Source organism: Charadrius vociferus, unplaced genomic scaffold (genome assembly GCF_000708025.1).
Source record: "Charadrius vociferus isolate BGI_N301 unplaced genomic scaffold, ASM70802v2 scaffold55, whole genome shotgun sequence".
Lineage (NCBI taxonomy): Eukaryota > Metazoa > Chordata > Aves > Charadriiformes > Charadriidae > Charadrius > Charadrius vociferus.
The window spans coordinates 1,967,001-2,037,008 of record NW_009648444.1 but is presented as its reverse complement, the minus strand read 5'-3'; the positions used below and the strand labels follow the sequence as shown (position 1 = coordinate 2,037,008).

Here is a 70,008-nt window from a genome sequence, read left to right as displayed (position 1 = left end):
GTGAGACTCCTCTGATTTCAATGGTTTAGTGTTGGCCAGTAAAGGAAAGACTGATAGCGTTAGGAAGAAGGGAGGGAAGTTCTTCTACTTAAGAAAAAAAAAGCATGACAGTCATACACAAAAGAAGCTTCTGTGTCCAACTTGCCTTTTTGAAGGGTCTCATCCTTTTATGGTCAAAAGCTATACAGTATTTGCTTAATTTATGAGTGGCAAGTATTGGTTTCCTTTAAATCTCATTATATTTCCTATAATGCAATGAGCTCCTGTATTACAAAGCTTATTTTGACTTATTTCCTTTTCCTGAGTTGAGTCGGCCTGGCATGCAAGCCCCCAAATAGGTGTCATGGCATCGGTGAACAGGGCCCGATGTGCCCGGCCTTCATGGGCTTGTGCAGAATCCCACCCGTCCGTGTCAGAGTTGTCCCTTTGTCTGAGCAGGGAGACACATGTCCATAACCTCTTCTAAATGTGGCAGGTGCTTGCTCTTCTTCCCCCAGGAGAAATTAACAGCTCTGCTGGACTGCACCATGCAGCTTATCCATCATGTCTCCTCGAGGGCTGCCTTGCATTGGCTATGAATTAAATCACTCTGCCTTTCCACGTGGGACAAACTGCGCTCCTGGGGGCCTGGTTGGGGGTTTTCATAGAACCACAGGTGCAAGCAGCCTCTTCCTTTCCCAAGGAGACTCCTCCTCGTGGGCTGTGCGGTGGCCATGCTGTGTCACCTTGCTCAGCGTGGTAAGACTCATGCTGATGCCTATGGCCCAACTCATGTGGCCATACCAGTGTGTGAACAGCTCCTCAGAGAGGTACCTGACAGGAGGAAAGAAAGAATGTTCCTCTCCAGCTTATTTCCACCTCGGGCCTCGTTATAACAGAACAAGGATTGCCAGTTGGACCAAAGTTGAGCCGAGCTGCGAACTCTACTTCTCCGGGAATAGGTCCAAGACCACCAACCACAGTGTGTGCAGAGCATTTTACCTTCACATCATCAGGACAAGCTGGAGTCCCCTTGGTCATGGCTGGATGTGGACCAGGGTGCTTCAGGTGAAAAATCATGGGGTTTAAAATTGGCTTGACACAGTGCCCTCTTCTTCTCCCCCTTCCTAATTAATGGTCCTGTCTAGACCCTTCTCACAATCAGCTGCTCCACCTCCTTGGCTGGGCCAAAGCCTGCACCTGTCCTCACTCCCCGTAGCAGGCTGTTTTTAATTCACAGCCCCAAAGTCTCCCTTCCCTAGGTCCAGGGTTAGGTTGCTGCATTTTCCAGGCAATAGATAAAAAAATAAGATTGACAAATGAGTTTAGCATATGACTGTCACGCATCATTTATTTAAAAGGAAAGAAAAAAAAATGCTAACTGGAAGGTCCATCTACTGCTTGTTTGCCTTGCCCATCTGGGAAATGGAATTTAAATTACCGCATTGCTTTAGGAGCACTTTGTAATCCCAGTATAGCGAAGTCATATGTTTTTCATGGGATGGAAACAGCAGATAATAAGAGTTTCTGCAGTTAGCATGATACCAAGTATGATGGCAAATACACTTTAAAGTATTGTTGTCGTAAATGGAAATGTGTAGCCATAGATGGAAATGTGCAGCTGTACCTGTCTGGGAGAAGACACCGAAGCAGTGACATCTACTTGCTTGCATTTGCAGCTTGATTCACATTCTCGCTGTAAAGATGGAATAACTTCCCAGAGCCTGTTATGCAGAGGATGAAGTTTTTGGCTCTTGGTTTAGTATAGTATTTTTCTAGCCTCTTTTTGATTTGCAAACTCCTATTTATTTATTTTTTTTTTCCAACTTACTGGCAACAGGTGTGCTTTCTAGCTTAGGCTCTCTGAACGTGGGGGTTTCATGGACCAGAAGTTGAAAACTGTTGTTTTTAACCTCAGCTGCTGCTGCTGACTTCTAGAGGACTTTCTGCCTATTGGATCATTGGTAAATCAGCCTCCATGTACTCAAAGCTTTTATATTTCAGAGGCAGGACAGTGCTCTGCTTTTGTTTTGCTTTAGGAATTGTTAGCAGAATAATCCCACCTGATGTTTGTGTTTCCAAAGATAGTAGACCTTTAGCTGTGAACTAGGATGCTCTGGTGCTAAGTGCTGTATGAACACAGAACAAAGTCAGTCTCAGCACCAAAGAGTTTAGACTTCAAGTACAGACGGATGGCTGCACACTGGCATGGAGGAATGGGTAAAACAAAACAATAGGGCCATGCTGGTGGTTCAGATGCTGTCAAAGATGCTTGTGGGTGTCCTGGTTGTTTATGGGGAGATTCTTCCAGAAACAAAGGGTTAATCTGAGCAAAAACTCTGGTTGAAAATTTAATGAGCAATCAATGAGGGAGGCATCATCAGGCAGGGCACCAGTGCCAGAGGGAGGGAGAGGCGCTCAGGAGGGCGTGAGAGGTGTCCCTTGGGGGCAAAGGCAGTTCTGTACTCTTTTAGAGGTATGAAGAACAGAGAACAAGAACCAGACGCAATGAGAGGTGGTGTGTGAAGTGTTGATTAGAGGGGTACAAAAACTGCATCATGCCAGGTTTAACTATGTGAAGCTTAAATTATGGATAGTGATAGAGCCTCAAATATTGATTTTAGGCAGTATTTGACCCACTCTTCTCTCCCAGCTGTCTGTATGTTGCTTAAACCCCTCCATTTCGTGCGCCAAGGGTACATACAATTCATCTTCTCTATCCTTACCCTTCTGAAAGCTATAGGTCTGGTATGAACTCAGTGTCAAAGCTCTATATTTACTCAGCAAAGAAACAGAGATAGGGTAGTGGACAGCCAACTGCAGGAGCATTCCATGATCAAAAATGTTTTCTGCCCCCAAATGGAAGCAGTAAAAGAAAATAAAAAAATCTTTTCCACAGGTTTTCCCGCCAGCTCTAGTTCTGACGAGCTTTAAACTACAGCATTTATTTGAGTGTCTCTACAGGTATTAATTTAAATGTCAACAAAGCCGATATGAGACTTTAACTGCTGATCACTTTAGCAGTCACTGTGCTTGTCCCAAAATCCTGAACAGTTTCATAGAATCATAGAATTGTCTAGGCTGGAAGAGGCCCTTGGGATCATCGAGTCCAACCATCTGCCCTACTCTACAAAGTTCTCCCCTATACCATATCCCCCAACACCACATCTAAACGGCTCTTAAACACATCCAGGGATGGTCCCTCAACCCCCTCCCTGGGCAGCCTATTCCAATGCCCAACAACTCTTTCTGTGAAAAATTCTTTCCTAATGTTCAGTCTAAATCTACCCTGTTGGAGCTTGAAGCCATTCCCTCTCGTTCTGTCATTAATTACCTGTGAGAAGAGACCAAGCACCAACCTCTCTACAGTGTCCTTTCAAATAGTTGTAGAGAGTGATGAGGTCTCCCCTCAGCCTCCTCCTCCTCAAACTAAACAGTCCCAGCTCCTTCAACTGCTCTTCATATGATTTGTTTGCTAGGCCCTTCATCAGCTTTGTTGCCCTCCTCTGCACTCACTCCAGCACCTCGATATCTCTCTTGTATTGAGGTGCCCAAAACTGGACACAGATGCAAAAGCCTCAGATGTTCCCAGTACAGCTGTCAAAAACCTCCTGCTTAACTCTCTTCAGCTATTCTGTAATGCTAATGTGCTTTCAGCAAAAAGGACCGTGATACAAAGGGTGATAAGGAGATTGAAATGTGATTGGCTTTCAGTGTAGATGTAGCTTGATGTGGAAAAGTTAGTAGGTACTAGATGTCTCCTTCATCCAACAGGAAAAGAAAAATCCAGATAAAAACAAATGGGGATAAGCAAGATGTATTTAAATATGGAACAAGCCCCCTCCTCTCTTGGTGACTTCAGATTGAGATGACTTTGAAGGAAATATTATTTGACATTGTTTGTCAAATAATATTCCAAAATGATATTCCAAAAGTGGTGCTTTTGGAAAGGGTTCATGACTGTTTAAAAGGGTTAAGTGGGTAAAATACAGTAGCTTACAATGCACAGGAGTATTATGATGACCCACTCTTTCTTTCTGACATGAAGAATTTTAAATTGTTGCATCAGGTTACCTTCTCTCAATCTCTCATTACTTTATAGCACTTCATCATCATCTTCAGAGTAATTTTTTTTTCTAAATAGTCAATAAACCCTTGACCGCATAACCAATCCTCCTTATTCTCCTCTGGGAATCTTTTCCTGCAATTGTTTTGTATTCCTGCAATGCTGTTACTGCTGATCTCTGAAGTCTTTTCAGTTCTGCTTTAAGTGTTTTCTGGTTTTGCTTTCATTTTTCAGGAAAGGTGACCTGTGCCACATGGTGACACAAGGACATTTGAAAACATTTGTATTCCTGCAATGATTTTACTGCTGATCTCTGAAGTCTTTTCAGTTCTGCTTTAAGTGTTTTCTGGTTTTGCTTTCATTTTTCAGGAAAGGTGACCTGTGCCGCATGGTGACACAAGGACATTTGAAAACATTACTGAAGCAGCTGCTGCTCCTGGCTTCTGTGGGACTTTCTGCCTATTGGATCATTGGTAAATCTGATTCTATCTACTCAAAGTGTTTATATTTCAGAGATGTATTTTAGGAAATACTTTTAGGACAATTTTAACATTTAAATTTTGGGAAATGTTAACATTTATTTCAAGCTGTTGCAAAGTTCATCTCACATTTCCTTGACATTTCATCTACTCAATTTGTTAGTGCTCAGTAGATATTAGAAACTGTTCCGTTCTGCTTTATTCTACATTTCATGGAATTACTTTGATTTAAGTTCTGCAATTTGGTAGGTAGAGGTGGAATATTCCAGAAAGAGTCTGCAAATTCTAGCAGTCTATTTTTTTTTTAAAGGCAGAAATGTGGATTCGTAAAAAATAAAATTTGAAGATTTGAACTCTTGGATGAAAACTAATTTCCTGTCTTGTTTTTAAAATTACTCTGATAACACAGCTGAGGAGCTCATTAAATACATGTTTGGTCATGCACAAATGAACTGATTTGTTCAGGTATGGAAGACAACACCTAGGGAAGCTGACCCCTATTAAAGGTAAGGTGCAGCTTAATTACTTAATTCCATCTTTTGTTAAAATGTTTATGTGCAAAGCAAGATTTCTTCAGATTAATGTCTTCCTGTTTCCTTATTCAGAGAGGCTGTGTCACCAATGGTGATAACGACCACCAATACATAAATGTTATGGCCAGATCTATGGCACCATGGTGGGAATTGCCTGTTGATATCCACTTATTTTCAATAAGTAATTATCACAACACACCCAGGGTGAAATCTTATTGCTGTAAATGCTGAAAGGTATACAACAGTGCAATGTGTACCCTGACGACAATATTATAGTCTTAGTGTCACTCAAGCATTCAGGTGAGTTGTACTAACGCACTGAGGTATTTTTAGTTTGAATCGTTAAGATAGTCCCTGAACAATACAAGATGAATGCTAAACGATTGCACTCTGTCATGGGTGACTTTTAGTTTTCAGCATTAAACTTTAGAGGGAAAACTTCTTCATTTGATTTCTTCTCTTTTTTGAAGATGTGATTATTCTGTGCATTGCACAATATAACCATACATTTCTACAAAAGCTTTTAATAAGTGAATATCAAAATGTTTGAAAATTGGTACTTGAATAAACATGAAGAATTCTGGATTCTGCTTCAAACCTTTCAAACCTTTTGAAATATATGTTTTGTGCTGCAAATGTCATGAAAACAGGCTCTGTGATGGAAATTATTATTGTAAGATTCTATTTGTTGTCAGGCTGGAGACACTACGAGAATTGTCTTTTGGCATTTCCACATCTGACTATGCCAGAACTAAAAATCCAGAGATGCAGAGAAATGAAAATTAATCTGATAAATTCATAGGTTTTGATGCATTTTGAGGTCTCGCTGGATGTCATGGTAGCAGACAGAAGGCCTCTTGCTTTACAGTTATTTACAGTCATCCTGATGAATTTCTAATGGGGAATATTTATGACTTGCAGACTGTTCCTCCCATAAACATTGATTTCCACACAGGTTAGAAGGAAGCTCCAAGATAAAAAGCACTAGCTTTCAAGTAATTAAAGTTTCAATAACTTAATCCAGTAGTTCTCCAAACTTAACACAATATTGCCAGTTAACACTGTGCTGCATTGGGAAGGGCAATATCACCCTCTTCTGAACTTAACTCAATAGAAGAGTTAAATATGATTTGAAATAGAAGAGTTAACTGTTCTTTGAGAACACATACATGAGGACTTTCTTTTATCATCCATTGTTCTAAAGAAGCATTGCTACAATATCCATAACTGCTCCGGTAGTGAGATAAAGACATTGCGCAAATAATTTTGAGGTGGGTATTTCTAAAGCTTTGGGTGGTCATTGGATTAATTTCTGTGATGCATTCCAAAATTCCTTGCAAATTTGTATATACTTTGTATATATCTATATACCTTAATGGGTCCATTAAAAATTACTGTCATCAAGGAAAGAAACAATATCTGTGTGCTTACAATTGTACTGAATTACTGAATGTTTGATTAATAGTTGATTTTAAACAAAGTTTGCAAGCCTATTGAGTGAATATTGATGAATAACATACTCTCAGAAATAAAAATGAACTTATAAGAAATAGAAAACAGGAGGATACATGCCATAGCAGCTACACAGGTAAACATTTCTGATTTGTTGACTACTCTTTAGCCAACTTTGGTAATAGCAGTGGAGAATTACAGTATGAGTTTTGCCAAGGACTAAAAGACTAAGATCTGTGTCAGAAAATCTTTTTGTGTTAATGATGCATTTTTCCTCCTCTTTTTCTAAATATTTTTTTCCTAAAAAGAAAAAAAACCAAACCACCCTGCACTTCTTAAAATGTTAATTTCCTCTAGAAGATTATTTCCTCTGCTTCAGGAAGTTGGCATGCAGCAAGCCACTTCTAAATCAAGCTGCAAGCCGGTACTGTAAAAAAACAAAGAGTTTATTGGTACCAGACATTTGTAAATAAGTAATTGACACTCCTGCTATAACAATAAGCAATTCCAAAAAAAACAGGGAGCTGCCAGAATAAACAAGTTTTCAATGAGCTCCATCCAATGCTGTATATCCATCAGGGTCAGGCCCATCAGTGGTGGTCAAAATAATAACTCTGGGACCAGCTGGAGTTCTGCAACGCAGCAGCCGTCTCCCGCTTTTGTCTCTTCCTGCCTTCTCTGCAGTCTTCCAGTGGGATCCCTAGGCCTGGGCAGGCTGCGCGCTATAGCAATGTTGGCTGAACAATGTGTCTGCGGGCTGGTGACAAATCCAAAGCCTCAGGAATTACTGGGATTTGGATATGCAGAGGACCAAGGTGAGAGGCATGCTGCTGCCAAGGGGACACAGGCTCAACACCTCAGGTTCTGAGGGACCCAAATCACTCACTCGGGCCTCCCCACTTTGGATCAGTGCCGTGGGGACGTGGCTCAGGAACACACACGGAGCACGTTTGCCCTTCCTCCATTCTTGGTAACTGGGTGGCCTAGGATGAGCAGTTACAAGTTTTTGCAATAGCATCTAACGAAATTTTGCCGCATTTTAGCACCTGACAACAGTCATATAAAGTTGAAGGTAAAACAGAATCACAGAATCGCAGAATGGTCAGGGTTGGAAGGGACCTCTGGAGATCATCTAGTCCAACCCCCCTGCCAGAGCAGGGTCACCTACAACAGGTTGCACAGGACAGCGTCCAGGCTGTCAACATCAGGTAAGAATGGATCTAGGCTCTGTGCTGAACTGTAAGCGCTCATTGGCAGTAGTGAGCATGTTAAAAACTGTATTAGATAATAAGGCACTTGAGCAGAAAGTTTCTGTTCATCTCAGTGAAACGTTATGATTTAAATGAGGGAGTGCAGACCTCTAGACTAACCTTGTTCCATCACTCCTGTCTAATGATGTACCATATGCCGTACGTTAGACTGGTGAGCTAGGTAAGAAAGCACACGTTTGTTATTAGTGTGATTTAAAAACAAAATTGTGACGGCTTTGTGTGGACTGAAACAGTGTCTAGTGCAAAAAAAATAATTGCATTCTCTTTGTCAAGGACTAGGAGTGAGAGTACTTTGGGGTTGTTGGTTTTGTCCGTCGTGTGTCATCATTCTCCCTGCCATAGACAGTTATTTTCAGAACACTCGACTGACAATCCAAAGTGTTAGGTTTCTTTATTTTTGTGTAAATGTGGTTTTATTGTCTACATAAATCTCTTAGCAATGAAGTTCTTGAAAGTTAGACGATAGATCTCAAGACTCCTAAAAGCCTTGGCTTAGAGTAGCTGCTATATGAGTTTCTGCTGGCTTTGACTTCAGGATATCTCTTTGTAAATGGTTTTACTAGAAGGAAAGGCAAGTGGAAGGGATGAAAAATAAGTATTTTCCTTTATAGCATTTACCTTTCCTACTAGCGGGGACGTTGCAGGGCTTTGAAGTGAAAGCAGAGAGGCTGGTGGGTTGGCGACAAGGAGCAGTTTAGAAATGTCTCTTCTCAGCCTCTGCCCAAGACAGTTCATCGTGTTTGGTGGGGCGGGGTTTTTTTGCTGTTGTTGAGACAATGAGCAGGAAAGTCAGAATACACAGGTGTCGTGGTTTAGGCTTGACTTCTGGTGAATTGTGGTGACCGGTGTCAGGTGCTGGATGTACGCTGTTGAAAGTGTTGTTATACAAATAAATGCATAAATCTATTTTAATTGTTTTCATTAAAAAAATGTTTAAAATCATAAATACTATAGGTCGGTAACAACAACATAAGACAAAGCAAATAGTACAGTAAAGATACATACCCACATTTATACTGTAAATCAAATATATGCTGTTATAGAGTAGAAATCCATTATTTTTAGGAAAGTTAATAAGTATTTCCAAAGAGATGTTGCATTGCTGAGGCTATTCTAGGCTAATAGGAGGAGTATTTGAATTGTTCAGCAATAATCTCTTCAGTACTTGTTTCATCACAGCAGATTTCTGTAATGTTACTGAGCCAAAGTCAGTCTTAATTTCCTTGATGAGTGACACAGTGAGTGAGAGCAATTATCATCTCCAAATATAGCTGTTCTTTTATTCTCAAACAACTGATGTATATTTCCCCAAAATGTTAACTGAATGGCTTCTAAACAATCAAACTTCAGTCTTGCGAAACTGTTTGCATGCTATTCAGTTCAGTTGTGTTGCTCAGTATTTGCGATGTGCGACAAACTGCCTGTGCCTATTGTTTTTGTTCCCAGATTAAACCTCTGAAGGCTTTGGCAATCTCAAGCTCTGTTGAAGTCATTGGGCTCTGAAGATGCTCACAGCTTCATTACATTGTTGTTAAAAGTGTTAGAATTTTCAAAGGCCTACCTAGCAAATATTGCAAATAACAGTAGCAAAACCTTTTCTTTTTGTACAAACACTAGTGCGACTTGGAGACCATTCCATCCTCCAAATATACATCAGTTCAAGCAAAGGGTTACCAGAAACAAGTAACAAGGATATTGAAACCATTGCTCAATAACCACAGCCATTATTTTGCAATATTTATTGAGCTCTGCGGGGGGTTCCTGGGATCAGAACTTGGCTGGTTTTAGTAGCAATATTTTTGGCTTCTTTCATATTATTAGAGCTGAATGCTATTATCTGCCATTTCAGAACAGCTAGTTCTAGATATTGCAGGAGTGCATTTGTATGCTGTAACTTACAGCAAAATGCTGTGTAATTTGAATACCAAGCTTCACCCACTGTGAGTCTCTGGTATGTATCACTATCCAGGGAATGTGGCTGGGCATCTTTCCTATTTAACCTGCTTGACTGAAAATTATGCATCCAGGCACATTATTTTCAAAACTTATTCGTGAATGTTTAGGTGTAAAATGTCCCAAGAGAAGCATAAAGATAGTTGCCACTTAAACCAGTTTTGTAGAAGTGATGCATGGGGATTTTAAGATGACCTTCATGTGTTTTACCAAAACTCAGCCCTACATAGAGCTTTGAGACAGAAGTACAATCAATCAGATGCTTTTTCTTGTACAGCTAAAACATTTGTGGGTTGTTTTTTTTTTCAATAGATTTGCATGTCTTTCCAGAAAGAACTACTCTTCTTAAGCAGCAGGTAAGGAAAAAAATATGGGTGAAATATTTGGGGAGGAACGGGCAAGAACATTTAATATATTTAATCTTATTATACATTTTTCTACATTAAGTCAACAGGCTGCAAATATATTCTGCTACAAAGCTTTGTGTAAGAAATATCTCTATAAGAAAATACATCTCATTAAACATTTCCTGTAAATAAATTATCCCAGATAACTATGCTTTGCAAGAAGAAAAGGGGGGTAGGCTAATGATAAGAAGAGCTCAAAATTGCTGAGACCCCATTTCTGCAACCCCCCTGCTCATGCTGGGTATCATTTTCTTTTATCTGTAGTCACAATGAGAGCAATAGAGTTCCTCTGTTGAGTATGTGCTGTGTCAGTGTAGTAAATTTGCAAAATTGGTTCCTGTCCATTTTTAATATCTTGAAATTATGCTATTTCTGAGCCTTATTCCTGTTTCAGTTACACTGGAAAAACTCTGAAATAAGCAGAGTTGCAATGATAGGACTGCAAGATAAAACTCTGAGACACTTAAAAAAAAGAAAACTCCGTCTCTGAGCAGTCCCTCTAAGTCAATAAAAACCAACTGCGGTAGGGAGAGAGGTGTGTGAAATACTCTTCTTATTTAGACTCTTATGAAAGATAAAGGCAACGTAGCTGAGGTCTGTGTTCTAGGTAGAACGTCTGAGGTGGTGTAGCTAAGCTATAGCTTTAAAACAGCTACTGGTAGAGACATGTCAGTGGGAAAAGGTGTCTTAGGTATGGGTGACATAGTCTTCAAACTTAAACTACATACTGGTCTACCCACGCTGTTCAGAACTGATTAAACAGAAAAGTCCCTTGTATTAAAAAACATGAAAATGGGTAATTATAAATGGGTAATTACAACTTAGCAGTAGGTCAATTATAGAATCAGATTTCTTTAAAGAAGCATCAGTCTTTTTACCAATGTTTATACAAAGGAGTACTTGCAAATAAAATGAAAAAAGTTTGAAAAGACAGGGGAGACAAGTCAAGGGATAGAGACTGTCCTTTCCTTAACCAGCGCACAAACAAGGTAGAGCTGTCAGCTGTTTCCACAGTCCGTGTACTTCCACGATTCCTGGCAGAACAGTCCAGACTGAGAGGACATTAAGTTCAGGCTGAATACGTGCTGGAGGCTGGTATGCTGTGACATCGCATGATGTTTAATAAGTCATTTGCAGTCGTACCATCTTCTTACATCCTTTTCTGCAGGAGAGGAGCTGCTCACAAGAGCCAACTCCTTTTTCTTTGCTGCCTCTAAGAAACAAATCCATTATACTTCTGCAGAGTGCCATCAGTAGCCTGTTGCTACGAATAAAATGTAAAAATTTGAGTTTGTAGCAGTGTGCTCTAAACGCCTCCACAATTGTCTACATCACCTGTTTTAACAGCAGAGTGACACAACTTCCTAGCTCTTCGTGTTAGGCATTTCAACACTCTGCTATTTCTTTTGGAAATGTCTATAATGCAAGTATGCTTAGGAAAAAAAAAAAAAGTATATTTAGGACTAATGAGCAACTGCCTGTATATAATTCTGGATTCAGCATGCACATATTTGCTTCATCTGTTCAACCCAATGTATACTAGCAGTAAAGTGAGGCAAATACAAGCGATTAAGTGCCATACTATGACATTGAACTACATAAAGCATTTCAATTTACCTACGTATCGGAAACAAAACCCTGTTTAAATGCCTCCTCTTAGAGAAACTGCTGCTCTCTTGAAATGGTGAGATGGCAAGTTTTCACCCCTTTCATGAGGGCCTGCAAAACGTAGCACTCTTGTCCTGCAGGAGTGCTTTCTTTGCTGCAGTGTCAGCCCTGCATGACAAGGGCGTGTGGACATTCACAGTAACTTTATTTCCGTTTCTCACACCTGCAATGTGACCAATAATGTGGTGACAGATGAGTCTTCCTGGCATGCACTGCTTCCTATAGGAGTAAAATGTATACAATTGATTTAGCAGTCATTACCACGCTGGAAACCCACTGTAGCCCTAACACTGAACCCCTGAAACATCACGGGACAACACAGCAAGGTAAGTGACATTAATTTCCACTGTAGTTATTTGCATACTAGCATTTCCCACAAACTGTAGAAGTTATTTACAGAAGAGCCACACAGTAGAACTCCAGCTGCACTTGTGTTTACCACCAGCTCAAAAAGAAATGCATTTGGTGTGACTTCTACACCTACCCTAACTGTTACTTTAGCCATTCCGCTTTCATTTGCAGTCCTCATTTCCCACCATGCTGTAATGCATTAAATACATAAAGCCACAGTCACTTAATACTAATCTTCCCAATCCTCATTCAGATTTTCTGGCATACGTGAAGTCTTGATTTAGAAGAGGAGGTCGCATCTTTCCATACTTTGCAAGACAGGCCCTTGGCACAGTCACATCGTTGGAAAATCTCCAGTCCATGGGACCCTTTCTTGCGCTGTTTGGTGCACACCTCCCCCTGACGCAACACAGGCTTGCAAATTTTGGTCCAGAAATGGCGAGCACAGCAGTGTCCCTCAATACAGTCCGATGACCGCAGGCAGGGATCTCCTTCGTGTCCTAAAAAGAGCAACCAAACTATTTTACCTCATGGGAAAACATGGAAGTACAGATTCAGTACAGACTGAAAAAAGAAGCTCAGAAAAAGGAGAGATGATATTTCCATCTGTGGCTATTTGAACGATGTAAACACAAGGGAAGATAAGAATTAGGAAGGTTCAAGGGGGTAATTAATGACACCTGTCATAAGACTTAGTAAGGAGAAATTCATCTATAGGATTGTAAGCAGAATTACAAATGCTTAATTACATGACTGTTACAAAAGGAGGATGTGTGCAATCTTGTACAACTGAAAAACGGATTGTCAGTCCATACAGAGAAGAAGGCAGATGCTATTTCAATCACAGGAACTGTCGGTTGATGTTACATCACTTTTTGAGTCACCCTGTGAATTCTCACCATAGACATTCACTCCCTGTGAAATTACTGCCTATTTCTGGTTTGCATTGCTGTACCTTAACAGCAATAACATGATTCATAACATGAAGGAACAAAGCAGTGTAGTGCAAATCTTACCTTTTATGTGCGACAGCTTGGAGCGTTGCCTCCCTAGGTTTTGCCATCCCAAATCCTTGCTAGTATAATGACTGTTCTTTTTGTTGCGGGGCCCTTCTAGAGCAGGGATGTGAGGTGTAAGGATGCTTTCAGTTACTGGTATGCAAATGCCTGTGACGAAAAGACAGTCAAAGATTTGAACAAGAGGAAAAGCAGCCAAGAGACATATACACACCAGGATCAGGACCATGACCATAAAAGTGCTGGGGCTTGGCCTCAGTGATGCTCAGCTCTAATGACACCTGATCCCCGGCACCTAACTTTACCGCAGTTCTGCTTCACTTACTGTCAGACAGTCTCGCCGTCACTCTGGCTTTATGGTCTGAGCACCTGGAGACTGCCTCATAGACATCTCTCTCCCCAGAGGAGAGTATGGGAACGCAAACACTACGGTTATAATGCTCCCAAGGGAGAGAAGATCAAGGATTCATTAAGTCTTTTGCTTCCTTAAAAATACAGGTTCTGTGCAGTCTTCCAGTGAATCAAACCACACTGAATGTAGTGCTGTGATTCCAGTCAGCAGCAGCAGCATTTTTGGGTTTCCCCACCCCAAAACGGGAAAAAGTCTGGTAGTACACAAACCTTAAACATAGGAATACTATTAAAGAAAAAGAAGTGGAGCAGAATGAAGTAGAAAATGAAGTTTTCTTGGTTTAGAAAAAGAAGCACAGTCACTGTTGCAGGGAAGATGCAGAGAAACAGATGCTATCAAAATGCTGATTTTATGTATGAAAACCAAGAAATGACTGACGTACCATTGTTGCAGCGGTTCCCAGGGCAGCACATGCCGTCTCTGTGGCAACGCTTCTTCTTCCTCCGACACATCATGCACGCAGACGCTGCTTGATGAGGACTATGACAGTATCGCCCAACTTCGCACTCCTTATCATTGGTGCAAGGGTAGGCCTGATGGGTAAAAGAAAGGATTACAGTGAAGCACTCCTTTGTACAAGGTGTGTATGCAGCCCGATAAAAATAAAAACAAAACCCAAACAACAAAAAAAACCCCAAAACCAACAACAAAACACCACCAACAAAACCCCCAAACAAACCAAGAAACTAAAAGTTGAGGTACCATTCACTGGGGCCAGAAGATGCAGGTAGAGATGCTTCACTGCATCCATATAAGCTCATGCTGCTGCTGAAGATGTATCTGCTTCAAGAATCAGGGAGATACAACCACCTCCCTGGTGGTTTCATCTTTTCTTGCCTCAAACATATGTTGACACAAGAGAACTCACATTTTTGTGGGTTCAGGCCTCTGATTCATAGACAAGAGCTTAAAACTCCCCAGTGAAAAAATAAATGGAGCCATAAGACTCCTCTCAGTTCATAAAAATCCTGAAACACAGCCTGCAATAGGTATCATTTTAATTTAAAGTCCAAAGAGGCATTTTCCTTTGATAGTTGTCAAACACACTGATGGATAAGTTCAGTGTTCTGCCAGTGAACATCTACACCACATTGGTAGAAGCTCCTTTGCAATTGCATGAGCCCACACCAGTTGGACTCCTTGGAAGTGAACAAACATCACTGGTCAGCTTTTTCCTTTGATAACCATTACTTCACTTATGGATTTAGTATACGCCTTAGACTTGCCACCTGCTAAACACCACCCTAGGTTGTGCAGCATGACATGTATTATAGAGCACAAACTGTCTTGCACATATATTTCCCTGCAAGCAGAGATACGTGTATACTATTCTCCTATATTCATCAAACTCAGCAGTATCTTACAGGAAAAATGACTTTTTTTAAAAAAAGGGTGTGAAAGCAATGTATTCTCCCATAAAAAGAGAGAATGAAAAGTTTATTCCTACAAAAGGAAAAGACTTGATGCTTTAAGGAGACATAACAACACACACTGCCACATTCCAGGATCCTTTCTGCGGACTCCCACACAGTCTGCTCTCTGTCTGCATCTAATTTTACTGCCTATTAAATTAATCATAGATTTTTTTCATTCTTCAAAATTATACTTGAGGAATTTGTTTAGATAAAAAGATGAGACTAAATTTTGGGGACTGCCTGGGAAATTATGTTTATGCTTCCTCAACTAATTTTCTCCAGCATTTTAAATAAATCAAAGTACTGCTTTTACTGTTTTCAGAATGACGCTTGCAATTAATTAACCACCACAAACAAAAAGCCCAACTGACTAATTTTCAATGCAGGCTGACTACTTTTCTAATAATATTTTAAATCAAGTCTTGATTATATTGTTCTCAGAAAAGAAAAATTTGGAGGCTGTTGAGAATTTGCTCTGCAAATTGTTCTTTTAGATGGAGAACTTCTTGTTTCTCTGTCTTTGTGCCATTCTCTTGAGAATCGCAGAAGAAACAAGAGGTCTGATAATAAAACAAGTTTCTCTAGTGCCGTTAGTGCGAGGGGGAGCCATGCCATTTCCCATGTGATTTCATTAGTTGTTTTCTTTGTCAAAATTACTTCACAGTACCAAAAGTGCAGGGTGGATATTTCCCAAGTGCTGCTGCCCTATTACTTCTGCCCTCTGAATATGCATCTTTGAAGAATGATTCCAGAGTGCAGCTGTTTGGAGTAACCTGACGTATGTGTAAGTCTTTCTCCCTTAAGAATAAACATTTCCTCTTGAGTTCATCCTCGAGAAGATGAACACCAAAGGCGGCCAGATCTTTTAGCCAGGAGTAGCAAACACTCACCTGTTTGGTACTCTTAAGGCACAAGTGGGTTCTACCTATTCTAGCAAAGAGTTACTGAGGTGCTCGGCCCTCAATCTCATCACTCCTTTCCCTCATTTTTCCAGCAAGAAATCATTAACACTGACTTACAATTTATGATATACTGACCTTAAAAGTGAGGCTTCCCTGACTTAAATGAGACCTTACTAAACTAAGGATCTTACAATGCAGAAAAGTGATTTTATATAGACCTGTGCACGGTTATACTGAGTCTGGAAAATACTAACAATGCTAGCTGGGGGAAATGCAAATAAAAAACAGATGAACTAGCTAAAACCTGGAGATGAAGGCATTTTAGACCCTTGTCTGTCATCAAGACCTTCATAACCGCATCTTTTTTCCAATATGGGCATGTGGTATACACCTGCAACTTGTCAGCAAGAAGCCTACTTGCAGTTTTCTTTTGGTTCCTCAAATAGCTTTTAAAAAAAGAGTTCCCTGATCCTGAATGGTGCTAATGAATGCTCTCACATACCATATCTAGTGTCTGGTTTACTTTTGGCTTTTAGAGTGAGTGACATGTAAAAGATATTTTAAGATATGCATCTAATTGCCGACTCTCAGCTCTGTCTTTAAGAATGATAAAAGTAACCAAAGACAATTTCAACATTAAAAATTGTCAACAAAAGTGACATTACTCAGCCTTTAGTCTGACTCTAGAGCCCCATCCTAAATAAAGTTGACACTTTTGAAATTAAAACATAAGCCAAAACATTGACCTATCTAAGGCAAATGACAGCAGCACATCAAAAAATAATTTTCTGTTACATGTAGCTCAGATAGCAACTGGCAAGACCATTCAAAACCCTGAAAGACCAGCTGCCAGCCAGCTATATGAAAAACGCTCTTGCAAATGCCTGATGCCATCAGTTGCCTTGATCTTTCTTCCAAAACCACCATCCATTTGATATCCTAGCTATCAATCACAGAGAGCTGGAAACAAAAATGCCTTCATAGCCTTGTGTCTGTCTCCTAGTCACTAGACACTCATTGGAATAACTCCTGCTCTCAGCAAAGTAATTTCTATTAAAACACAAAAATAAAACAAAATAATATAGTGCGTACATTGCCTTGGCTAACAGCAAGGAAAATATGTTCACAACTGTCCCAATGTTGGCAGCAGCAGAGCCAATTTATGTATAAATATGTATATATATTTTAAAATACAAGATAAAGAAAACATACTTGTAAAAATGTACATGCTAACAATTGTCTATGCGTGAGTCAAGGTTTTCAAAATCTCTTACACCGCAGTGCCTGAAACACAGTCTTTATGTTCAGAGAATTGCAGAGAACATTTCCTATATACAACACAAAGACACAAATCAATCCCAGATGGAGAGGGAAAATGCAAGCTGTAAACCAGCTCTACTTCCCCAGCAATGATAACTAATTCTACAAGGCAGATCATCCCTTCACATTCTTCAGCTATACATATCATTTTCTGGTCGTAAATCTCTATCCACTAAACACAGCTTTGATATTATGGGAAACCAGATGAAACCGAGATAAAATATGTAGCACTCCCTGAAGCTGCATTTAAACAATCTTATTTATTTTTTTTAGCCCAGATTACAGGCGATCAAGTCATCCGTAGCATGACATAAACTAGATTTGCCTGTGATAATGAGTCGCATTTTCAGAATGTGTTGTCTGATTAAGAGCATTGCTTGCTGAGATGTTTTCTCCTCAGTCATTCCAATTACTTTTGTATCCTTGAATAATTCATATCCAAAAATGTACAGCAAAAATGTACTGCATTTTTTGCAATGTTGGAGGATTCAGGCTAGATATTTAAATGGCTGCAGCTCATACTGTGCCAGGATGTCCCCTGCATCAGTCCACCAAGACTAACCTTTGCCAGCCAGCTCCTAGCAATACGTGAATGTTAAACTTTTCTTTTGAGAGCAAGAGACTATGAATGTCCATTCCTGCCCTTCCTGAATTTATATTCAAAATGCCAAGAGCACATGATAGAAATACTCAATGAAAACGATGCAGATAATAGAGGAGAAAAGTTGGGGGGGTTTATAGTTGAACATGTCCTTCCAGGAGTACCACTGAGGCTCTTCCTTTTGTACTAACTTCACCGGGAGGCTGAGGAAGGGACTGACTATGTAACCTTTGTGACTAAGTGGCTAATGCCATTCCCTTGATTTGAGGAGCATGCAGGAGTGAGGTTTATTTCTACCTTTGTCTCCCCCTTTTGGCAGAGGAGATCTAACACCACCTTTTCTTGGTGCAATGAGGTTTTCTTGATATTTTTGCTGGAGTCATTTACTGTCCCGCATATTTCATATGGTCATCCTGAACCACAGAGTTTCACTGCAAGCTGGAGCAACACTAAGTGGTGGGACTGTTGTGTTACGGAGTCAGTCAGTCCGAGTCTCTCTGTCTGGCACTATAAACCGTAATGGAGAAGCACTCCAGGGGGAGAGTAATAAACACAGACGCTGTAATGTGCTGAAGGGTGAGCGAGCAGACTGATCGCAGACACGCTTTATTGAGCTTTGGGAGATAAGGGCTTGAATTTCAGCATGGCCTCCAGCAAATACTTGAAGACAATATTCTCAGCCAGTGTCTTAGTCACCAGGCTCTCGTTTGCTCATATTATGATGTCGCGTTTGTTTTTATGCTGAAGCTACTCCATGCTGTACTAGCTAACTATGTCAGAGAAAGGCAGGAAAAGCCACTGGCATATTTTACCTAGGCTGTGTCATCACTTATCCAGCACAAGCAGTCCTAGACACTGCCAGCTTCAGACCCACCTTCAACGCTGAGAGGAGCTATGCCTAAATAAGTGATTTGATGGAACTGATATCAGTAGTGACTCTCCCAGAAGCAGTTCACTTTTTTTTTTTTAACCACATCATAAAGTCCAAGTGCGGAGTCGGTCCTGGCAGGAGATCATGGCTACTACCACTCCCAGCAGAAGAAACAGCATGGAGGTTATTCATTACCCTTTTACTGTGGATGCTGAGCAGCACTCAAGACACGAACTAAAGTCTAATGTACCACATAACTGACAGTATCACTGCGGTTACTGTACTGGACACATGGCCAGCTTCTGACTCATACAATCATCCTGTGATGGTACTGGGGACTGAGCTGAAGAACAGGAGAAAAGTCACAGACAGTTGTACAGCTGGAAAGTAAGAGTACTGTAGAGCTATCCAGGTCAATCCTTCATCACTCTCTCACCTGGCAAAGAGGCAGTAGCTATGGCAAAGGTGAGACGAGTGGCTTAAGAAAATGGACACATACATTATCCCAGGAATGGTCGTGCTTCCTAGGTACCAGTGTGTTAGAAATCAAATTTAGGCTACTGCTCACAGTCTTGTACACACAGAATCCCTAATTATTAATACCCTACGCAAACACCTGTGCCACTAGGTTATACTATCACATCCAGCAGAAATGTCTTTTTCTGCTGTCAACAGACTACTCTTTTATATCACACCTATATAATCTTTTATATTCACACCATGCCTGTGGGACAGCTTACCGCAAACTAATTGGTACTGCAACTCGGTCTATTACTCACTTGTTACTTAAGGAAAAATAGATTATTTTCTCTATTTCAATTAATTATACTTTTATAAATTTTAAAATAATGTCTGTAAAGTAGATGAAAGCTGACCTCTCTACAGCCAGTGTGCTAACTAGATGATCAAAACTGGCTTAACTATAGGAAAGAGGACAGAGTTTCCACCCTCCACATAAGAGATCAACAATAGAGCTTGTTTGCCCTTTAGTCTCAGGACTGTGCATATTGCTTAATATTCCACAGCCATCAGGCACGATGAAGCAACCAACGGGCTCATCATGGTGAGAGCCTCTCCTTCCTGTCCTGCTTTAGACAGGACAGAGCTATCTTACTGAGCAAGAACTTGGTCCCCAAAGAGCAAACATATGAAAGTAGCCACAGGGGTGCCAAGTCTGCTTTTGCTTTTCTCTCGCTCTCTGAAGAATTAGTTAATCCAATGTAAAAGTATGCCAATAAATTAGAAAATGCAAGCATATGCTTTAACTAAATAGCCTGCTGTCAAGACTAATTAGAAAGAATGCAAGTCATTGTTTGGCTCCTTGGTTGGGCCTGATTCTGAGTTGGGATCTCCAATTTGTTTTGGCTTTTAGCTGATCAACATTGGTGGGACAGTTGCATGCAACATGTGGCCTGTAGAGCTAGATGAATACACCACACATGGGATTTGTCCCACCCACCTCTTTGGAGACAGAATGAAGATCCTCTCTGTGAAAGTCAAGAAGACCTAACATGATCTCACAGGACACAAACCTTTGTAACAATGGAAGTAAGAGCTCTTCATTCAGAACCGCATAAATGTGATAAAGCAAAATGGAGGGGGGAAAGGAGGAAGTTAAAGCTTTTTAACAAACAAACAAACCCTGAACTCTTTGTGGGTTATGTTTTTCCCCTCAAGGCAATTAAACTACTTTCTGATAGCATTTCAAGTGTATTCAGACAAATTCATGTTTAAATGACAAACTTTAGCCTAGCTTTCTCTTAGCTGTTAAGCAAACATGTAAATTCAGATGTGGATGGGAAATGACCATCATTTACTACTATTTTGTTTTTAATCCCAAGCGAGAAAAGAGTTTATCAGCAGCCATCTGGAGCAATGCAGTTTTCCCACAGCACTGCTGATGTTGCTTTTTTCTATTCTTAGCTCAACACAAGCATAGATGATAGCGAGGGATCTCACTGTGCACAAGCAGAAAGCCATGGTTAATTTATCCCACGGAGGAAATCATGCTGTGCTCTCAGACAGCTCCAGACATGGATCCTGTCTCAGACTGATCTCACCAGAAACTCTCAACTCTCAGTGACTGCTGTGGCACAGACCGTTCCTGAAAGCAAAACCTCACAGTAGTTGCAATGAAACAGATTTACTCCATTCAGTTGCCATGACAAGTTTAATGATTCAATTTTTCTCACCAAGCCTCCTTCTTGTCTCTGACCCACTTGTCTGCCAGACTGAGAGAGTAAAGCACCATATTCCGCCTCTAGATTAAGCACAGGCACTTTCTTCTAGCAATAACTTATATTTAACTCTTCAACTTAAAACAACACTGCTGTTCATGAGGTCTGATTCACAGAGTGCTACATCGTGGAGATGTATACTGCAACCTCCAAAGATCATTCCTTCAAACTGTGTGGCTAATAGCCCCAGAAGCCTGCATTATTAAGACAATAAATATTCATGTTTCAAAGTAATACTCAATCCACTGCTACACCACCAGGGAAAGAACATTTCTAAAACATGCAGTAGTCCAGCTCTCATGATTCGCTAGAGCCAAAGAAAACTCAGATCTTAACAACCAAAAAACAAACCTCACTGACGTCCCTCTGAACTGACAAGGCTGCAGGACTCCTGCGGTTCCCGACTCCGACTTTCCTCTTCCCAACAAAAATGCCACGGAAAACAACTTCCAATTCTGCAAGCGGTAGGCAGTTGCATGGGGAGCTGTGCTTAGGGGGAGCATGTAGCTGTATTTGGCAGAAAGAGAGTCAAACACCTTAAAATAAACACGGGAGCTGTGCTGCCCTGTTGCACACAGAGCTAGCCAGAGCCAGTGGTGCCTCTTCCAGGACAGAGAGAAAATCTCCAAAGACTTTTCCCGTCTGAAGTATCATTCATATTGTGACCCTATGTGATCTCCTGGCCCACATGGTGGATTTCAACGAGCATTTTAGGCCTACAGCAGAACCTCTTATTCAACAGCTTACAATTCAACACCTTTTCTTACAGAACTACCTATATTTTGTGTCCTACTGGCAGGAGGTAGCGTCTGTTTAAAGCTGACCTTGGCTGCAGGAGGACACACAGATAGGGTAAACTGAAAGACTGGAAGTGGATCAGTTAAATTCCTGGATATTCTATTATCTGAATTAAATTGGCCTTCATTTAGTGCATTTTACACCTGTTAGGAAAGTATAAACTCAAAGGTTTAAGGCACTTAAAGTAATCCACCTTACAAGTTTATTCAACTTGATTCACCTTCAATTCCTCACCTAGGCAAAACCTGGAATGAGTTATATTTCCAAATGACTTAAAGGGCAGCACGCTGTGCCCAAAATATGCGCAGGTGTATGTTGTTTATACCACAGAACAGCATAAAACTATCACCAAGATGCAGCATATACATTGTAGTTCCCAAGGCCGCACAGCTATGGGTCTTCCTGTTCTCTCACACATTTAAGGCAAATTATCAACCTTAGATCCATAGTGGTGTCACTCTGCTGAATCCTGTCATTTCAAAGGAAGCATACCGTGTTTCCCACCCCACGCACACTGTGCATACACAGGTGCTCAAGTTTTCCCTCCCTACTGTGTACCGTGACCATGGGATTACACAGCAGTGCTTCCTTCTTTGGAGAGACCATGAGCCTCCTACACTGCTTGATTTTGAAGGAGGCTTCCTGCTCTACAGAACTGGCACCTTACATAAGACATGATTAAAGAAGGTTCAAAAGTTTGGGGTACAGTCAGTTTGGCCCCAAATTTTATGGACTTTGTCTCAATGTGTATGATTCATGTTGTCTGGTGAACTACCAGCAGCAGCATTACAACAGAGAGCTTCAAAACAATGTTAGGTAATCTTTGAAGTCAACAATGTAGTACTAAATCAATGTGACAGGAAGCCTCTAGGTCTTGATTTTATGTCATTTTCGAATGCATCACCAAAGACTGCTCGAAGAATAAAGGTTTGTTAACACGCACTTTGTTCTATGTCCAGCCTTTTCAGCAGACTCTTCTTGCCCTTTTATCTCTGTCTTTTCCCCACCCCTTTTCTGATGGTTTTGCTTTTTAGTTTTGTCTCTAATTGGCTATTTATCATCTGTTCCAGAGTAAGATTCTTCTGGCTTTTTGATCAACATGTTTACTGCGATGGATGAACAGTGGGTTGCCAAAACCAGTTTTCTCTCTGGATCTATTGATTCTAGAAGTATGGAGTATTTTATTAATCTAAGAATACTATCCAGATGGAAACCGCTAGCAGATCCTATGGCTCACAAAGCACTAAGCATAAAACCACAGGTAGATAGCACATACTGTGGTTGGGAGTAGAGTAACACTGCTGGGAACTGGCAGTAAGTTACTGTTCTAACACCTGGGTCTGAACACGCCCAAATCATGGCACACTTTCAAGGTGGAGCTTTTATAGGGAACCATCTCTGCAACCATGTATTCACAGCAAGAAAAATGAGATGACAGCTTTACCTTCGGTAGTATAGCTACCAAGGCAATAAACTTCCTTTGCTTTTAAACATTCACAAAATCTAGAAAAAGCAAGGGAGAAAAACTGTCTTACTGAAGCCAGTGCAAAAACTCCCTTTGTCCGCTACAGCGCCTGGAGAGAGAACACTTCCACATTATAAACATTCGTGCAACGTCTGCAGTCCTCACCCTGGAAATGACTCTAAGGTATTCCTTGCAGAATACGCTTTGCATTGCAGAATGCAAAGCATTTAAGACACTAGTTTTCAAAATGCAGTTTCTCTGGCCCTCATGTTTAAAAGGACAGCCCTGAAAACATGAGTTCGTGTCAGCTCTAGAGACAGCCAGATGCCATATGTCTGAGAAGGATGAACCACAGTCTCCATCTCAGCAGACCACTGACTGCAATCTAACATTGTTACCGAATGTCAGCATTATTGTTTGTCTCCCTGATGGTCACTTATGTGAGAACACCTGGCTCATACGCCTCTTTCAATCCCCAGTTCTTTCTCTATGTATTAGAAACCACCACTGTCATCTGATATTCAAAACACCTTCCCTCTTTTCCTGCTCCACATGAGCCCCTCTGCAACGTGATGGCTGTGACTGATCCATTGCAAGGGGAACTGAGAGCGAACAAGTCCTTTGAACTCCAAAGCACCTACTGAGCATTAAAATCAGTCAGCCCAGCTTTAATATCAGAACAAACAAACAACGCCGGGACACCTACGCCAGCTCCCACTCTCCAGTCTCATGCACCATAGAATTCAAAGATGCGGCCACAGAAGTTTGTGAGTTTTAAGGAAAAAAAAAAGGGGGGGGGAATTATATTTCTTCACTTCTTACGTTTGTTCTGAGACTGAGAAACAGGACAAGTCAATAATGTAACTTGGGGCTTTCCCCTTCATAACAACAGGCAGAATTACAATACAAGAGCGCAGCTCCTCTCCTGACTCATTCTAGGAGCAGCTATGCTTGTACGAGGAGCCAGCAGTGCTCATGCAGTGGGACTACCTGTAAAAGAGCAGCTGTCCTGGGAAAGGGCTTGATCACAGCCCCCTGAGGGCACAGGCAACCTCTGTGAAGTGGTTAGACTCATATTGCCAGCTGACTCCTCAGTAAGAGTAAAAGGAAAAAATATAATACTGGGCTATTAAGGCAAATTATCACACTTTACTCAAAGGAGGCCAAAGATAGCAGAAAAGGAAAGGACACCTAACAGCATCATTAAAAAAATCACTGTACTCTTATTACAGGATTAAGTTAGAGCTCCCTACCCAACTCCAGCCTGTGGTAAATAACCTAGCAATCAAGGTTTCAACACTATTTACCCTTTCTTCCCTTTTCTTTTAAAATGCTCCTGGTTAATTTTGCACAAACAAGAAAACAGGAACAACACAGCGAGGCAAGCATAACTTGTGAGTAAAACCAGATGAACACTAACATATTTACATAGTGTAATGACTTCACTATTAATTCAAACAAACCCAGGCCCCAATTCTCAGAAGAGACAGCTCAGCACATGCAGTCCAGGAGGCAAGAACAGGGTGGCTTCAGACTACGTTTATCTCTGCAGCCCCTGTGTTAGTAGGGACTGCTCTTAGTTTCAGTCTGCAATAGCCACCGAGGGACCATCTTTCATTCCAGACGATGTACTCTGACTACACCCTCTTCTCAACCTTATGGGCCCCTTTCCATTTTCAAGCAAGGCTTGCCTCAGTGCAAGTGTCTTGCCTAGCGACCGTAACACAGAAGAGACAGGACAACAGGATTTCCAAAATATCTAATTCATAGAGAAAACAAGTAATGTCATAGAAATAAGAGGAAAAAAAAGAGTTAAAAAAATCCAGACTCGGGTCCATTACCTACAGAGGACAGTCATTTCTTGATCAAGGTTAAAAAAAAAAAAAAAAAAAGCCCAAAGAAACAGGAACAATCCTATGCAATATCTGAATCAAGCCAAAATGGACATTTCCTATTCTAGTCTTTGTCAGCATGCAATTACCTAGAATTCTGGCATTTAACATTGAATTAACTGTAAATCTGTTCTCCACCCTCAAAATAAGCTGTTCTGCAGCTGAGACTTGTATTTATCCTCTTCCCTGCTATGTTTTAGCATATATTCTGGACTTATGTTTTCAAGCACTCTCTTCTTGTCTGAAAATAATATTCTTTATGTGGAGTTACGGAATCTCTTCTTTGTTCCTAGATGTCTTGGATGTTGATCAACAAAAGGTCATTAAAAAGTTTAATCCTCTATGTTTGGCACTACATCAGTCTGAGAGCAGTTTCTTTGTAACAGTCTTTGGAATAAATATCCATCAAAGATATTTTTTTTTCCCTTATACTGGTCACCCACACTTTATAGTGGGTGGCCCTTTCGTTTATCCCATTACTGTATTTCCACTTCTAAAGCTAAGCCAGATGCAGCAACCTGATACTGTTCTTTAGTTCACGCAACTTTATTGTAATGAAAACTTCCGTGTATATCTGATACTTGTTAGGAAAGCCAAAGAAACAGGAACCATGGTAATATTGCACCACCTTCTTGACAACTTTTATTCTGCATGAGTTGGATTCTCCAGGGTACTGCATGCTTCATTAGCAAGCATTTTTTGCATTTAGATGCCCCTGAGTGCAAACACATAGTCAACCCATATCTGAACTCCTCGTTGGTGTTATTTGCATTAAAACCATACCCAGAGGCAGTGTCTAGGTGCTATGCTTTCTTATAATTTTGCATGATCAGTTCTTTAACTGCTAGTAGTCTACATAAGCAAGACCAAACAAGGGCAGAAAATATTTTAAGGGTTTTGGTTGGTTGGCTTGGTTTTGTTTGGTTGGCTTGGTTTTGTTTGCAGCCTTTTTTTTTTTTTAATTTCTTCTTTCTTTTTTCTTTTAAACAGATGGACCCAAGGTAGTGGAGATTAAATGGCTTGGCTATGCCAAGGCCACATAAGAAGTTCACAGTACACAATTAATTGTCTTCAATCCTTATCCATTTAACTATATGATTCTTTCCTTTTTCTGAACTGTACCCTTCCTTTCAGATGTGCTAAATATAAGTTAATATCTCTTTAACAATTATCTCCTCTATACAGGGATATAAACACAAATCAAGGTGGCCACATTTACCAGCAAAGTATGAAAAACTGTAGTCCTACTTTCTAGTCCTACTCATGGAAGCATATATTACATAAAGAAATTGATTGCCTGAAGCATATTTTACAGATGAACTTATCCAGCCTATTTAACAACTGCCAAACAATTCTTAGAGCGTGGATGTATGCAGAGCTCTCCTTTAAACTCCATGCTGAAAACAACCATTGATGATGGCTATGTGATTACAGCAAAGGAAAATCTCCTTCCTTACCTTTTTACTAGAGTGTTTCCTGGAAGATGTAAAGATGTGATTTATTGCTTTCCCTGTACTTCACATGCCAATCCCAAAAAAGAAAAAAAAAAAAAACAGAAAAGAGGAAGTTTCAATTAGACAGATTAAAAATATTTATAATTAAGTCTTGGGTAGTTCAACTAGCAGCAGTGGAATTATTTAAATGCTTGATGTTATTTGTTTATGCGTGTGAGAACATAAGCATATTTGTAACAGTTTACTGTACACAAAACATGAGTCACCTCTTAGCCAACAGGATTATTTTCCTAGTTACAGCTCAAGAAGGCAGAAAAGCAGACTAGACTGACATGAATGAAAAGTACTTCATCACAGAAAAGTAATGAAGTACCACTAGCTGGCTTTCCTCAGTCATGAGAGGGTATTTCCCAAGTCAACCAATTTCATTTCATTTTCCTGCTCTTCAAATTCTCCAGGAGACAGGACTGCACAGAATACTTTGCACTCGAAACAAGTGACACAGCACATTTCCCTAGCAAGCTGCCCTTTGCGCCATGTCTTTAACAACAGCACTCAGACTTGAGGATTTCGCTCTGCCTGCACAGAACCAACAGTTACGTCAGTGGTGGTTACACACCTACTCCGCTCAAAGAGCTGCAAAAACCACTAGACAGCTCTTTGCATATCCAAGTGTCTTAATTCACCTAAGTGTTTGCATGTTTTGTGAAAACACACACAAAATGCAGCCTTTCCTACAGACCACACAGTCCCGAAACAGGCACAATTCCCACTGGTTTCAGAAGTTTCTCCCAGGTAGGAAAATGAGCGCATAGTGTAACAAGGGTTAAAACGTTAGAGCAGTTCCTAAATTTGGTGTGTTTCCTTGAAATCAATTCAAAGGATCATATGGGACAGGAGCAAACAGCACGTTGCCTACTAAAAGGCTCTCTCAAAACTGAGGCACTGGGACACAACCTTCCAGCTACTTGCTACTTCATTAATTCAGGTATTTAGCTTCCTGGGAGTCATGGTCACCACAATATAGTGGAGAGGAGCTAAACATCAGGTTTTGCCATCATTTCATTAGTCAATCTCTTGCCATCTTTCCTATGTGCATAGGAAGGGAAGAGAGGAGAGAGTACAAGACCTCTGTAGTGCTTTGCTGCTATGATTTCACGTTTTGACCCCTGTCCAGATGAGTATGAATAGAAATACCCCTCCCTGGAAACACTGAAATGCCATTGTCATTGCTATTCATTTTCCCTGGTATCAGTGGGACCGAAGCAACCAGCTTTGACTGCAGCCTGCTTTAGGGGTGCTAATGCCCGACATGCTGCGTGCAGATGCAAAAGCTAAAGGAAAGAGGAATGACTCACTCCATCCCCAATGCCTGCAGGGGAAGGAAGAACTGCTACAGAGTCCCAGTTCTTGCTGTGGGAACCTGCTGCTCTGAACACTCCTGTAAATCCCACTCCAAAGCCTGGACTCTCTGAAGCCATACTAGAGTTACGCCGCTACAAACTAATTTTTTTTTTTTTTTTTGGACATATATAGGCACGGTGCGTAGCAAACTGGTTTTATTCCTGAAAATCTGCATTTGGTCCCCTTGGTGCACTGTTTGCATTTAAATCAACAGAACCTCATCTAAATATGACGCTTCAGGACTTGGCCCAAAGGCAAGGCAGTGCTCTACCTTAAAGGCTTAACAATTAGGGTATACATTTTACGGAGATAAGCTTTGTCACTAAAGGGAAGATAAACGTTTTCATCAGTATAATTAAAATAATCAGTCAAAATTTTTGGTTTGAAGGTATCAGGCTATCTTGAGCTGCAACAATAGAGCATATGAATTACTTAATACTTAGCTTAAGTTTTAGATGGCACATAGTGTACTTACAAACATTTCATCTAATTTAAGGATCTTTATCCAGGTGTAGTCAATAGAAGAGATTTTTTTCTCAATTAAACCAATGCAATCATGCTGAAGCCTACAGGTTGAATGTGTAAAAGAGCATTGGGATCACTGATACTAGTTTTGATACTGAGAGAAGGCCCTCAGCAAGCGGTATCATAAAAGTACTGCTCATCAGTTAGGCATCTGTATACTTCGGAGTATTAACTGACCATGCAAATACAACTACAATGCTATTTTGACATTTTTCTAGCACATTCTGACAGAACATAATCACTCTGCTCCAAAACATCCCTCTACAAATCTTCCCGTTTTTTCTCATCTTGCACTAACAAGATTTACCATGCTTGATCATGAGATCTGGAAAAATAAAGGAAGAAGCACATGCTAACGCAGTTCGCCCATTTTTCTTTAAATACAGGACCAAGTCTGTCTACACACACCCCTTTGCAATCATTGACCTCGCTGTTTCTTTCCCGTATTTTTAAGTCCTCATTTTAAAACTCAGTGAAGCAAAATTGAAGGCACTGACAAATGTCAGCATTAGCAGTGGTGCTACAATCTGTCACACCAAGAAAACACAGCTGTTTGTAGAGTGATGGCCAGTAGGGACTGCATGCTAAGAGCAAAATAAAACTGTCTGGATCCTCCCCAGCACCTCTTCCAGCTATTTATACAAACCTTTGCCGACCTTCTTCCCTCATTTCTTTTCAGTGTCAGCTTCATTTTACTCCTGGCTAAGCCACAGTTGTTTACCATATACCAAAAAATTCAAATTAATTATATTAAAGTCTTCAAGTCAAAGTACATCTGGTTTGGAAATGAGTGTCTTAGGCCTGTCTTTCATGTAAATACACATACGCACACATCTGAATGGAAAAACTTCTGCCTGTTACAGATCGCTGAGGAACGTGCAGTAGTACCCTTATCATTCCTATCGGGTGTAAGTCAAGAAAGACTTTTGAAAGTTCAAAAGAAAAGCAGCAAACTGTTGTTTTAATGAGACTCCATTAGGCAGAACTCTGTTCATGACTCTCCCACATCATTGTTTTCATTAGCAAGCTACATGAATAACAGCAGAGCTATTTGTACAGCACTCGTTGTGCGGGTGCAGACTCCCTCTCTGCCAGAGTCCTTTAGATGTTCAATCCAGCACTGCTGTTATCTGCTCTGTGAGAAAAAAAAAAAAAAAACCAAACAAAAAAACGATGCAAATGAATGGAAATTTTGTGGCTGGCCAACAAAGGCACTTTCCCAGCCAAAATCAGAACAAAGGTTTTAATTTACTTAGGAAATCAAGAGACTAAAAAAGCATGGTCTTGCAATCTCTTCCTAATGCGAGTAGTCCTCCCTGGGATATGTAATCCCATGATTTCGCTGGGCTTCACAATGGATTTACTAATTAAAGACTTAGCACATGAATAAAGATTTGAAGAGCAGGTCATCTAGACTTGACAGCATAAAAATATTACACAATGTAAATTATGTGTTAGTTGGAAGCATTCACTTTAAGTTATTTTGGAGCAACATGGACAAAGTCTTGAAAAGAGGCATACAAACAGTTTGGTTTTCTCACAGAAAAGTTAAGACTGTGTGTGTCAATTTTTTCTGAAACACCACATCTACTTATCTATGCAGAGAGTAATGTCATGGTCTGACAATGTCCTCAAAAATCTATTTTGTACATCTGAAATTAAAATCTTTCAAAGCTTAATAATCTGCTTTTGTAGACTAACCAAGCCTATAAATATTTAAGTCATTAGACACATTTGCAAATCTAAAAATACTTTAAAAACCACTACTGCATTCAGAAAAAGCAGTGGTAGAACACTCCATAAATCTACTTTTTCTGCTTCCTCTGAGCAAATGCTGTTCCAATTTCAGAGTTAAGACTCCAGTTCAATACTACAGAACAAACACGTCTGAGAGAATAAACCAGATTGCTTTTTGATCCTAAGCCTTTCTCCATTAGCTAAGACAGCACTTACATTTAGGCTGCTCCATACAACCTCCACCGATCCTACTCTAGAAAATGACCTAAGTACCTACAAAGTATCCAGTACACGCATGACTCCATCAATACTGATGGGATTACTGATTGAAGGTTTTGCCCTAAATGAATACAGGAGCTCTGTACTTTGAACATCAGGCTGCTTGTGGCAAAATAGAAAAGACCCGCAGGTTTGTAGTGAAGCCTCAGCTGAGAAGGGTGGCAGATCTCTACCAGGTACTGTCAGCTCTAACTTCAGTGCTCCTCCACAGGTCTCTTCTGGATGCCTTCCCACGGATCACACGGGAAGTCTGGTCTAGAAACCTTTTCGTTCTCCAGGTTCTACTTAAGTTTTGTCCAAAACAAAAGGGGCCTAGAATGACTGGTAAAACTTTTACCATTGTTTAGGAGGAGTTAAATCTATCCTTGTCCCCCAGCAGGGTGCCTGCCACCAAGGGAGCTCTGGAACTATACGGCTACAGGCATGGGGCTTGCACTGGCAGGTGGCACATCCTGAGCATGTATGCAGAAAAAAACCCACTGCTAATAAACACCTCCCCAACCCTAAAGTGCACAGCTGTGGGTAAAGTGCAGTGACCCTTCCTTTACTGCCTTTCAATTAACTGCTGAATCTCATTTTCAAAATTCAGGAACTAACACAATTCAGAAAACAAACATTATTTAAAAAAAAAAAAAAAAACAACAAACCACCACTTTTTACCAAAGAGTTTGTAAGAAGCAGTACTACTGAAAGGCTACCGACAGTCTGATGTGAACTCTCAGAGCAGCACAAGCAGGAAAAAACATTTTTTTTTAAAAAGTGCTTTTTTTATAACAGCCTCGGGAATAAGATATTGGCAAAAGGAAAAACCGCAACAAAAAGTGCTAAGAAGTAGATTTGGGTACTGTTTAGAGTCTGGTCTGCATCCATAACCAGGACTCGTGACTACCATAAGCCAGGCTATCACAGGTTCTATATGAATTCTACCACGTTCAGGATTTCAAGAGGAGGAGACATATGTATACTTTCATGCTCGAAAAATGTACTACCTACCTATACCACATGCACATGCTAAAACCTACACACAGATGCATCGATGATTTTATTTTTAAAATTTCTTCACTTATCTAGATGTATGTCACATGAACATATAGCAGAGATACAACATGAGACCATGCTGGCATATGGCAAATGATAACTGAATGTAACAAACAACTACATCATTTTCAAGTATTGTTATAACAATGTTATATATAATTGTTTTTTACTGAGAGGCAGCAGAGGAACCTCAGTTACAGACAAGACCGGCATTGTTCTAAGCAAAGTCAAAATAGGAATTCCAGTGTAAATGCCAGAAGGGTTCAAATCCAGCTCTGTAGTGGATTTACAAAGAGCTGAATGAGGTCCAAAGTCTTTTAGGATATGTCAACAAATCAAATTGAAAACACAGCTATTCCTACAAGGGATCTGTATGTACTTACATACTGCATATTGGTATACCTGCCATGTAAGAATTGGGTTTAGTTAACGGAGTTAGGAAACTCTTCATTTAAGTTTTATTTGCTTCTCCCTTTTGAAAACAGCTTACTATTTTCTTTTTTTCTTTTATGGGCCACCAAATTACATGTGACCAAATGTACCTACTTAGTGAAAATAGGTTCCATTAGTATGTAATCTTATCCCTGCATTGTTTTCTTCTGAAAGAAAATAATGGAGAACAGGTGGTGATGCTTAGCATCAGGCTCCTGTTTCTAGAATTACAATCTACTGGGAGCCACCAGCAATCTCTGAAAGCTGTCATAAGCGCTCAGGAACTAGCATGATCCAGAGCACACTCAATACATTAAAGCGTCTTTTTGAAAATTTAAGTAGGTGTGACAGGAGAAAACTGCCTGAATGGCGCAGGGATTCTAACGTGTCCCTGCAAAGGGTCGTGATTTCCTTCTGCATCCCACAATAAATAACTCAAGCTGGCCTCCATTTCCACAGCAGAAATTAGACATTTAAAAAATTCAAATAGGTACCATATGCACTATAAACCTTTCTGGTTTACCATTCAAATGCAGACGTATTCACATTGTTGGAAAATATGGGTTTTAAATTCTCCTAGAAGAACTTTAAAAAGTTTTTCCTTTACACCTATTTACTCATTTCTCAGTGCCACAGAAACAGCAGTGTCAATAAATATTTCCTTGATGTAGTTTGAAAACCTACTGATGTCACACTGCACTAATAGTTTTAACCAGTAAGTCGCAACACCACACGTCAAATGGACATTTCTTTGTTTTGTAAATCCCATCCTTACCTTACCAAGCAGGAAGATGTTTAGAAATAATTCTATATAACTGACAACTGTGTTTCCCAGTGCATTTTCATGATGAATGTGAGACAGAACCACCAGCAGCAAACAGCAAATACAAGCAAACAAGCATTATAACCATGTTTTAAAATTCGGCTCCAAAGCTGAGGAGTAGGACAAAGACAAGGCATATTCGTATGGCAATTCCAACTGACATACAATTTTACAAAACCAGACATGGAAGGTTGGCTGATACCCCTAACTACTGTTCTGTGTCAGATATGCCAAGATACACACCTACATGAGGGAATAGTTAATGCGGGTTTGTTTTGCGGCATTGTAGTTCGGGAACAATAGGAATTAAAAGAAGATAGTTATTTGCAGGGCCAGATTTTCTGTTGGTGAAAATTGGCAATCTCCCACTGATTTCCACAGGAATACGTCAAGTTGCACCAAGCAGTTAAATTCTACTTCACATTCCAGATTTCTGACATAGCTATCTGAGATCAATGTTACATTTATTATTACTGTGGTTATTTCTTTTAAGAGACCTTAGTCAAAGTGGTCCCTGCAAGTTGAAACCAGTTGACACGAGGCTAACTTCAACAGGCTTTGGGGCAGAGTGTATATATATTTTAGCCATCTTCAGCCTCACCTGTGTTAGCTTTCCCGTAAAACAGGAGGCAGCGTGATGAGCTGCAATTCTATAGAAATCATATTCTGATTCAACAGAGCTCAGGAAATTCTTTTACTGCTTCTGGTTATCCTCAAAGTCTTAATGTAGAGAGAATGCCCTGTTCTCCAAAGAGTCCCGTGTGTCTCTCCACTTGAAGCCCTGTGGCTACGACAGACAAAAATTAAAAGGTGCCCATTGCTTTGAAGATACTACAGAAGGAACTCTACCTTACAGAAGCGATACAAGCCCAGCCCACAAAAGTGGGAGAGATGGCAAAAGACAAAAGTATCAGGGGAAAGAGGATGGCAAATTCTATTTTTTCTTCTTGGCATCACGCTAACAAGTTTTTCTCTCTAAACTTTTTTTTCCCCAAGATGAAAAACACAACTATTATCCCAGGTTTTTTTTTAATCTAAGAAACCGTAGTTTTGCACTACAAAACCTCTTAGTCTTAATTAGCCTTTCCACCTGAAATCAGGTTGCTGAAGTAAGGGATTACATTAAATTGTCCCATCAGATCCATCTAGAATCAGCTGGTTTCTGACTGACCTTAATACAGTAAATACTTGCCCCCATTTATCACTCCTGTTAACCTGGATCCAGCTAAATAATGGAAATCTCTTCTAGTGTGGGCATCACCAGAAAAATTCTTGACCAGACAATCACAGAATTATTATTACTGGTGATGAGTGAACCAGAAAAAGTGCACAGCCTGATCCCAGGAAAGGTTTCATCTCCAACAAATAAAATCATCCTCATCGTCTTTGTGAACTGACCAAATTTAAACATTGGAAAACAATACACATGAAAGCATTTTTAAAGAAACCTGTTTCACAACAATTTTACTTTCATTCCAAACTTCAAACTTATCTTCAAAAGATATTTAGAAGAGCAAATTCGCTATGCTTTGAGAAGTGAATAATACTGAATAATGAAATTTAGAATTGTGAATAATTTAGTTTTGAAGAGACCTGATTTCCAGGTTTTTTCCCCTAACAAGAACTGAAGGTTTTGTGTCTTTATCAAAACTTCTTGAGAAAATGTCGTTTTATGACATTTTTCCTTTTCCTGGTACTACAGATTGCACAAGCATTTCTATTAGTGTCAGAGTATTGGTAACAACCAGAAAATAAATTATAACTTTCCTGCTTAATCCACATACCATAAATAGTCTTAGTATATATATATGCATATGTGTGCAGATATATAAGTCAGATATGATGTAAAAAATAATATACTGGTCCAAATTAGGATATGCTATTACAGCGAGAAAGCCAGAGACATTCTCCTTACTATTCCATCCCTAAAATTCTGTCCTTGGCTAAAATCCTGAAAGGATTTTAAAGGTAAAAATGCTTTAGTTACCTTCTGAATAACTTTTTCCACAGCCTGACTAATCACTTGCTAGGTTGATTGCACCATAAATTCACCTTAGCCCGGAGCACAAAGATTTTGGATCTAAATACCACAGACTTACAAGTATTGTATTGCTGAAATTTCCCTTCAATTCAGAGGACTTGCACAGGTGGAACAAAATCAGTGCAACTTGGGGAGAATGAGGTTTTCCAAGTTATAATAAGCTTTGAGTGATTTTTCTTTTCAGAAAATGAACCTTGGATTTCAAATAAGCATGGCTGCTTGAAGAGGCAGCAGAATTACAATACTGCATTTTAATAGAATAACTGGCCATTAAGTCCCTACACTCCTTTCCTCCATGCTTGGATAACCTACTACTACTTCTACTACTAAACTTAGCTCCATGGTGGAAGCAAACGCTTTTCCTCAAAAGATAAACAGGGAACTGAATGCTTGATTTTCCCAAAAGTCTCATTTTGTGTTCTATTGTTGTTGGCTTCCAGACATAATGATTTTGCCATCTTTCTTCAAAGAACAGAAAGCTTCATTTTCAAAATGATGTGTTGCCAGATAAATCTGTCCTGAATTGTACCATTCCGAACTACCTGTACATATACATGAATTGTATATATTACAAAGGATAATGTTCATGGTACTGTGATTTCAACAGTCCGCTGATAAACAAACTGTTTACTTTTTGCCAAGACCACACGTCTCCATAAGCAGAGTATTAGTATCTTGTGGCAACACACTTTGTAGACAAACTACATTGCCCTGCATTTGACACAGTTTTTCACCCTTCTTGGTTTGTAAAATCTGGATCCAATTTTCAAATGAAAGATCACTTTGCTGAACATTTATTTTTCCTGTGGAATTACTTTACCAATGTTTGGTGAATAGGCCCTTTTCAACCTTGGGGGTTATTTATTTAGATTTCTATTCTCTTCAAATGTTGGTGGAAAATGTTTGTCTGCTGGAGGGGCACCACATGCTTCTGATCTGAAGGTTGACTGACTTCTACTGCCTAAAAAGCAACGAGTCAGCAAGTACAAATACAGAGAGGAGGTTAAATGATTGTTAAGTATCTAAATGAACTGGGAATTACAGCCCCGGTTTCAAAGGACTGTCAGACGAATTGAGTTCCAGTCTAATTCAGAGTCCTGGGAACTTAGACTTCTATACACTCCAGAGTTTACTAAATTGAACAATATAATATCGCAGAGATGGATGAGCGAGTGTGAAAGCCTACAAGGAAGGAACATGAATGCAGCAGTAACCTGATGATTCAAGAGCAAATGCAAGTTCACAAGCAAATACTCTTCCTATCTGCAATAAATTGTGATATTTTTCTGCTTAGAATCTGTACAAATTGTGAATATAACACATTTTTTTTCATTGAAGGACTAAAAAAAAAAAAAAAGAAAGTTTTTATTCCAAGAATTTTTATGGGAAAATGGAGCAGTCCCAGGCAAATCTTGCAGTTTCCATTACATTTTTTTCTGTTTTCTGTTGAGCACTAAAAGCACTCACTAAGTTCTGATGTTTACAGGAAGTCTGGAACCAGAATACTCTGTCAAAAATGGAGTTCTAAAAGTAGAAAATATGTTAGATGTGCATCTTTTTAAAACAAATATTTCTAAGGCAAATTTAGAAAAACTACTGTTTAAGGCAGTACTGATTTAAGAAGTATAATGTTCAAGCTGTGTACCTCCTATTAAACTTTATGACATTTAATACATTCTTTATTAATTGCATCTTTGTCTTTCTTCTCTGAAAATACTCTGCTTCCCATAGTGTAAATGTTTGGATTTAAGTTATCTTCCAAATGTTAAAATATCATATAGTTGTTTCTGAGACGAGCATTTCCACATAAATGGGGAAATTCAGGTGGCATACAATGACAAATTTATGGAATCAATGCCATAAAAGTTTAGCATAACTGATGAATCAGCAGTCTAAAAACGATAAGCTTTCACTCATGGGTGAATCAAGTGCTTCCCTTTACGCTTTTGAATGAGACACTCATGTATTGAATATGACTCGTGGAGCAAATTTCACTGCATTCACTTTAACTTACACTCACGTAGCAGTGGACCATCTTGGGAAGGTAATCTCCACTCTTTCTACATTACTTTGTGCACTTAGCATTGTTTGAATGACTCAATTCTTCTACTTCAGTTTAACTTCTGATTACGCACCCTTTAATACTAATAATAGAATGTTTTGCAGGTAATACAATGCTTTGAAGGCAATAAGAAATATTTTAACTGCATAGGAAGTCTTGCTGAATCATAAGCGATTCAGACAAGCTTAGACAGAAATCTCTGGGAAAAGAAGAGGTGGGATTCTACTCCAAATCCAGGGAATTTTAGTGCCTAGTTCCCATTTCAAATTCTACATCATAAAAACAACTTCTAAATTGTTTTTTTTTAAGCAGAGAAATGTCATTGCAAAACCAATTTCCAAAAAACCAAAATCTATATTGGTCTCACCAGTGCATTTCTATGAGCAACAGCAATGCTGCGGCATCAAGATGCAAGCAGCAAACCAATGTTTTTATTACCACATCATGCAGACCCCTGTTGGCTTGGGTTGCCGACAGTGCGCAGGCTAGAAAGACTGGGAACTTCTCCATTCAAGAGCAATGAGGAGATACATTCTTTTTTACGGGATGTCTAACACCCAGAAAAAAAGGCATAACACCACAGTCTTGAGGGAAGGACATGAGGGAAGAATTTGGAGGTTTTGATTAATTTTTTTAAGTGCTGAAATGAGAACTGACATAGACAACGGAGTGGAGCTGTGACCTGGCCTTTCTTTAGACATCTAGATAAGTGGGCTGATTTTCAAAAGTGACTGAGCACCCAGTGCCTTTCAGCTGCAGCCTGTAACTAAGCTGGAAGCCCACTGAAAAATCAGGCTACATACGTAAAACTCTAAAAGGGACCTGACACCCCCAAATTAGCTGAAAAAAAAAAAAAAAAACAAAAAAAAAACCCAGCAAATATGCATTTGTGGCTCTTGTAAATACTATATCACATGCCCATTAAAAATGCCACGCCCAAGTAACCACTGTGCTATATACACAAAACCAGCAGTATAAACACCATTAGTTGGGATTTTTTTCCCAGTAAAAATGGAGTCAAAATCAGAGATTTTAACAAGAAGTCAAGTTCAGGATAGCAAGTTCCTTTACATTTCTGCTTTAAAGAGGGGAGCAGACTGCACTTGGTCACCTCTGTCAACAATCATGTACTGCACTAGACATAGATGTTACAAGACACATCATGTCAATCAACTAGTCACAAGGCACCACTTCTTGCTCTCCAGTGCAGTGGAGGGGCAGCGGCCCTGACAGGCCTTTTACTGAGCCTGGCTGGTTGGAATCAGGGTTTGAATGTCAAAGCATTTTAAACATATGTGTTAACCATGGCTCGCAACTGGCTGGGAGCTTACAGGTGGAAGAGGAGATCAAAGGAGGGTTTTAAAATATTTTTAATACTAGCGATATTCATTAAATCAGAACTGGTAATGAAAGACTGCAGCTAGGGGGAGCAGCAGAGGGAACACAGTATTTTTAGACTGCGAATTCCCACTTTTGCTTGATGCCGAGGGAGATCAGAGGAAAGACACCCTCCCAGCACTTACAACACTTTGACTTTTATTTAGGCTCCCTAAAATCTCTGGTCAAATAGATTTGAAAGATTAAGTAGGAGATTCTTGGGCTGTTTGACTGTAATCCTGAGTTGCTCTTTGTTCTCGGATGTCTGCATATACTTGTAGATGGAGCTAACCAACCCTGTTAACTTCCCTGGTGTGAGAGTAGTTTCCATCAAAACTGCATCAACTTTGAAAATGTTAGACTTTTCAAAAAGCTGTAAGGTTGTTCTAACAGCAGAAGCAATAAACAGAATTTGCACTAGTAAAGTGTTCTATTAATGCATGACTGAAATACAGAGTGTATTTAAAGGAGAAAAATCTCACTTTTGTCTTCCAGGGTTGCATATTTTGTCAACTTAGAACATACTTCACCAAGAGGCAGGAGGAAGTATTGACTGCTTCGGCTATGAGCTCGCGAGCAAGTGACACTTACTCTGCTGTTGCGTCCAGGTTTGCTGACCTTGTCTATCGTGAACTCTGGCTTCAAAGATAGCTGTGCATACAGAAGGGCTGAGAGGTCTGAGCAGAAAAAAAAGTGGATTCTGAAGGTCAGTTGAAGTCAATTCACTGAGTTATAGAGAGTGTACCATAGAAGCTCACTACAAAATTACAAGATGTATTTATGAAGTTTCCATAAAGTATGAAGATACTCAGCCCTATGTATAATAATAATTTGGGAGGGAACAATTTACTCAGGAGCAAAAAAAAAAGCTTGAGGAAGTAACAAAGAAAAGCAAAAAAGACCCCCCAAAACCAAAAATCTTCATTCTGAGTGATCAATGACTTGAAAATCTGACCCTTTTTTGAAAGTATTTACTTCTGTAGCTGACTAAATGGTAGCAAAATTCTTTGAAAAGTCTCCCCCGACTTGTGCGTGCTACATACTTTGTAAATCTGTCCTAAGCCTCTTTGTCTATGTCTTCGTTTTTCCATTTCCTTTTCATTATAGTCATGTTTTCCATTTGCCGCAGCAATTTCTTTGGAGATTTTGCCTAGAAGTCGCTCTGGATAACAAACCCACACTGAAATTTGTAGGAATATTCACATTGATTTCAAAGGGCATTGGGGAGGATATGAAAAATCAGTGCCCACTGTCACAGACCCAAAGATGAATAGAGTCCAGCAAAATATTTAAATATTAGCCTAATATTTATATATGCACATCCTAAGTGAGGTAAACACCACAAATTCTTACGTTTAACCACATATGCTTAAGTTTCATGATAAGTTGAGGTATCAAGCTGGGTTATATATGATATGATAAAATAGAAATCAATATTGCTTATGTTGATAAAAACAATGAATTATTGATAAACTACATATGTACATAAAAGTTGCCATAATGCATCAGAGCAAAGAGGTCAGGCCAGTTTCCTGCTAGTTGCAAATACTCCAAGGAGTAAGAAAATAGGCAAGTACAGAAGGATTTCACATTTCTCCTCGATAAACTCTCCCAGCTTCAGCAAACAGCAGCTTAGACACATCTGAAGCTGGAAGTTTTACCACTGTTTAGTACCTACCAGTGCAAACTCTCGTCTCTGCGTCTGTCTCATCTCCGTTTGAGCAGTTCCATATGGCTCCCACAGCATCATGTGGCAATGAGCTATACAATACAAAAAACTAGTTTCTGGCTGTCCGATAATTTCACACTGTCTGCTCTTGGCTCCTCTGCTAAGGCAAATACTGAGTGATTGCTCCCAACTCACCTTTTCCTCACCCTTCAGTAGTTTATATCTCTCTCTCCTGTTCTCCCACAGGCATCCCCCCTTCCCAAACTGGGACGTTGAGTCCTATTTAATTTCTGCTGTGTTAAAGCAGTTCTGCTTCTCTCATCATCCCTGCTGTCCTCTTCCCCCATCTAATCCTGACTGCTTCTATATCCATTTAAAAGTTATTCAGGATGAGCAGCACCATGAACTTAAAAGTAGTGTAAAAATGCCCTCTGTTTTGCTTTCAGTTACCGATATTCTACTTGGCTTTTTTTTTATTATTATTTTTTTTTGTCTCTCTGCTGCTGGTTCAACATTAACCGATAGCTAAAGTGACTCTAATTTAGGAGTAGTTATCACTGTAATGTGCCTAGCTGCCGTGGCATTATACCATGCACATTGCTTTATACCTATAGAAATGGAATTTTACCTGTGGGTTTTATTTCTCAGATGCTCAGTATATTGAAATTTGCTGCAACTCTTTGTGGTGCATTTAATTTCTTACTCTTCTGAATATATTTCATTAAAAACTTCTGTGCCTCACTAATCCCCCATTTTCCACACAATTTACCAATAAGTTGAACAGCATAAGTCTCTAAAAGATTTGCGTGAAATTTTGCTTATAGTCTCCCTGCATTGTGAAAGCTGGTCATTTAGTCTGACTTACTTTTCCTGTCTACTGATCAGTTATGAAACAGGTTATCCCTTGGCAATTCAGCTTCTTTAAACTTTCTGTACTTCAGCTATAGCTCCATTTACACAAGTATTTGAAAAGCAGTGGTAAATTACCAGAAATGGTGTCATTTGATTTTGATCTGTCATTAGCCTGGTAAAAGAGTGCTTTTTTGAAACATTAACCTTAATATTATCTATACAGATATGATTAAGGCTGAGTAGTAAGGGAGTGTTTTGTGAGGCAGGCTGGAAGCAAGAGGGAAGTCTCAGCCTCACACATGTTATCAGGACAGCAGAGCATTTGAGGTTTTTTGTTCTGGAAAATATTCAGGTGAAACATACTGTGAAAATAAACTTTAGAAGAGGCAAATGTTCACAAAATGTCTTCTAGTAGCTACCGGTTAAATTAATTTCCTGCCAATAGGGTCATTTAGGACAGAAGGGGATCAAAAGTAAAAGCAGTGTGAAATTTTACTCACAAGTGGTCAAAGTTTTCCCAGCACACAAGCACAAAGACTTCCAGCAAAGTCAACAGCACCAGAGCTCCCCATCCTGCGGTAACACAGACACGTGTTGTACTACCCACCAGCGCACGAACCGTGTTCATGGCTCCTCTTGCTATTTCAGCAGCATGGATCACCCTGGCTGAAATTCAGCCTTGCACCACCTAAGCAGCCCTTCAAACCCTCCAGCTGATATCTTACAGAAACTGGCCTGCCCTTCGGTCAAGGGGTAAAATTCAAATTTGAAGCAGGATATCTCAAAAATCTTGCATTTAAAAAAGCCCCAAACACCAACCCCCTCGCCCCAAACACCACCCACTCCCCCCAACACACACACACAAACTCTACAACTAAAGACCCGAATACAGACCAACAACCAGAAGGAGCACTGGAGGTCAAACCAGGGAAAGAGAGGAAATCAAATCCAGAAACTGAGTGTCAGTCTCTGTTGTGCAATCAGTTTTCACAGAATCAGCTAAATCTGAATTAGTGAATTCCACTTCAGCTTTTGCTCCTACCGCCGCTATATCCACGGTATCTGGGAAATGACTTAGACACATCTCTGGAGAACAGCATGGGTCCGGTGCTTCCAAAAGGCCAAAGTCAGTATGTTCATGTGTCAGATAGATGTGCCAGGGTAGCCATCCCAGCTGCACAACACATGATGTGTCAACTGCTTTACATAGGGTGGGCCAGGAAGAGGCTCATTAAAGAGAAACGCTACAGCTCTGCTTGCAACATCTCTGCATCCTTGTCCAGTTTTACACTGAAAAAAAAATTACCCAGCTTTAAGAAAAGGGTTACTCTGGATAGAGATTGAAATCTGTAGAGAAGGGCCACAGGAACTGTGTCTGGTAGTTTAGATACAGATCCATCACCATCTTCCATATCATTATTTCATCACTGGGGGAACAGCATAAATTATTCTGATCTAATGTTTTCTGTAATAATAACACATTATTCTGATGACCACATTCAGACTATCTTACGTAGGTGACAAAAGACAAGAGGGCTTCTTCTCCCTGAGTTTGCTTTCCAGCAAAGGAGTCTCAGCCGGACCATTTCCTCCGAGATGAATTTCTCTCTGCATGGAAAAGGCCAGGATCCCGCTCCCTAAAGGCATGCAGAACCTAATTCCCACTGAAAATATTCAGGGACTTACGTACATAAATACCTTTCAAATTCATCCTATCTATAAACAGGGCCCAACCTTTGAGATAGCTTTCTGCACAGAAGCACGTGGCACCTCGCGGGTAAGACAGGCAATGAATGAGGCAGCACATTTTGCAGAGTACGGAGCTGAAGCGTGGCATTTCTGGGCAGCATGAACTTGCGTCTGTGGCCACATTTTTTTGGTGCATCTGCTGGGAAACAGTGCTGGAGGGGAATGAGTTACATCACTTCTTTAGGTACTAAATTGTCACCACCATTACGGACGTATCCCTTAGTGCACCTGAAAGCTGTTCCTGAACAAGTGAAGATATCATCATGTGGCTGTTACAGAAGATAACAGGGTTTGTCTCATTTTCCCCATCCTTGACACTTCTGTTCTGACTCTTTAGCTGTAAAACAGACTTCAGTCACACCAAATTCAGGAGTGACAACTGCACCCCAGACCTGGAACTCATACACCACTATCATACTTGTTCGTACAACATATGTACTGGCTTCTACTCATCTAAAACCTTTAAAACAGAGTTAAGACAGTGGCCCACCCAATTTGAAGCAGGATATCTTCATCTGTTTGTTCCTATTGGAAGGGGATTTTGTGGGTAACTCATTGAGACAAGAGCCTAAAAGTGGGTACCCCCATCCAGTGTCGAGTGGTATCTCGGCTAGCCGAGCCTGTCTGTGGTACATGCCTATTTGGAAAAATGAAAGATTTTCAGAGTGCTAATATCCCTGTTACACAGACAATCTGCAGCCCATTTGCTATTCCTTTTAGGCTTTATTTTTAACAGGGCCTTAAAACATATTTTTCCTTAAAATGACAACATTCTTTTCTGCCCTCTTTGTTCGTAGGGCTTTGTGCACCCATAAACAGTTTAAGAGTTCCCTTCACACCTGCGGTGCACATGTGTGCCTGTAATAAAGACTCTCTTATCTATCTTTCATTGATAACTTAAGAGGACAGTGTTTAAGAAAAGGCACCATCCTTGCGACTGTAATGAACAAAACCAAACCCAAATCCCAAACCTACAGAAGTGACAGCGTACAGTAAGGTCAGCATGCCTGGGAAGGAGGGAACCTGACCCAAGAAGTTCATTAGGAATCTGCTTTCCCAGTAGCTGAGGAGTGTCTCTAGTTTTGCTGCCTGGTACTTAAACCTTCCATAACCTGAGTTCATTGAAGTGCACCAGTAACAGACATTGCATTTCAAATGAACATCATCTGCCTATCAGGCATCTCCATGCATGAAGGTCTTTAAACACGTTACAAAAGTTTTTTAACAAAGCCATCCAAAGTCTCTGTCAAGCACAGGGCCAAATATGTGCTTCCCAGTTTGGCAAATCAGGAAAGCAAGTGGGGCAAAGCTAAACATGAAACTTTGATTTTCAAACTCATTCTTCCAGCCACCTGATAACCATCCCACTTCAGCACTCCAGCCAGTTGTTTCTTCTACACTTCCAGTGAAATCCAAAGATAAAAAAAGCTCATGCATTTTCAATCATAATCACAATAATAATGCATTTTAATTTACGATTTATCTCTGTCTGCCACTGTTGTTCAGATAATCCTTAAACCAAGATTTTCATATGTATATAGACAAACACATAGGTTAAGAAAGCCTGAGTTCCTACCTCTGAAATCCTTACAAAATTTTGCACTTTTTAGCACATTGTATGTATTTGTGCAACACCAAAACGTAGAACCTTCTATTTCCCATGTAATAAAAGATGCACCTTCTTTCCCATTCTAGTCACTTCCCCAGAGAAATGAAGGAACAGAGTCTTCCTTATCCTCCCTGCTGACCCCGGGGTTGGAGCAGAACGGCTGAGGGGAAGGCAAGCAGACCTGCGACTCCTTTCCAGCTGCCAAACCCTGCTCAGAGACGCAAGGAAGTAGCCTGTACCATCTCAAGGTTTTGCTCCATCCTTCCTTGACCTCCCTGGACTCCGTGTTACTCATTTGGAAAACCCTGCCAAAAATGCTTCACAGTTAGCATAATATGAGCTATTCTAAAGCTATGCTGCTACTCGAAACCAACTTGCTCAGAAAATGCCCCCCGGAGACTTGTTTACACAGCGGGGAGCGGATCAGAATGCATTAGACTGCCGTGCCATGACTTCTCTTTTCGTCTGTCTCCTTGTGCCGGTTATACTCTGCTTGCACTGACATCAATGGCCAGGCCCCAGCGCTGAGGTCTCAGTGGAAGGAAAACCTTAAGTCGGCCTAACCACAGGACAGTTTGGGATCGGCAAGTCTTCCCCAGACTCTTTCAGCTTAAGCACTGGTACAAAGTCTGAGAGAAATTTCCCTCCACAGAGAAAATGTTAATCTTCTGGTTAGACAACACCACACACTACAATTTGATACTTAATAAATTGTCGCAAAGCTATCATACAAGTGTTCACTTGGTCACTTATCCTTTTAGCAATAAAAAACAATTGGGACTGAAGTTCAGTTGCAATTTGTTGCAGCTGCTGTGGCAAGGACCCCCTCAGAAACTAATTTCCAGAGGATTCTTCTTGTTAAAAAGCCATTTCCTTGTCGAGGAGTGGGATGTCTGGAAGATAGCAACGGGGACAAAACCAAGCACAGAAGTTTACAAGCATTCCTGAAGAGCATTTTTAAAGCCCTGTATTTATTCAAACAATTACAAAAACATTTTATACAGCTAAGTAGTTTAGGCCCTCCACCAAAAGCAGACTTTTAAGCCTAACTTTTGATAGGCAGTTTTTCTCATTGCTCCTAAGATGACACATGAGGTAGCATCAACGCTTGGCTCCACCCTGGAGAAGGTATGGAGAAAGGACGGCAACTTCCTGATTTCCCGGTCCTCCCACGGCTCCCAGGATTTTCATTCTTCAGTTCTGACCCACACCCATTCTCTCTCCCCATCACAGGAGTTGGTTATGAATATTATACACTACTTATTATTATCAATAATATACAGTGCCAATTTAGCTTTGTTGGGAGTAACGGGAACTGAGAAAAACTACTTCCAGTCTCACTGGGCAACACTGTAGTGTTAAACTCACCCATTACAGCATGTTAGATGCGGGTTAGATGGCATCATTATTACTACCCGAGTAGATGACAAACTGAAATTTAAAATTTAAGAATGACAAGCCTGGTAAAACTTCCAGGCTATGCTAAACACGAAACAGTCTTCACATTTACTTGGTGGCTCCCATCATCCCAAGGAGTTAATGAGATAATCCCCCCACAAAGAGAAAAATAATGATGCCAGGCTGTTTATCTCTGTAAACACTCATGAATTTATCATCAGATAACACACCAGCCATGCCTCCTTCTCTAGCCTGCCAGTCATCCTCTTCCCTGATGCAAACACAGGATAGTAGCCAGCTTTTTCTTCCCTTCTGCTCCTTCCATTATTATTATCCCTTCACGTTACTCACCATATGGTGTCTCTATATGTGTAAGCTATATGTCAACTATTAAATCACAATTGGTAACTCTTTCTTTGGTAAGGAATGCATTTGTCCTCTCTACCTCTAAACGAGGAGATGGCCATTTGACATCTCTCTCCTTCCCTCCCACCTGAAGAATGACAGGGGAGATGATGATTGAAAAATAAAGTTAAGTATCCACCCAGTACTCCTCCTACCAAAGAGGAGAAATAGGAGACTCACAGTTCAGTCTCTGTGTCCTGGACAAGCTAATGCCCCACAAGACAGAGAGAAACACAAACTTTTCTTTTTTAAGATAGAAAACAGGATCCTGAGTCTCCCAGGAAACTCACAATGAAATGGATGGGAGGCAGGCTCTGCTCTCCCATTTTCAAACCAAAACAGAAGAAACAAAGAAATATGGCAAGTTCTGCAGTCTGTACTAGCCCTGCCAGGTCAAGCCAACAGAAGCTTCATTTGGCCATTTTTCACTCAGCTGCTACTGAAGATACACTGCAAAGACAAACTGTCTACCAAGCCCAAGGCTCCCGAACAGCATCTCTTGCTTGCAGCTCTATGTCATCTTGGACAGAGGCTTTTCTCCTTTTAAACCCATGCACTATAAAAACTCCCCCTGAACAGAAACCATATAAGCCAAAGTACCTCTGTGTTATACTCCACATGAACACACCTACGGTAAGAAAATCAGGGAAAGCACTCCGGCACAGCAGTAAATCTAGCTGTAAGAGCGGGTGGCAGGTGGAGTCTTCCTAAGAACTTGCAGCATTGGGAAGCCCAAAATCTATTTTCAGTATTGACTTTAGGAAACAACCTAAGCTATCTGAGATGGGACCCAAGCCCCACTTAAACACAGGACCTAGATTTCTATGGCTTCTTTTGACTTGACATGAATACTGGCCATCCAGACTACCGTGGCTGTACTTCATGAAACACTAGAGTTTTGCTGGAAAAAAAAAAAAAAACTGAAAAGAGGGGAGAAAGTCACATGAAAGCAAAAATGTTAAATACAAGATGGTAGCACATCTGTCAGTATCTTTTTTCTCTTTTTTTTTTCTTTATTAGTTGGGCTTAACATTTTGCATTTCTGTTACTGGTTTTACATACTGTTTTCTCCACTCCTTTCCAGAGACCTGGTTTTACACCAAAACATTCAGCTTTAGGATCTTTACAGGCTGTCAAGAATAGGTGCACCATTTTCTGTAAGAACATAGAACAAAAGGAACAATTCTGGCAACTACCCTGCTCTATGCAAAAGGAAAAACAAAGGAGCTTTTCCTCCCATCAGATGCATTTCTTTCCATGGTGCCGTGCCCGTGCCGCTCTAGTTAAGAATGAGATTCCAAGAATAAAAGTTTCCTGCTGCAACATAAACATACTCTGTTTGCAATGCCTTTTAAGAGATCTCCGCTTTACACATTTCAGACTTGCAGGGAGGAGATCACACTGACAGCAAGTCACTGCTTCGCTCAGCACAAGCTGCCAAAACGCGTAGAACTGAACGCTGTCCTCTCATTCACTGTACCGATAAGTATGCTTTTAAAAGCATGCATAGCCTGGTTCACACTTACATGATGCACAGAGAATGAGGCCAAGGGCTTGCAGAGTGAAGCAACACCTCATTCCCGAGCATGTGCAGAACAGTCCACCTTCGCTCACTGCTAAAAATGCTAAACCAGTGCCATTTGCACTACACATGTGCAACATGCATGTCTCCAAGATTCATTACTGTGCATATGAAAATTCAATCATATCAAAGCTTAGCTTTAAGAAAGTCCCAAGGGGCTGAACTGTGTGCTTATGCGCTTTGAGGGGGGAAAAAAACAACAACTCTTAAACTTTTTTTCTTTTTTTTTGTAGCATTACCCCCATCTTTCCTTTAGTAAGAACAGAATAGCTGCAATATGAGTGAACTCCACGTTCCCACTGTGTGTTTATATCCATTCATCTTCGTAACTCAAGTTTGAACACAAATGTATAAATCATAGATGGATTTAGGGCCAATCCCAAGAAAACTGTAACTAAGATGAACAAAACTCATTAATGTATTTGTAAACTGCTGTGGTTTGGGCACTTATTATGACCATATGAATCCTTTTATACCATCTCTCTCTCTCTAACACTACTTTCTGTAGTTCATTCTAGAGCAAAGGATTCTGCAATGAGCTTGGAATATCACAAATTCACCTATTTTCACATTTCATTGCAATTTGAAAATTGCTTTGTGTTAATGAAGTGTTCCATTAAAATAAATCTGCCTTCAATCAACAAGAGAAAAAACTATACCGAAGAAGTGATGGTTTGGGGACACATATGGTTGTTATGCATCCTATACTTGATCAAAAGAGAAGTTATGAATATTCATGTTCTCTAATAAAAATAAAGATTTTTGCAGGTAAAATCAATTTTAAAGAAGTAAAAAAACTTATGACCATCTTGGCTTTTTTATGGGCCTTTCACATACATGGATATGAAGCTTATAGAAGCTGGTTTCAACCTAAAGGTACCAGAAACACAGCCTAGAACATAGCAGTGAAAGAGAAAGATTTCCAAAGAAATATCATCAGTTCTCTAAAATAAATAAGTACATAAACACAAAAATCTAAATACACTTGGAGTTTTACAGATGCGGGAAAAGCAGAGAGGCGGCTTCTGTTTTTCTTCCCCATTCCTGTAGTGTCATACAACCTTCACCTCCTCAGATCTGTCATAAATATGTCATGACTGCAGTGCCAACACTGACACAAAGCTGCCCAGCACCGTGGCAGGACATGGTGACAAGCCATCTGCCAACCATGGGCCAAGTGGGGGCTGTTGGCTCCAAGCCTGGCCCATTGCACCCCGACTCTTGCCAGCGACGACCAATGTGTACGTGTAGGGGTTGCATGAGCTTGGCAGGGACTTCTGCAAGCCTGAGCGGGAAGGGAAGGTCTCTGCTTTGAAGGTGTTCTCCAAATTAACATTTGTACGTATACCTTAAACTTTTTTGGATACACTTAAAAAAAATTCTCAGATACACAAAATCCAAAGAGGAAAGCAATGCTTGAAAACCAAACAGAAGCAGGAGCTTTATGGGGCTCCTCCTTTGCGGAGTTAAATTCCTCCTGAACGACATTTCCAGGGTGAGGCATTTGTAAGTACAACTGTAAAAGGACCAAAGGCTCAACTGACAAACCATGAGATATGAAGCGCTTGCAAGATACATCCGGTGTTGAGATAATTAAAATCAAAATTAAACTTGTGCTATATTTGCATCTGCAAAGCATAAGTTAATCAAACATAATGAGTTAATCAGACTCATTTTTCTGAGAGCAAAATGTAACCATGCTTCATCATCTTTTGTGTTGTCCTTAGACTCTGACAGACAGAAACTCTTCCTAAGTATTTGCACACCCGATAGCACATCAGCCCTGGAAGTTTTCTAGGCATTGTTACAACATTAATAGGAAATAGTTGCAGTAAAGCCGCTTTATAGGAGCTTTTGCTCTATATTAAGAAGTCAAATAATAATAACAAATTGAAGGGGACATGAAGCATGACCCAGGAAGGAGATAATACTCTGCATCCCATTTTTGCAATCAAGAGACAAGCCATTCAGCTATTTAGCAAGACTGCTGCCAGTAAACCAGTATGTCTCCCAGATTCCTAACAGCAAACAGCAAGAGCAAAGAACACATTCTCTGGTGACCTCTGCAGATTTAGCAATTCAGTATTATTTTTTTTACCTTAAAAAAAAAAAAAAAAGGGCAAGCCATTGCTGGATGTAATTTCTAAGTATTGTAATTAATTTATTTTTAATCCCATGAAGAAATAGTTTATACTGTCTTGGTTGAGAGCTATTCAAGATATTGTGGTTACATTTTTGGTGTCTTTGGTACATTTTATTGTAACATTCTCAGGGCGCTGCAGTCAATTACTACATCTCATGCTGTTTTACTTGCTACAAAGCATCATCCAAGCATTTTCTAGCAAGTCCTTGTGGGTAACTCTGTCCTGTTCAAGAAACACATGTATGTCCATGCGCAGATAGGTATGAGATCAGTGTCAACTTAGCCATTTGCATTAATGACATTTTGGTTTGGCTTCTGTGGTCTCAAGCCTCTTAGCTCAAGCTGTGACAGAGTTTAAAAAAAAAAAAATTAAAATTAAACTGAGTACATTTGGAATACAAAGGCGTAGCTGGTATCTGTCAATCGTGCCTCTGCAGTGTTAAAACTTTTCCCAGCTTTTCACTCCTCTCTCCTTTTTCCAGACTGCATTATCTCTTATGCAGCCCCACAGTTGTGCCAGTCCCCTCTTGGCTGTCCCAGTTCTTTCCTTCGTTGCTGCTGCTCCCATCATGTGCGTGGGGGAAGTGGGAGGGACGGTCCCAGTGGGAAGCACAAACCCAACCAGCTACACAGCAGCAAAGGGAAAGACAGACACAACTTGCTGGGGAAAGAGCTGAAGCAATGGCTTGTGGCCAGGATTTGAAAAGGGCAGAAGATAATAGCACCCACAGATTAAAGAAGGAAAATGGCTGGAAATAAAGTTTGGTAGGTCTCAGCCTACCAGATCATTAAAGAGGGGACTATAACCCAGAGGCAAGAAGTAAAAAAAAAAAAAAAAGATAGTAAATTAAAGAGGCTACACTACCATCATCCATGAACCTATGGAACAGCTATGCCTTTCAATCACAGCTATGATACATGAGATTTTCCCTTTCAAGTTGCATCCCTATAATTGAGCAAGAGCCATCACACAGGAGAGCTTGCCCTAACACAGCGGAAGCTGTATCTAACATGCAGAAAACTTAATCTACGTCATTGCTAATCTGGCCTTTTTAATTTAGGACTCTATTCACTGTATTGCATTTATTTAGATAAATTATATGTCCAGAACAATTTCCTAGAGAGGCTACTGTTCCTAGAAGTCATTTTTCTAAATCAAGTTTTGAAACGAAATTGATAGCAGACAGTATGTAGTACTGACCCTCAAAAAAGTAATGTAGTCTAACATGTACTGTACGTTCCTATTTCTGAGCATATTTTTCCCTTGTGCAAACGCTGTAAATATTTTCCGATTCTCTGTGAAATTGGAAAAAACATTAACAGTTTGCAGAAAGGGGAAAACAGGAGTGATAATGAAGAACAGTGAAGACAGTGAAATCTCACCGATTTAGCACGTCAGTGCTTCTCATTCTCTGCTGATCCAAGGCAGTAAAGGGAATAAGAACACAAAATAAATAATATTCCTCAGAAAGACATAAAAATATAAGTCTTACTAAAATCCACATTTGCCCCACCAGTCCCTCCAGCAAGCTGGGTCAGCTTGCTTTGCTCATGCGAGTATTCTCATTAATTTGAACTGGAACTTTGCCTGACAAAGGAGCACTGGATCTTCCCTTTCTGGGCAGAAGCACTAACTACCAGCTGAAGTACATCAACACTCCCGATAAGCCATGAACTATTGTATCCGTTGATTTACTGCTGATTAAAGACTCCCAAGTTGCTCCTAGTCGTGAGAATTAACATAATTGAAAATGTTACATTAACATATTAAAGAAACGTTCTGAAAGTACATTAGTATACCAAGCTGAATAAGTAAATAGGTTGCTGGCTGATGGTTCTTTTGTCAGTTTTGGTAAGAGTCCTCTGATTTCCACTATGTGTATCTGCAGAGAGTTGAATACACAGGCCAGAGCTGTCACAACTGCAACAGCAAAATTCTATTAGTTTTCCTTTAAGCTGTATATCATTGGTCCTTACTAAAACTATTTCCTAGTTGTAAACAGGACACTCAACTCACCATTTAATGTTACCAAGATATAAAAGGTACCCCTACTTACATATTATAAATTCCACTAATGCAACAGATTGTTTTAGAAATAAAAGCATAGGCCCGTTCTTCTAGTAAATGGCACGCAAAACTTCAGCACAAAGTCCCGTAATCCAAACAAATCAAGTACTAACCTGCTGAGGAGTACTTTAAAAAAAATTTTGAAAATGTCACGTCTTAATTGGTGGAGATGTGTGACACCACTGCTAGAAAACGCAGCAGCTTACCAAACCTGCAACTGGCATTATTGCCAAAGATGAAGCATTATCACAAAAGTAACTTTTTTTTTCCCCCTTTCTTCTTTTTACTGCAATTCTGTGTTAATTGTGTTGCTTCCTGCAGATGGCCCAAAGTAACATGTAAGATTATTGGTAGCAAATCTGAGTCGTTTTCATGGACTAGACATCTGCGTGACATGGCGCAGGAGCCGGGGACAGAGTACCAGCGAGAGAGGGTGAAATCAGCAGCGACAGCCCTTGACGGGAGGTCACGCTTTGCTCCTGGGAGCCAAAGTCACTGTCTCTCCAGGGGTCTTTGCTTGTGCTACAAACAGGACATCTTAACGTGCGTGCCACCTCTTCTATCATTACAGATACTTGCAGTGTCGTCTGTGACTTGAAGTGCACCTTGCCAGTTCATGCCAGTAACTAGAAGTCCCCAGCAAACAAACCAGGTTGGCAAATAAGGGGCAAATCTTGCAAATGCAACCGGGGGGCAGTTCGACTTGTTTTCCAGGAACTGGGTGAATTATAATCAATCATTCTCAACATTGTGCTGACTACACATTGAAGTGCTAAGGATGTTGTACATAGGGAAAGGTGTCAAGACTTCCCCAAAAGGGAAAAATTACATATCGTGTTTGGGGCTGTACAGCGCAACCCCGCAAGTACTCTCACTGAAACTCATGAGACTGAGATAACACGCAGTGGGAAAATAGGTCCTACATATTGACTTTTTGTGAATACACAGAAAACAAAAGAAAACCCAAGAAAGTGTATCATGCTCCTGTATCTCCTCCAGGTGATTTAACATAGTAATTATTACAATGTGCACAAGGAAAGAGCACAGTGCTTTAGTAATATAAAACTTCAGCACAGCATCTGTTACTAAACTTCACTCAGAGGTAAGGAGAGGGACCTTGGGAAAGCTTGAAGGTGTTTAAAAACCATTTTCTCACATGCAAAAACCAAAACTACCACTACTGTTATGCCTGCACACAAAACCAAATGATAACATTCAATTATTAGGAAGCTGATGTGAAACACTTCAGCAAGTTCAGCAGACTGCTTGAATTTGCATCTTCTCTGCTGCTCTAAGGAAAATGTAGGCAAGATACAGACCCTTCAAGCATTCAGTATTTTGCCTTTTTAGTGCTGAATGTTGGCAGCTCCCTTGCTGCTACACTGTTTGTGGCTTATGAAAAGCAGCCGTATTTGGAGGTACTAACAGTACCCAATAGCGTAAAATCTATATTTTCTGAAGAAGTCTACCTCCTTCAACACCCCAATGCGCAACATTCATACCATCCAAGTTGAGACTTGATAGAGCAGTAGAGAACTGATGGCTTAAAATGTTGCTTTATAGTTTACAACAAAGACAGTTGAGTGAGGGTAATTTGCTATCAGACTTCCAAGTTTCCAAGCAGGGCAGAGAGGAAAGATGACTGCATAAGCAAGTCGGGGTCTTTTTTTCATAAGTTTCTATAACCTTTTCTTTCTTCCTTACACTCAAACTTCATATTCAGGGCTGTTACTCCCCGCTTATCTCAAATGGACATAACCAAAGAAAACTTCCACAACCACTGGAGTGTATCTGGACAAGAAACCTAGAATTTGTTTTCTGCCATATTAAGCAAACAAATGTGCCCTAAACGATACCGCTGGAACAGCATGCTTTTTTATTCTCACGACGGAGAAAGGTATCAGAGATCAACTTGCTAGGTAGGATTTTTAAAACCAAGGTTGTTTCACCACTGTAAACACAGTTTTTACTTCATGCTCGAATTTTCCTCACCTATTCAAATTCAATTCATTTAGTGTCTGAGAGTTAACAAGAAATTTCTTCCTTTCCTTCTAGCACCGCCTTGAAGGAATCAAACAAAGAAATGCTGAAGAAGATATTTTTTAGCTTACTCTTTCTTCTATCAGTTATTAATCCTACAGAGAAAAGTGAAAGGTTTAAAGCCTTCCAACTCCTACGTGCACAGTTCTTAACATCAATTATGACATGATGTTGTCTCAGACAACCCCATGAAGCAAATTAATTAATTTAACACAGTAAAGCTTTGGAAACAACGTGAGGGGAGGACTAGCAATTATTTGCATATAGCACGAAGACAGACAGACACTTGAGCAATGAAGCAATGTCCTACCTCGCCTTGCCGGTGATAGTGCTTGGGAGGTTTTCCCATCTGCTCTAGCATTTTGCCCTTCTTACTGCTAGCAAGCGTCAGTCCCTGGTGGATGACTGCAGATCTGTTGGTTGCCTGAGTTGGAGCCTCCCCCATCAGGGTGGACTTGATGGAGTTCACCTTGGAGCTGGAGCTGTCTAGCTGGGAGCTCTCCACCATCAGGACCGCGGCTAGTAAGAGGAGACAGCAGCAGCACTTATTCCACATGAGCACGATCATCTCCCCTCCCCCCAAAAAGGATTATCTTTTTTCCCTTTTTTTTTTTTTTTAGGCAAAGAAAAGAGAGGAAAAAAAAGTTTTTCAAAATATTTCCCAAAGTTGTTCACAAAGCAATGGATTTCAATGCCACGCACTCAAGGAACTGCTGTTCTGAGAGACACAGGAGAAAAATAATAATAAAACAGAATCCCCTAGGTAAAAAAACGTGTCAAGTCTATCGGCACTGAGCAACTATCAGGTCTGTGAAGCGATGGCTTTTTCCTCCAGGTCCTCGAGAAGTCCAGGCAATTCTTTAGTGACTGAGCGCAATAAGCTACGAGGCAACTGCACCCAGGGCAGCTCCCCACCAGTGCAGTCACCAGCACGTTTGCTTGAGCTTCAGAGGAAGACTGAGTGAGTGAGTGAGTTACTTCCCCCCACTCCTCCTCTCTTGCTGCACAAGCCAGCAGAGAGGAAACTCAAACCAGATCCAATCCAAGCAGCACCGGCAAAAGCTGGGCTTAGTTTTCTTTCACTCTCTCTCTCTCCCCCTCTCTTTACTTTTTATTCCCCTCCTCCTTTTTCTGTCTTTCGCCTCAGCCTTTGCAGCCAGCAGGAGTGAAAGCACCCGGTTTCTTCTTCTTCCTCCTTCTCCTCCAGCCCGGGCGGTGCGGGGCGGGGGGAGCCCCGGGGCTGTGTCCCCCGGCAGCGGGTGTCCCTCCCCTCCGCTCCCAGCCCAGCGCTGGGACGCGCCGCGCAGCGACTCTCGCCCCCTCCATCCCCCCACCCGCCTCCCACCTCCCCGGAGGCCGCCCTCTCCCCAGCCGGGCGGCTTTCCCCTCTCTCCGGCCGGGGTCTGCCCGGGTCGGGGGGTGGGGGACGCAGCACGGCCACGCACGGCTCCGGACACGCATGCCACGCTGTCGCCTGCACCTCGCTGCCACCCCGGTGTCCAGCCCAGAGGTGGAGGTCAAGTCTGGCCAAAGGGGACGGCCGCCGGCAGGCTTTGCCACACGGGTTCCCCAAAGCGTGCTGCCAAGCTGAAGTGTGCGTCGAGGTGCTCCTGCTCCCCAAAACGCGTGGAAGTGCAAAGCACGTTAGTCCTGCAGTGCTGTGAAAGCGCACGGCTGGCACGCAAACCCTGCCAAACCTCACGCCCGAGCCTGCAAAGTCCACTGCCCTGGTACAGAACATGTCCAGCTACTGATGCTGCACTGCTCCTAAATGTGACACTCCCCAGTGCCATTGTGCCACGAGGAGCCCGAGAGACTTATTTTGTCTTCATCTTCTCTATGTCCTTGCCACGAGCACACATCCACTTGCTGTGAAACACCCAGGTGCTACTAACTACACCCACACGCTCAGAGGCACTCACATCTCCCTGCCGCAGCACCAAAACACCGTGTTTCAGGAAAAGGAAGGTAAACGGGGACACCAAGCTCAAAATTAGGAGAACCGGGATAAACACAGCTCTTCTCTTTCCCCTGTTAACCTGCCAAAGATTTAGTGCAGAGATCACCATGGGGCGCGCTTGAGTACCACAGTGGAGCAGCTACAAGCCTTTCTCGTTCCCATAGACATGTGAAAGTGGGGTGGAAGGAACAAAAGAGGGTGAGAGGAGCAGCTGTCTCGCTGTCCCACGTGTGCATGTACGAACACTACCTTGGCTGGCAACAGTACGGAGTTTTCCCCTCTCCGGAGGCATCCCCTCCTCTTACATATCAATCCTTTCCAGTTACTCTCCCTCTTTACACAGCAGTTGGGTTGAAGGAGAAATGTGCACCTGAAATTTCATTTCTTCTAAATTAACAGCTGTGCAAAAGGAGGCTGCTAAGGCAAGAAATACCAGGGAGGAGTGGGGCACTCTTTTGGCCCTCAATGTTCCTGCTCACAGTGAGCAGAAGCCCTCCTGGGGCATCGGAGCTCTGGGCAGGTAGTACTCCATGAGCCATACCACCTTGGGTAAGTTTTTTTAAATACTGTCTATCTATTGACACATGACTGCTAGCAGTGTGTCCTAGTGTTAGGGCTTGTACTGTGTTAAAACAGAGCATCGTGTAAAGAGTAGATTAATTTAAATCTTTTTCCACAGCTCAAACCTTAGAATTGTCTGGGAGGATTTAATCCCACCTCACAGGGAAGGTTGATTTTTTTTTTTGAAGTAACAACTGAAATGATGTATCAACCCCCAAGACTGGATTTTAAACTGTTCTACAGAGCATGGTATTTGCTCTGACTCGGGCTTCATATAAGCTCACATTTACTGATTTTGGACTTGGAAGCAGTTTTATTAGCACTTGATTTTAGAAAATTGGGTTAAGAAAAAAAAAAAACCAACCAAAAAACCCCCAATGTTTGCCTTCTTCACAGCATTTCCTTGTTCCATCTTTATGCAGCCTTAAATAAATTCTTCATCCCTGACAGTTCCTGAAGGCGTTTGTAAGGAAATGTTTGTAAAAGACTGGAAACCAATATGCAATTTCACAAGAAACTGATAAAAGCCAGTCCTTTTTGACTGTTTCGGACATGCAGCCCCCTCCTGGTGTTTCACCCCTCCCAAACCCAAAAGCAAATGGCCATCGGGTCCACAGGAAAAGCTCTAACAAATAATTTCATAGAAAGTTGGCCGAGCACCATATAAATACTACACACACACACAAAATGGGTAAAATCACAGCCACGGAGAAACATGCAGTCTCCTCAGATGTACATATGCAGTGTGTGTAGACACGTGCATAGGCAGCCTCGCGCACAAACACAGGAGTGCTGACGTCCACTCACCCATTCACGCAGGATCAAGCTGAGATGGGGAAACGCAAACTGGTAACGGTTCCCTGATTTCTAATAACAAGTCAATCCTGCATTTCCTCTTCCTATTACCATGGACTGCCCCAGTCACATTTTGTTTTCTTGCTGGGGATAAATACACTGCAGAGAACACTTGAGTTACAATTCACATCTCTCTTCCTGCTGTTCTCCATGTATGCCACCATGGAGCCTTAGCTCTGATCTGTCCTGCTTCATGGACGGTACCAAATTTGTAAAAATATCGAGTTAGTAGGTTTTGCAAGATTACCACAAAAATTGCACAAGCAAAATGCCGTTTTTCTCACCCCTAAGACATTTGATAAAATTATAGGTGGGTCTGGACTATTGATCAAAACATATGGGAGGCTGTGTTAATTCACACTTCTCCAAAATGCTTTATATAATGCAGAATTTATGGTATATTTCACTGGGCTCTATATCTATTAACTAACTTGTTTGTTAGCTTTGGTGACAGCAATAGCAGCCCCCTTCAAATTATAACTTTTTTGGATGTTCTGTCTTGCGTGCACTCAAGAATACCTCCACCCACTTGTCTTTTGCTTCACTAAGGGCTATAAATTGGCATATTGTGTGACAGATACTCTTTTAAAAAAAAAAGGCACAAAAAATATCCACCTGTGTTTCTCTTACACAGGAAGGAACAGAAATTTTTAAGTCATTGCTGGAGTGTTCTCCACCAGAGTCGCTTTGAATAAGAGAGGATTACAAAGAGAACAAAATAAACTGATGAGACATGCAAAGAGAATCCATGACAATAAAAAACACAATATGGTGGCCTCATGCAAGTATCATTCAGCTCTTCTTGAAATAAATGGACATGTGTGGTATTGAAGAGGGGCACACTGGACCTAAAGGACCAGACTGTAAGTAGACTGTCTAAATTAATTAAATATATATCTATGAATATTTAGTACTTAATAAAAAGAAAGCCACATTCCAAGTCATTTGATGTAAATAAGTCCCCATATATTCATAACCTCTAGAAATTTCCAGAAAACCAGGGAGGAATGCTTTTCAGATATTTAAGAACAGGTGCCCAAACTCAATTTTTCAAATCAGTCCGGATTCAGCTAAATACAAAGTTCATCAGTCAGCTGGATTCAACTAAGTTTCCAGACATTAATTTAAATTTAGTGGGAATGGAAGTGAGTGTGTTTCCAACAGGGCAAGACCTATCTTGTAAATCACTGCTCTGAAGGGAAGATAGTTTGGAACATCTCTGAGGAAGTGGAAACAGGTTTTGCTTTGCTACCCTGACAGATAGTTCCCTCCAGAGGAAGCAACAACCCACTTCACTGCAGGGCAACTGCTGCCAGACCAACATGCCAGTGAAGACCGAAGAAATCAGAAGTAGATGGACAGAACACTAAACCTGTGTTGGGGAGGAGGTGTTTTTTTTCCTTAACAAAAGCATGATATAGAGATATACTTGTAGAGAAACAAGTATTTGGTTGTTGGGGTTTTTTTCCACTTCTAAGTAGCATTCGGCCCACACCTTGTGTACTTCAAACTGATCAAATGCAGACTTCCAAACCTAGGTGTGGATTTCCTATGCTCCTCATTGCAGCAACTCTTACATCCTTTAAAGACACAGATTTATTTCACAGTATCTACTCAGGTAAGATGGTATGGAGAAAAAATACCAAGAAGCATCTCTGGTTTTCTGATTTGTGAGTGTACCACTACAGCCTAGATTTTGAGAGACACCAAGAACTTCTGAAATACTTAAGTGCCATCCAGAATCTAACAGAGGAACCAGCTACAAAACCCAGTGTTTAAGTGCATGAAGTGCACTAAGGAGATGCTGTTGCATTGCTGAAGACCAGGCAGAAAGAGAGTTTAGCACTAAGTTCACCGCTAAGTTTGGGTGCCCAGCTTGGAGAAGCTAAGGCCCACATACTTTGTGTGTGTGGTTAGTCAAACACTTCAGAGCAACGCAGCCTTTTGCCCAAAACGAAGTTTTGCAGCGCACCATACAGAATAATAGAAGCAGCATTACCCCGAAAAACAGCAGTCAGTGGCAAATGCTACATAACACATGATGAGAGATTTCTACTGACCATGCCAAGTACCATATTGCAGAGACCGAACCTGCTCCTGACCATTGCATCCATAACCACAAATCTTCCCGGGATCCTCCAGAGGGGGCACTTATGCCGTAACTCGGGAGGCAGATTGTTTGAAGACTCCCATGCTCAGCTTTAACTGCTAATCCCTCCTGCAGATTTCCAGTAGGCAGAAGGAGAGGCTGTGCTGGTTACAACCCGCGCACACAAAGCTCAACAGCCACGAGGGCAAATGTTCATGAAACACCAGTGAGACCTCCAGCTGCAACACTGAGAACTACAGCAGTGAGCTGCAAGTATTCGGTTCTTATTTAATGTTTGAAATATGTATCTTTCAATACAGAAATATGCATTTATATCTCTTTGGGTCTAAATTAGCGTCCTTTGTGTAAGAAAAGTAGGGGTTTTTTTGGTCTTATTTGCACCCATAAAGAGGAGACACAAGAGAGTAAAGCTTGTATTTATTTCTAAATCAGGTATTCATACCCTGAATAAATTTTGGAGGTTTAGATGTTCCAAACACATATTTCTGTTTTACAAATGCTTTGGTGTTTCTTTTAATTACACTTGTTTATAAATTTGATTTTAAAAAATGAGTGGCCTTAAACAAACAAAGGGTTTTGCAGAATTTTTCCGGTTTCACTACTTATCCTTGCCAAAATAAAAATTGGCAAAAAAAAAAATTCAATTTGTTAGTATTTTCATTGAAAAATAACAACATTTTAATTGCCTTTCTACTATCTCTTTATTTTTCTGTGTCAACTCCCCCATTATATTCTTTGCCGAGGAGTTCCATTAGATTCATTGTGCTCGTTTTTCATTTGTCTTGGAGGAAAGGGGATTTTATGGGGGCAGGAAAGGTGTGGAAGAGTAACCTTTTTTTTTTATTTGTTTTTTCTTCTTGCCTTTTTTTTCCCCTTTTGTCTCTGAAACTTTTTTAAAGAGGAAATGTGTGGAAAAGCCAGAGCCTACAGAAATCAAGACAAAACCAAGAAATATAGGAACGCAAAAAATGAATATGCTCAATTTAAGGACAAAAAGGAAATACAATGATAAGGGAGAGATCCTTTACCTGACCTTCTCCAAAGGGCCAAAATTACATACTGTAAATGCAAAATATTATGGGCCAGATTATAATCCTGTGTATTAAACAACATCTATATTTTAAGCCACTTTACTTCAGTTGAACCGGTTTTGATTTGTACCAGCTTTAGTCCAGTCTAGTGTCCTATGTTTTTCTTTCCCTTAAATAAACAAAATTACCTGTTCTTCAAATTAAATCTGGTTTTAATTCTATATAAAGCATTTTGGGATACTTGTATGAAAGACGTTCTATAACACAGAGGTGTATTGTTTTTTGTTATTATTTTTTAAGTTCACCAGCTGCACTGAATTTCCATTGCCCCTTACAGCAACTCTAACAACTTGGATATGGCGAAATCTCCTGTAGCACTGCCCCTGGGGCCTACTCTGTCTTTTATTTAATTTCTGACTAAAAAATTCAATCAGGACCATCAAGCAATACCTAGTTTTGCTAAGGCTGCAGCTCAACAATATAATATTTTCTTTTAAAAAAGCATATTTAAGGAGAACCTTACTCCCCTCTGTCCTCCAGCTGTCTACAGGGGACACATTTTGGGTTTGTTTCTTTCCTTTTTCACGATTTTTTTGTTCATCTTACAATCCAAAGCCCCTTAATTAATTGCTCCCACCATCACAGAGAAGGCTTTATATGGCAGTACAAGGGCAAGAGTGCAGGCACAGGTTGTAGGATGGGGACAAAGAGCAAGGGAATCCCCTCACTCCAGCATTTCCACCAAATGCTTCATGTCCTGGGGCTGCGGCCCCAGCAAAGCATCCAGAGGACAGGTTGGGGCATACAGTACCCAAAAGCACATCAGATAGGTGTCAGCTCCAGAAATGCATGCTAACGCAGCCTATGGCCACCACAAAACTCTTCTCCACAGGGTATATTTCTATATTAGAACCAAGGGAACCACTCATTAGAGCTTATGCTGTGTTTCTACCAGCACTGAAGTCCACAGGTGTGACCACTGCCCCAAAAGCTGGCCCACTCCTCCTCTTGTTTCCCTCTTGACAGAGGATGTGTGAAAGCCGCAGCCCTACCCCTGTGACCCAAAAGTGCCAGGGAACCCCTTCTGCAGCCTCTGGCACAGGCTGCCGGGTGGGTAAAGCTCTTCCTCCTCCTCAGCCTTCACCCCTGACCGCACTGTGCTGCGGGACACGCTGCCAGTGCAGCGTGGGGATGGCGTAGCGAGGTGCAGGCAGCAGTGGCTCGGTGTTGCTCCTCGGCACTGCTGGCGTACCCACCAACTCCAGCGCCGCACTCACTGGGCTACCACCAACCACCCCTGGTAGGGTTTTGACACAGGCTGCAGAGGAACCCCGTGCTGATGTGGCGCCCACCTAGCCTGGCCACATCAAGAGATCCCAGCTCACCTCTCCCTCTAAAGGTTACCCTCTCCCCAAAACTGTCAGCCAGCGCAGCTGCTGGTGTAATTGCTGCCTGGCCCGGCTGAGCTGCGACGGGCAGCCCTGGCTGCAGCCGGAGCAGGAGGCATGACCACAGCCCAGAGAGAGGCAGGCTCACAGCATGCAACCCCGGTCACGGGAACAGGAGAAGAAATATCGTATCCTTTGATTTCTGTATTTTTGGGTCTAATTCCTAATGCCATGCTCCTCATGAGCAGGAAGGCAAATGATGCAATAAACCTGTTTTGAAATCCATATTTATGATTTTTCTCCTGCTGATTTTTTTTTTCCAAAGAGACGAGTACTGAATGTTACTGTTATTCCTCATAAATAACTCATTTTCCTGATTAAAACAGTCCAGGATGGTGTCACAGTTAATTAATGACACAGTGTGCTGCGACTGGCTTGGTTGCTCACAGTTCAGGATTTGAGTCAGCCCCTCTGACAACCATTAACCCTTTGGAGTGGGAATCACCGATTTCTTGGGAGGACAGCAAAAGAAGAGAAACACTCTGAGCCCACCAAAACTAATAACCATCGACAAACACTGATTCAAAAGCCAAACGTAATAACCAGTCAATTTAAATTATTTTAAGACACATCAGCATTTTCTCTAAAACATCTTCACTGTGTCACTGAACTGAACTCAGCCTGACCACACGCTCCCAAAGCGGTATACATTTCGGCATTCAGAGAAAGAGGTACTTTCCAAAAGGAAAGGTTTCAGCAAAACGCAGCAAAGGTGTGGGTCTCGTCCCCAGGAGGCCACAAGTTAAACCCTCTGGTATCCCTGATGGGAGTGAGCCACAAGCGCAGAGCGAGAGGGGCAGCAATGGCCAGACGGTGTTTTGTCCTCCTCCTCCCATGTCCGCATGCAGGACTGCTGCTGGCCCCAGCACGAAGCGCCGCAGGCAAGGCTGTGTATGCACAGCACGTGGTTCTCCAAAGGATCACAACGCACAAACCAAAACACGAGTTCGCGGTAGCCCAGAAAGACATCTGACTTGATATGGAAATAGCTGAAATTTCAGGCTCCCTCCCCCAGCTGCATATGTTGAAGAGTCGTTCAAACAATAAAAATACTTATAATTAGCAAGTCTACATACACCCATTTTCTTTGCAATATTCTTGGCAATATTGGAGCCAAGTTACTCAAACTTTCCAAAGAAAAATAACCGTAAGGAAAATTCCCTTCTCAGGAATGAAAGCAGCAGAAAATTATGAGGCTGAAAAGGGAGTTAGAATGGAAACCATTGTGTAACCTTAGCTATAATAAGTACCGAAAAAGCTGATTGCTGTTTATTACATTTATCTTGTGTTTTCTGATAAACACAATCACATCTGAAGACTGTATGAAACAGCAAATGTAAAATCATTTTCAATCATTTGCTTTGGCTTGCAAACCTACCTTAAACAAATGGTTTTTTGGAGCTAGAACGGTGTATCTACAGGCTGTAATAAATATCCCACTCTGAGAAAGAGTACAGTCTCTGCTTTGCAAAAAAGGGAGTTAGGGAGGTTGCTTCCTTCTCTGTGTGATTGCTCAGTTTTACTCCCCATCTTTGTTTAAGAAAACAACCAAAAGATAAAGAGATAGGTCTTCTAAAACATAAACCCCCATGCAGTTTGGTTTTTTTTAGCAGAAGTATATTGCTGTAGAATCAGGATATAATATGACATGGCAAAAATTCCTTATCCGCAATAGGAATTTATGCTGAATGATTAGTTCATTAAATAGAGTCAAAATCTGTCCTACTAACAGTCTAATATGACTGCATTTGATAAAATAAGAATCTGGTATCGATCACTTATGAGCTGCCTCTCCAGTTGGGTTGTGTTCTAAAACAAAAATGTAGACTTTATAAACAATTGTCCTTAGTAAGGGACACTTCTCTTCTTGATGAAATAATATTTTAAAGGTCATTACTGATCAACTTAAACCTCTCATTCCAATATGCTTGCAATAATTGGCAATATAGAAATAAAGGAAATGTCTAAATAAAAAGCAATTTTGGAAAAAAAATTGGAAAATTTTGTTTTGCAAATGGATTGCATTTCTGGGATTTTTTAAAATTCTGATTTGTTTCAATTGAAACAGTTTTTCTGTGGAAAAGGCAACTTAATGGCTGCTTCCTGACCACCTACAAAGGTGTGCTTTGCAGAGGACTTGATACTTGTTGTGAAAGAAGAAAAATAACATTCCATATGCAATTTTCACACCAGTGTGAAAAGAACAAATTACTATCCCACTCTTGCATAGCAGAGTAAAAGAACCTCAAGCTAGCACCAAAGACACCCCATATCTCTCTGCTCCATCTGTTGTTGAAAGTGGATAGAAAGAAAAAAAAAGAGGTTCAATCCATACTGTTCTAAAGACACTGTCTACATGGCTGCTAAATAAAGTAGCAGCAAAATCTGGAATTATGGGCCTTTTTTTCCCCCCTAAAATCTCAGAAGAGGGTAAAATTAGGATAGCCATTCAACAAACTATGCAGGCTGCGTTCCTGGCTAGTTGCATGGGTGATGGAGAGCAACCGTGAAGCTCAATAGTTACAGGTGAGAACGACATGTTGCAAGTTTTCCTCTTGTGCACGTATGTTTACACTCCATTCCCCATTTTTCTCTCAGCATAAGAAGATGACAAAAATGATCAGAAGGGGAAGGAAAGGGAACCTCTCCTCTTTGGTGTGCAGCCAGCGTGATAGAGAGAAGCCAGCTTCCTTCACTGCTCAAAACACAAATACCCCAGGGAGCATCTAAATTTACTCCCATTCTGGCGTTTGGTAACTCAGCCCCACTGTGGCCTTTGGTAATTCAAAGACAATAACTATGTAAAGCTCAGCCTAAGCTTCCTTCCCAAAGCTTGGCTCTTCCTAGCACCGTGCTCCAGGGCCTGCTCTGGCTCAGCTTTTTCCAGCTGAAGGAGTTAATCAGCTCTTTCTGCCAGCCTTACTCAGCGTAACTTTTCTGGGAAGAAGTTAGCACTTGAACCTCAAGTGATGACTCGAAGACCCCTGCCAAGGTTTAAGTCCATTGACACCGATGGAGTTACAAGAGGAACAGAACCAGTCCTTTGCCTTTTTTGCTATTATCCACAATAGGCAGCTCTATTTTTCTGCATAACAAGTACCAGAATACTGAATGTATTGGCTGCCAAGAAATGCAGAACAAACAGACTTACATGTTTTTCCCTTTATTTCCATCATCTGACCTTTGCTTTTTATGTCTTAGGAGCAAGCTGCAACTTTATTTACATGTATAATCTAGATGAAATGCTAGTTTGTGTGTAGAAAGTTATGTGGCCTTTGATCTTTGAATTTGATTTTCCATTTTTTTCAAAGCAAAACATAATGTATTAATGGAAACATGGAAATGTTAGGTTTTAGAATGATTCTCATTTCATGTTTCTGATTCTTTCAGCCCAGGCTAGATCTTTTAGGCTTCCCTAGAGGCTTGAAGCATTAGTTCATAGTCCAAAATATTAACTTGTATCCTGACAGAGTTGGTACTGAAATCACTTATATTGCCCAGTTCAGTAATGACAGATTTTCAGTCCCCATAGAAGTACTTGACTGCAACAAAAGGTGCTACTAGCCACCCCAAAATTGTATAAAGTACCAGTAGTGAGAGAATGAATTACTAAAACAGTGGAATTCAATTTATGAGGAAGAGAGCAAAATCTAACAGGGAAAAGGAATAAGTACTAAAAGAGTCAACAGGAAGAAGTAAATCAGCTAATAATCTAGGAGTGTTTTATGTTTTTTTTTTTAATAGATTTGAACCCGAGGTTTCAAACCTGCAACTTACCACATTGACTCTTTTTTCATTCACTATTCAACTGATAATTCTGATCGATTTTGCACATTTAATTGGTATTTTAAAATCTCAATTTTTTTACTTCTATGTATCTGGCTAGAGTTGGCTCTGATTGTTAATGTGCAAAGAATACTGCACTTCTACCCCATACTTTATGTCTGGGTTGTGCAATCTTCCCAATTTTACATACTAAAGGAAAATAAGTTGTTACTGATACACGCTAAATCTTAATCTTTCTTGGTCAGGAATTTTTCGCAAAATAACAGTAAATAGTCTGCAATATTGAAATGGCAAAGCATCAATTCTGATATTAGTTTTTAAATTCTATATAAATTTACTGAAAAAAAAAAATCTCATATATCTATATCTCCATGCATCACAAACATACTATTGTGATAAAACCATAATATTTTATCTAAAACTGTGAGCAAGAGAAGATTCTTCATGGCGGTTCTATAAGAAATCAACCCCCATGGCAGGGAGGGTGGGACTAGATGATCTTTAAGTTCCCTTCCAACCTAAACCATTCTATGATTTTACGATAAAGGGAAATTAATATGGCTTTATTGTTACAGCATGGTTTATTAATTTTTTAACATACATATTGTCTAACTACACATCTTTTTTGTTATCTCTGTCCACACTGGTTTACAGATGATCATCAGCTCAGTATCACTGGGGCAGGAGTGGAGAGTATCTTTGTGGAAATAACCCCCTCCCAAATTGCGTGATATTTTGTGACCTTGTTAAAAGCTAAGAGACTATTCTTTTTATTTGCTACCACACACAACCCACACTGTCAGTAACAAACCATCAAAGCAATGCAGAGGATTACTATCAGAGCCAGGTATCTTTCAGAAAGAAAAAAGAAAAATAAATAGAAGGAGCAAGAACCTAGGGCACTTTTCAGAGGACACCATCTATGACTCGAGTTTCTCACTTGAGCAACAGTGAGATTAACTGTAAGGCAAGTGCCCAACCCAGAGTGGCTGGGAGGTGCAGCTCTGCTGCTCCAGTGAAAGCCACTGCCCCTTACCACACATTAATTATCAAGGACAGAAAATTCCCTTCCCAAAAAGAAAAAAAGATTAAAATGATAAGAAACTCACTCAGATTAAGATGATAAGAAACTCACTCACACACTCTCTCTCTCACCCTAACTTCAGTATTATAAACATTGAACTTACAGATGACCCGCCAATTACAGCAGCATTTGATAGCTTTTTCACTCTGCTGCAACATGGATGCCATGCCTGGCTTTGACTTGGAAGTTGTATTATTTTTTTGTGTTGATTAAACCGAGAATATACTTCATCTACTCTAGTTCTAATTCTTCATATGATTTTAGAAAATTGCACTTCTTTGTCAATACTATGTTTAAAATTAGCTCTAGAGGACATACATTCCTATAGGTCCAGTGTTCTTTTCCAGGTGGGGAAGATGATTAATGCTTCCAGAAGACAGGCGCAGTAGCTAGGGATGTTGTACAGCAAATTGAATTAAACTCAGTTAAACTCTGCATTTCAGAAAGTAACTTGTTCTTTAAAATGCTCCTCGGATGAGAAGAACAGTCTCAAAAAACAGCTCCCTCTCAAAACTGAAGAAGAGGAGCGTACGTCCCTGCATCTTTTAAAACCTCTCAGAATTGTTGAATAGACCTCCTGTCAGTCTGTCAGATACCGAGCTTCCCAAGACAAATGAAACTATCTTGCTTTCACAGGACTTGTAAAGCAAGAATGTATGTAACCTGCTTTCTCAAAACACACGTGCTGCAAATAAAGATATCAAATATACTGACATTTCTGCATTACAGCTTAAAATAACATCCTGTGTGATGCCTATATGCTGTGCTGTTAGCTCAGTTTTGGGTTTTCTAAACACTGAGTTTGCTTTCAAAGAATAACGCTCTGGTTCCTGTACAATACATGAGTATATTGGCTCTTCAGCTGGGAAACAAAGTTAAGAATGTGTGGGCTTTGGCTTCAAAATTAACCACGTTTTAGTAATCTAGTATACTAAACTGTTTCTTATTAATGTATCATGCAAATACTCTCCAGTCCTCCCGCAAGTCTGACACTTTCCCAACATATCAATAGCAAATGTTCTGTGAAATGCAACTTTTCTGATGTAGGCCACCCTGACTTTCAGTGTGATCTCAACCCACCATCCAAATCTTCATGGCAGATGCAGAATGGGCTTCTTCTTCAATAAGGGAAACAATATTGAAAAAAAATGGTTCTTGCTAGTTTGATACATTGAGTTTGTTTTTCTTCAGTAAAGAGCCAGCTGCTTTTTTTTTTTTTTTTTTTCCTAATTATGGCTGGACGGAGTTAAGTTTGTTGTGTTTACCAAGTCAGAATATAAGGTAATTTAGGGGGATGGTTGGTATCAGTCCCTCATTAATGTCACTATTTGACTTAAAGTACAGTTTTGAAGTGCGCCAGCTTAACCCCAGCTGTTTTCTGTTTTACTGCAGATGAGATGGAGAGTGTACCCAGGGACTTCTGTCGCATGATAAACAAGCTTCACAGAGGCTCTTGCGACAACTGTCCCCCATCTCCCAGAGCAGAGTTTTATTTCATGTTGCTGTGTCACCTGGCACCACTGGCCACCTTCATATCCCTTCTCCGGACGGTGGATGTGACTAAGCAAACACAGGCTAGTGCCATATCAAGCTGCAAGAGCTACATTTAAGCAAGTTGGCCGGCCCTGGCTGCAGAAGACAGCAGGTTAACCTGCCCTGCTATTCAAGTGGTTTTGTGGCTTGCCCTGGGCTGACAGCTGCCCCACCTAGATTGCTCCCAGCAGCAGACTGACCCTCGGGCTCCCCGTTTCGAAGCCACCTCTGCACACTGGATGGCAGCCTGCAGCGCAGACATCACCTTAGGTGACTGGGAGACTGTTAAAAATGTCATACGAAGGGTACTGGAGGAGTACATAGCCACTGCTGTTTAGTTTTCATATACTTATGTTTTACATCTTTTTTGCACTATAATTAAAGCCATAGTGTTACCTAGTCTCCTCTCTGCCTCAGGCATATCATCTTTCAGAGGGTTTTTATAGGTTCTTTGCAAAAGAGAACCTCAAGGAATCATTAAGGAGGCTAACTTAACCTATTTTTTAGGTATTAGATGTCCAAAGCGCAGCCTTTTATCTCCCCTCTGTTCTTAACATTCTCTGCACAGATGCACTATGGTTTTTACCCCATAAAACATACTGTTATCCATTCACTAAGGGAATACTAACACTGCAGGAGAGAAGAGCCATGTGAGCTGTGGGAAGGCACATCCAGGGTGACTCAGTGGCTGAGCAGAGGAACAAGCTCAGAGAAATAAGAGTGCACAGGTCAGAGTGGGGAGCAAGGTGAAGAGCTGTGGAAGCTCAGGTGGGGCTGGATGCTGACCAGACACTGGTACCTGGATCACACAAATGAAAAACAGAGAGGGCAATGCCACAATCAGTGACGTGGTCAGGGAGAAAAATTCAGCAGATGTGTTTCAACTGAATTGCATGCCAGAGAGGAGCTGGCAGGTTTCAGCAGCCACTCATGGACCACACAAACATTTCACTTCTTGCCTCTTTATACATGGATGGGAGACGCAACAAACAACCTCAGCAAACAATGAAGTTACAGAGTCCCTCTGCAAGGCTCTTCACTGCCAAGTCCAAGAGAATTTCTGGAATTTATTTTTTTGTTGTTGTTCCTTTTTAGATTTAGCTCTTGGAGCTAGGAGGTGATGAAGAACGATGCTTTGGGAAAATATGGGCTACTGCTCAACCAAGTTCTGTTTGTACCAGTAAGAGCTTGAACTAGAGCAAGACCTAAGTAAAGAGGTCCAGAATTTGGCCCAGGACTCCCAAAGCAATGTCTTCTGCCATATTTCATTCATCGGCTATTCTTAACCAGTCAGTACTATACCTGTGTCCTCTCAGTTCAGCAAATACACAGTTGTTACAGTTGTAAATGCCATAAATGGCTTTGTGCTCAGGCATAATACAAAACACGTCGGAAAAATGAGGGGGAAAGCGGTTTTCCTGGACTTATTTGGATTATGCCTTTTTTAACCCCAAAATTGAAAGCAACTGGAAATACTTCAGAAATTCAGGAGATTTAGGGGTTGTTTGTACAGGAGATGAAAACAACTGACCCAAATGCCTCTATATTTTAAAGCTCCAAGGTAGGGGAATAGTTTATATATTAAAAATAACCAGGTCCTCTAGGTTCTATTTCCTACAGAAAACTTAAATCTAAAATAATTGGTTTTTAAAAATTGATTTCCTTTAACATGTGTACAAGATTAAGTGGTTACAAATAGAAATGCTAGATATTCTGAAATATTTATAGTGAATATCTGAGTTGCTTATTCTGGCAGCTTCCATAAGAAGGGATCAGTACAATATCTACATTTTTTTCCAGAGAAACATTAAGAAAAAACTGTAAGTACAAAAAAGTGGATAAAATTAATTCATAGTAAACCACAG

The 70,008-nt window shown here is 40.7% G+C and overlaps 1 protein-coding gene across 1 annotated transcript; it reads right to left on the bottom strand.

Annotated features, from left to right (window-relative positions):
• Positions 1-12,408: 12,408 nt before the first annotated feature.
• On the bottom strand, positions 12,409-54,684 carry DKK2 (dickkopf WNT signaling pathway inhibitor 2). Its single transcript, XM_009885494.1, has 4 exons — positions 54,086-54,684; positions 13,970-14,120; positions 13,176-13,325; positions 12,409-12,659 (listed from the first exon to the last, which is right to left on the bottom strand). Exons 1-4 carry the CDS (start codon positions 54,341-54,343, stop codon positions 12,409-12,411), a joined length of 810 nt encoding a protein of 269 aa, XP_009883796.1. The 5' UTR covers positions 54,344-54,684.
• Between the last annotated feature and the right edge of the window lie 15,324 nt (positions 54,685-70,008).

What these genes read in the sequence shown, in the direction of transcription:
- DKK2 (XM_009885494.1), bottom strand. Translation starts at nt 54,343, where the DNA reads ATGATCGTGCTCATGTGGAATAAGTGCTGCTGCTGTCTCCTCTTACTA. An exon ending in TGGGAACCGCTGCAACAATG is followed by an intron (nt 13,326 to 13,969) that starts GTACGTCAGTCA and finishes TTTTCGTCACAG; the next exon opens with GCATTTGCATACCAGTAACT. An exon ending in CAAGCTGTCGCACATAAAAG is followed by an intron (nt 12,660 to 13,175) that starts GTAAGATTTGCA and finishes TGCTCTTTTTAG; the next exon opens with GACACGAAGGAGATCCCTGC.